At 41.5% G+C, this 72,089-nt stretch overlaps 1 protein-coding gene across 2 annotated transcripts; it reads left to right on the top strand.

The window, feature by feature from the left end:
- Positions 1–27,623: 27,623 nt before the first annotated feature.
- On the top strand, positions 27,624–54,348 carry LOC133818768 (uncharacterized). 2 transcript variants are annotated; one of them, XM_062251805.1, is made up of 21 exons: positions 27,628–28,257; positions 28,362–28,503; positions 28,680–29,014; positions 29,241–29,322; positions 29,401–29,692; positions 31,236–31,294; positions 33,122–33,211; positions 41,897–41,988; positions 42,316–42,414; positions 42,525–42,602; positions 43,820–43,904; positions 43,976–44,034; positions 44,144–44,213; positions 44,350–44,441; positions 45,298–45,360; positions 45,465–45,531; positions 46,741–46,989; positions 52,863–52,979; positions 53,174–53,326; positions 53,491–53,616; positions 54,127–54,348. In XM_062251805.1, the coding sequence occupies exons 1-20, from the start codon at positions 27,851–27,853 to the stop codon at positions 53,584–53,586; spliced, it is 2,727 nt and encodes a 908-aa protein (XP_062107789.1). In that variant the 5' UTR covers positions 27,628–27,850; the 3' UTR covers positions 53,587–53,616; positions 54,127–54,348. The 2 variants fall into 2 exon arrangements, with proteins under 2 accessions (XP_062107790.1, XP_062107789.1); XM_062251806.1 differs by lacking the exons at positions 53,174–53,326; positions 53,491–53,616; positions 54,127–54,348 and having other exon boundaries at positions 27,624–28,257; positions 52,867–52,960.
- The last annotated feature ends 17,741 nt before the right edge of the window (positions 54,349–72,089 follow it).

The raw sequence follows: 72,089 nt of genomic DNA on the forward strand, positions 1-72,089 counted from the left end.
CCTCGCAGGAACGCTCAGCCAGTTCGAGGTGATGAGGAAAGGCGCACAGGGAGGAAACAAGGAAATAGAGAAGCCTTCAGGGAGCAGAGAGGCGCCCAGTCTACAAGAAGTCAAATGTCCTGGTCTCGCACTGCAGAGACGAGGCAACATGAGAGAGACCCATCTCGAAATAATCATGCGACGAGTCTTACCAGTGACGACTCAAGAGATACTAGATCAGTTAGTATGTATGATCGAGGTCGAAAGAATACTGGGAACCACAGGATCCGCTCCGACCTGCGAGAGCACTTGAATCAGAATCGGGGTAATGTTAACCCGTCAAACCCGGACCTAAGAGATCGCCTAAATGGGCATAAAGATCCCTTGCGAAGGCGCGAGCCTGGAATCAATGATAACCAATTTCAAGCAAGCCTTTCGCGGACCCGGTCCAGGAAAGAATTGATCAGTTGGAAAAGGCCTTCAGACTTTTGCAAAATGAGCAAGGTTGGAGTCGGCATGAGGATTCTGACGAGGAGCTCGAACCGTTCGCTCCCCATATTTCCAACACTCCGTTTCCTCAAGGATTTTGGATCCCTCATGTCCCAACTTTTGAGGGAAAGTCCGACCCATACAGCCATCTGAGTACATTCAATACCATAATGAGAGCAAGTAACGTGGGTTACGAGCTCAGATGCATGTTATTTCCAGCATCGCTTACGGGACTAGCCAAAAGCTGGTTCAAGAAGTATAAAAGACATTCAATCACTTCTTGGGATCAGCTATCAAAGGATTTCAAGAAGCAGTTCAGAGCCATGATGGGGGTTAGACCTGAGGCATCAACTCTAACTAACGTTCGGCAGCAGCCAGGCGAGACATTGAAAAGTTACCTTACGAGGTTTAACTTGGAAGTTGCCCGAGCTCGAACTATGGATGACAGCGGTCGTCTAATGGCTGTCCAGGCTGGAGTAATGCCAGGAAGTGCTCTCTAGGACGATATGCAGAGAAAACCGGTGAGGTCCCTAACCGAGTTTAATAAGTGAGCTCAGAGGTTTGTCAATGTAGAGGAGGCGAGGTCGACGCTGAATATGACCTCTCAGCTCGTAACTACAACGATAAACGTAAGCTCTGCCTCAACCTCGGCGGACCCACCAGCCTCAAAGCCTACTGCGGAAAACCCTTCCAAGAGAAAGAAGAACGAAGGGAGTAACCCTAAGGCCGAAGGGGGAAAGATATTTCTCCGTGTACAAAGTGTACACCAAGCTCAACGAGTCTCGGGAGAATATATACCTGGCTAATGAAAACCAAGCCCCTTTCAGGCGTCTAGACCCCATGAGAAATCAGAAGTCCAAGAGGGACTCCAGCAAATATTGTCGATTTCACAGAGACACCGGGCACACTACTGATGAGTGCCGACAGTTGAAAGACGAGATCGAAGGATTGATCTCAAGAGGTTATTTCAGACAGTATGTCAAAAACCAGAATACTAATCAGGCATCCACAAGCCAGAGGGCAGTTGCGCCACAACCTGCACAAAACAACAATTCCCGAGCCAGGGAAGAAGATAGGCCCCCTCCAATTGATGGAGAAGACGTGATAACCATCTCGGGGGGGCCTCATCTCGCAGGTATGGGCAAGAATGCCCAAAAATGATATGTAAACGAGCTAAAGACTGGGGACGGGTCTCCTTATGAACCCGAACCTAGAGCTCCAAAATGCCAAAAAGTTGAGTCTCAACCGATTACCTTTACTGAGGACGATGCGTCCCATGTTCAATCCCCAACCCACTGGTCATCACTCTCCAGCTTGCGAACAAGAGAGTTCACCAAGTTCTCATTGATAACGGGAGCTCCATGAACATCCTCTATAAGGCCACCCTAGAAAAGATGGGACTCGCGCTTCGAGACCTAAAAGCATGTGCAACAACTTTGTACGGCTTTTCAGGAGAGGGGATTGCCTATATGGGGTCCATCGAACTCCCAGTAACCTTGGGAGACTACCCGGTCTCGGTGACCAAGATGATGGAGTTCGTGGTAGTGGACCTGCCATCAGCCTACAACGTGCTGCTCGAGAGACCCGCCCTAGTAGGGCTGGGGGCAGTCTCGTCTGTAAGGCATCTGGCCATCAAGTTCCCGACTTTTAGTATCATCGGGACGCTGAAGGGAGATTAGCTAGCTGGAAGGGAATGTTATAGCATCTCCGTAAGAGGAAAGAAACAGGCGAGCAAACAAATACTCGCCGTTATCCAGAATAAGGACAGGACGATCTTGGAGACAGACGAAGAGATCGACCCAAGAGTGGAGGAAAGAGCTGACCTCGAGCCATTAGAAGAGCTCGAGAGTGTCAGGCTTGAAGAGTCAGATCCATCGAGAGCGGTAAAGGTCGGGAAACATCTACGCGAAGAAACTAAATAGCAATTAATTTGCTTTCTGAAGAGAAACCAGGATGTCTTCGCGTGGTCACATTCGGACATGGTGGGAATAAGTCAAAATATTGTGAGCCACGCGTTAAATATCGATAAATGCTTCCCACCGAAGCAACAGAAGTGAAGACAGCTGGACGACGATAGAAAGAAGGCACTGAAAGAGGAAGTCGACAGGTTAAAAGCAAACCGATTCATTAGGGATGCTTTTTACCCCGATTGGGTAGCCAATCCGGTACTGGTTCCAAAGCCCAATGGGACGTGGCGAACCTGCATCGACTATTCGGATCTCAATAAGGCCTGTCCAAAAGACTATTTTCCCTTTCCACGGATTGACCAGCTCATGGATGCCACGGCGGGGCATGGACTGATGTCATTCATGGATGCCTATTCTAGATATAACCAGATTTCCATGCATGCCCCCGACCAGGAACATACAAGCTTCATAAGGGACAAGGGGTTATATTGTTATAACGTCATGCCATTCGGGCTCAAAAATGTTGGGGCCACATACCAGCAGCTCGTGAACATGATGTTTTCAGAGCAAATAGGGAACAACATGGAAGTTTATGTTGACGACATGTTAATCAAGTCCCAACTTAATGATAACCATGTTGATGATCTCAAAGAATGCTTTGCCGTGCTCCGGAAGTATAACATGAAGCTTAACCCTCTGAAATGCTCCTTTGGGGTATCTTCAGGAAAATTCCTGGGTTTCATTGTATACGCTTGTGGAATAGAAGCTAACCCAGACAAGATCCAGGCCCTGATCGACATGCCCTCACCTCGGAGACACAAAGATGTCCAAAGTTTGACCGGCAGGATGGCGGCACTAAGTAGGTTTATCTCGAAGTCTACAAACCGTTGTCTTCTGTTTTTCAACCTATTGAGGGGAGGCAAGAAATTCGAATGGACGGAAGAGTGCGAGTTAGCCTTCCAGGAGCTTAAAAAGCACCTCGCAGAACCCCCCTTCAATCAAAACCTATTACGGGAGAAGTGCTATATTTATATCTTGCCACCACCGAGCACGCCATAAGTGCAGTGCTCGTGCGAGAGGAAGAAAAAGTGCAGAGGCCCGTATATTACGTCAGTAAAAGGTTACTGGGGGCAAAGTCGAGATACCCCTTGATGGAAAAGCTAGCTCTCAGCTTAATTCATTCATCTCGAAAACTTCGACCCTACTTTCAAGCACACCCCATCCATGTTATTAACTGATCAACCACTAAGGCAAGTCTTGTCTAAGCCAGAAACTTCAGGTCGACTCCTTAAATGGGCGGTTGAACTCGGGCAATTCGAGATCACCTACCACCCAAGGACGACCATCAGGGCATAAGCCTTGGCAGACTCTATAGTGGAATGTACTGGCATGACCAACGATGAAGTTACAACCCCGGCCCACGAGCTGTGGAAACTTTACGTTGATGGATCATCTAATGAAAATGGATCGGGGGCAGGAGTCATTTTGATCACTCTCGCAGGAAGCAGATTCCATTCTGCCTTAAGATTCGACTTCAACGCATCAAATAACAAGGCCGAATATGAGGCTTTACTGGCGGGATTTCGTATAGCCAAGGAGCTCAATGCTAAAGCAATACATTGTTACAGCGACTCCCAACTAGTAGTTAACCAAATTTTGGGAGAATAACAGGCTCATGGCATGAAAATGGCAGCTTACTTAGAAAAGGCAAAGACAACATTGGAACATTTCGAGTTTTACGCGATCGAACAGGTCCCCCAAGAGCAAAACTCGAATGCAGATGCCTTAGCTCGGCTCGCTACCTCCACCGAGAATGATGAGCTAAATGTTGTGCCAATTGAACATCTCTCGGCACCTAGTATTAACGAGCCAGAGCAGTAAGACGTATGTATGATTGATTCCGAGCCTACCTGGATGACTCCGATAGTTGAATATCTCGAGGCCGGCATCCTTCCAAAAGATCGGAACCAGGCTCGAAAGCTGATGTATGAAATCCCTCGTTACACCATCATGGATGGCAGGCTGTATAGAATGGGATATTCCATGCCATTACTTTGGTGTGTGACTCCACCCGAAGCCAAAAAAATCATTGAAGAAATTCACGAAGGGTTCTGTGGAGACCATATTGGGGGGCATAGCCTGTCCAAGAAAATCATACGCCAAGGTTATTTCTGGCCTACCATCAAGTCGGACTCTTTCGAGTACGTAAAGAAGTGTGATAAGTGTCAGTGATTCGCCATGATTCCTCGAGCTCCACCATCCGAGCTGACTATGATGACCTCCCCATGGCCATTTGCGGTATGGGGAATCGACCTCATAGGCTCTCTCCTAACTGGCAAGGGCGGAGTGAAGTATTCTGTGGTGGTCGTAGACTACTTTACGAAGTGGACAGAAGCTGAACCGTTAGCAACAATAACCTCTAAAAAAGTCCTTGACTTTGTAGTGAAGAACATCATATGTTGATATGGGATGCCGAGAAAAATTGTATTCGACAACAGAACCCAGTTCGATAGCGATCTGTTCACCAACTTTTGCGAAAAAAATGGAATAATAAAGAGTTTCTCATCAGTAGCTCATCCCCAGGCGAATGGCCAGGTCGAAGCTGTAAACAAAACTCTCAAAATTTCGCTGAAGAAAAAGTTGGAAGAAGCAAAAGGACGATGGCCCGAAGAATTGCCACAAGTCCTATGGGGATATAAGACTACGGCCCGAACATCGACAGGACATACCCCGTTCTCTCTAGCATACGGTTGCGAGGATATGATGCCAGTCGAGGTCGAAATTCCTACAATTCGAACCCACGCTTATGACCAAGACTCGAACCACACTCAGCTCGAAGAAGCCTTAGACCTGATTGAAGAAGGAAGAAATGAAGCTCAGCTAAGAAATGCTGCATACCAATAGCGAGCTACCAGGTACTTCAACAAGAGGGTTCGGGATCGAAAATTCGGTGTGGGAGATTTGGTGCTAAGGCGTGTATTTTTGGCAACGTGAGATCCAGCAGCTGGCGTGCTCAAGCCAAATTGGGAAGGACCCTGCCAGATAGAGTCGGTCATCCGACTCGGTGTCTACAAGTTAGCGAGATTGGATGGGAGCCTAGTACCGCGAGCATGGAATGGCGAACACCTAAGACCTTACTATCAATAGTGTAGGAAGGATGTTGCCTGTAACCATGCTTGTTTATTTGTACTATTTTGCCTACTTTTGGATTTTATCAAATAAAGATTTATTTCATCTAATGTGGTTTATTTTTGCAAACTCTCTTAATCTAATAACCTATGGTCACATCCATAGGATATTAAGGGGGCATCATTGGTATATATAAATACCACCAGCTTGAAAAATAAAGTAACATATGCGAAATACATACAAGTGTTTGGATGTAACCAAATGCGCGAGCTAAGATAGTTTGGATATAACCAAATTATCAAAAACATACAAGTGTTTGGATATAACCAAATGCGCGAGCTAAGATAGTTTGTATATAACCAAATCATCAAAAGCGTACAAGTGTTTGGATGTAACCAAATGTGCGAGCTTAGATAGTTTGGATGTAACCAAACTATCAAAAGATAAAAATGTTTGGATGTAACCAAATATGCAAACTAGATTAAAAATATAAGTGTATGGATTACGAACCAAACACGACCTTAATAGGTTTGGAGCAAACCAGATAAAACTAATCGACAGTAAGTCGGAACATAAACCCACTTTGAGTTAAGTCAAGATCGAGGCTAGAGTATCTTATAAAACAATAGTTTCGAACTCATAACCTCGGAGAGATAACCGAGGACGAGAAAAAGTAACTAAAAAGTAAGATATAACTAAACTGTTTGCATTACACACCATACAAGTACTTTCGGGTGCATGGTTAAAGTAATATCTGACCTTGACAAATAACGAGATCGGAAGCGGATAATTCGAGCAAACTGTGCGTGAATGCACTGAACCTCGAGCCTAAATCCAAACTATGTTTGTACGAATAAACAAGCATATACAATTCTTTAATATAAAATGTGCAAAATATTTCAAATCAAGAAATGTAAAGCATATATATTAAAAGAAAGCCAAAAAGAAAAAGAAATTGTATCAGCCCTACGGGCATAAATTAAAACAATTACAAAAATAAAGGGACGTAGCCCCGAGGTGAGATTTATGAAGGGGCAGTCTCCTTGGCCTTCTCAGCACCAGCAGCACTAGACTCTCCAAGACGAATAGCATGATCCTTCTGAGCCTTCCGAGTAGCCTCCCGAGCAGCCTCCTCCGCGTCAAGCTGAGCTTGCCATTTGGCCACAAACCCTTCCTCGAAAGAGCCCAGGAAGCTGGTATCAAGGTAGGCGTTGCTAGCCCAGATCTTATACATGGCTTGATCAACCGCCTTGTCCTTCTTCTCTTTGTACTCGGCAAGGAGGCGAGCTTTTTCACTCTCGATTATCTCGAAAGTGGTGGCCTTCTCCTCCTCAAGCTTGGCATTAGCCTTCTCCAGCTCCGCAAGCCGAGCATTCGCCTTTTCAAGCTCAGCCTTTGAATCCTTGAGCTCGTCAGTCATTTTAAGCTGGAGATTCCTCGACTCCTGGGCCAAAGACATGCTCGAGTGCACCTCATTGGTCAGCTTATAATTAAGCTGAGCCAAGACGACAAGAGCCTAAAACACAAAGAGATTGAATAAGAACATAAGCCAAGGCACATAAGCAATTAAAAGTAAGTTGCAAAAATTACCGTGGCAGTAAGTTCAATACTCTTATCATAAAGAGTATTGTAGTCTCGAGCCTTATTCACAAACTCCCAGCATTCAGCGTTGAATCCCGTAAGACTCTGACCCACTCGAGAGAGGATATCCGAGCCGATTACAGCTCCGTGGGCCCCGGCGGCACTATCAAGCACGAACTCATCAACATGAGGTTGGGCCGATGGCAAGTGTGACTTGGATATTAAGGGTTTTTTCGGGGGTGGGCCGAGTGCTGGATGAGTTGTAGCCGAAGGAAGCTCGGTAGATGTGGCCGAGATGGACGCATCGACCTGGGCAGTCGGGTCCTCGGCTGTGCTCCCAGTAGTTGGAGCTGGTGGAGTCTTCTCAGTTCGCTTGAGGATTTTGGAGGGTCGGTCTGACCTCCGCGAGCCTCTTGGGCGCTGTTGATGCGGTTCTTTGCCAATAGGAAATTAAGAAAAGAAGAGAAAGGGATTAGTGCTTATGTTGAACCAAAACAGATATATGATCTTAGGAAATGAAATGGTGACTCAAGACACGTTTTTTAAGTGGTTCAAAGGTTAAAATCCTTCTACTCCACTAGTCAATATTATTGCTATGTTCTAGGTATACGATTACAGGGTATTTCTTACAAGAGAGAATCCAACCCCTATTTACTCCCAGGGTCTCCATATTATTAGGAGAAGGCACCTGGGAGTTGGTAAGGAGGTCATCCCGTGACCTTCTTACCTATCGTATCAACTCTGTGACATTCATGATTAATTCCTAAACCTGACACATAAGTGTGGTCAAATCAATAGGTAAGGAGATAATGGGCCGCACAGCCCAACCCAGTCGTGGGTGTCTGAATACGCACGTTCCTGCTGCGTGTCCGAGAAGTCAGGGGCATATCAGACACGTGATATCTGATATATGCACGTTTACCTTGCATGTGTTGACTTTACAAAGGGTCATAGCCTCCAACTCTAGCTCGTACCACGAGCTGGATACTTAACTCGACCTTCGGCCTTCAGAGTCCGGACTCAGTTCTTAGGCAATCTTGGCGAACCCTTGGGTTACCTCGAGCTAAGGAGGTATGATCTTATGATGGTAGCTCCGGTTTTGGGGATATCCATGAGGTAATCATGATTAGGCCGCAGGTCAGCTCGCTAATCAGCCCGTGGGAAAATCAGGTCATACATCTGCCCCCCAAGCCCCTGCTCGTGTCAAACGACATCGAATAAGGCCACAGTAGGGGCTTTTAAGCTTCCCCATGAACCCTGCGCATTCCACATTTGACGTAGGCGCCTAATATGTGGAACATCGTGGTTGGTGACGGTACGTCTTTCGAGAATCGCATTTAATGGCCTAAACTATGCCCAGCCGTCGTTTCGTATTTTGAGTGGAGGGCCTTGGATCCCACATCAGGGCCATCCAACGGCCCTCTATACGTGATCCTTCACGTATAAAAAAGGGGTGGCCACCCTACGCATGGGCCACCCTTTCATTTGAAATTTCTCAGAACTTCTTTCCTTCTTCTCTCTTCATCTCAGAAGAAAAAGAAACCCTCTTCTTTGCGACCGCCATTCTCAGCATTCAAGAAGCTCAGGCGTAAAGACTCCTTCAAAGCTTTGGAAACAAATACTCCGACGAAGCCCCCACCTAGGCGACACTTTCGTTCACCTCCCAACCAAACACTCTATAAGTTTCCTGACCATGCGTGTTTTGAAAATATTTTTTACTGTAGCTTAGGTAAATATTTACTGTAGCCACATGTAAGGGTTTACTGGTTTTTGTGGGTATGAAGAGTGAAAGCCTTTTAGGTTAGGGTATTTTTGCTATAGGAAATCGTTTAGGAGTACGATTTACAGGATGCATTTTCTGGAGAAAATTTCTGGGTAGGAGTTTTGGAATTTTGGGTGCAAAACCGGGTAGCTTAGGGGACACGCTTCACAGGCGGTTTTGCCCTCTTTGCCTACTGAAACTTTCCCTCCAAGGAAAATTCTATCCTGACCCTCCTGACACACGAATTCCGAGTAATCGGGGATCTGTTGGGAGCACATGCGCGTGTTCATAGAACCGCATGGTCTCACTCTCCACGAGCTGGGCTTACCTCAGCTCGTGCAAAGAACATTTGATTTTCCCTCACGCTTAGGTTGCCTTTTCTGAAATATTTTCTTTGTTCGCTAGGCGACCAAATGGCACAGAAGAGGAGTGCCCCAAAGAAGACCGTCAACAGCTCGGCCTCCCAGCAAGACAAAGGAAAGGCAGTGGAGAAGGAGCTCGAGGTGGCTCCTGATGCATTTTTCGAGGCGGAGAGGATCATCTCAAAGATTACCGACCAGACGAAGATCAACAAGCTATTCCTCTCCCACAACATCAGGCTAGGGAGAGCGTCAGTGGTTGCCCGACCTCCCGCAGAAGGCGAGCGAAGCTGCGCGCCGCTCGACGAGGAATTCGCGGCCTGGAGTGGCGAGCATTTCAAGGCGGGGGCATTCCTCCTGCTGGACCAGTATTTTGCTGACTTCCTAAATTATGTGAAGTTGGCCCCATTTCAGCTCCCCCCCAACTCTTATCGGTTGTTGGCGGGTTTGAGATATTTATTTTTGAAGCACAAGTGGGAGGTCCCCACTCCAGCGGACATTTTGTACTTCTTCTGCCTCAAGGCCAGCCCGGATCAGCGGGGGCGAGGCGATGGGTTTTACTACCTAACCCGATTTCCCAATACGGCTGTGGTCATCGAGCTGCCCAGCCACCCCAACGACTTCAAGGATCAATTCTTCATGTCGACGGGGTTCAGAAACTGCGAGCTCCACTACTTCAATCGTCCTCGTAAGTGTTTTTTTTTTCATCCTTAGCTTGTAAGTTAAGTGTCGTTTAGCTCCTCCTGTATCCCTTTCTGACTTAGATTAATCCTGCAGCCATCTTCGCGTGGACAGAGAAATCTGTGACCCTCGGGGCCCAATACGAGACACTGGCGGGCTTGCCCCCCAGCGAGAAGGATTATCGCGTGCTCGTAACAGACGAGACGATGGTAGCCTGCAAGCTGATTTTACCAAATCAAACTTTGAACCTAAGGAGGCCCCGGGGGCTTTCCCCAGTTCGCGACACCAGACCCATCATCGTGGGGGAGGTCGCGGGAGATGAAGATGAGGAGGACGAGGACGACGAAGTTCCCCTCGTGAGGAACAGGAAGCGGGCTTTGAAGGTCGCCCAGAGGACGGGTGAGGAGAGGACCCAGTCCGGAGCAGCCGTGGGTCTTTCTGGCCAAGGTAACCCTTACATGTTTAGGAGTCTAGATAGGGCCACAGCAGACCCCCAGCTAGCTAGGTTCAATCCTAGGCAGCTCGTCCATCGTCACCGAAGTGATCCGGACCTGAACACAACCCTGCTCCACTATGTCGATCGGCTTGTGCTGGACTACCAAGACAGCCGGCCTAGGGGTACTGTAGTAGTAGATAACACCCTAGCCTTTAGGTCGATCCTATTTGAGGAGTATGGGACCAACCTTCGGTCATGGCCATCACTCCGGAGGGGTGCCATAGCTCCGGGGCTTAGGCAATATGTAGAAGAATCTAACCCGGAACCGGAGTCAGATCCAGAACTTTCACCAGCTCGGGAGATAATCGACTTAAATTCTCCTGCGGGAGCTCCGGAGCCGATGGTCGTAACCATAGGTTCTTCTAGCCCGGGGGATAGGATCCCTTTTAGTATACATATACTTTAATTTCTATTTTTCCCCCTTTGTTTTTGTTTCTGTATGACTGCCAACTCTTATACTAACCATGTTTTTGGTTTTGACAGAAGAGATGTCTCAGCCCGAGGAGAGCATGCGAGGTGCGTTCACCGGGGGGAATCCCCCAGCTGGGGCCGCTGGGCCAAGAATGAAAAGGCTCCGGACGTCCAAGAACGCCGCCGGGACCCCCAACAAGTCTCCTGCAAAGGAGAAGGAGCAAGCCCCGGCTGCCCAGGTCGTGGGAGCGGTCCCTTCTGCTGCAGGGGGAAGCAACATGCCCCCACCCCCTCCGCGAGCTCCAGCCGCCGCCCGGGACACAGGAACGGAGCTCGAGGCTTCGGCGATTGTGCCCTCCGAGGTACGCATCCTAGTTAATCCCCAGGACCTGGAGAAGATCCCAGAGGCCTTCCGGGGAACGGTGTATGAGTCGGTGAACTACGCCGTCAGCCACATATACAAGTTCACCGAGAAGGAGCTTCGGGCCATCGAGACAATGAGCCCGGTGGGCATGATGGAGTCTTCAATGGGCATGACCCTAACGGTAAGTTGACTTACCCTTTTATGGATTTTTATTATTACACTTTGCCCTATTTTTTCTTTCTTCCCTTTTTTCTAAGGCAATTATCCCTCATCTCTCGCAGGGCGTCGTTACTCTTTACCGGAGCATCGTCAGGGCCAAAACTCAGCTCGAGGATATGAGGAGCGAGCACCAGACCTCTCAGCAAGTGGCTAAGGATGCCTTGGCGGCCTCGCAGGCCGAGTTGGAAAAGACCCGCTCGAAGGTCCAAGAGCTCGAGACCGCCCTCGCCACCTCGCGGACAGATCTAGATGCCGCGAAGGCTGAGGCCAAGGCCGCCCTGGAGGCCGAGAAGACAGCTTCGGAAAAAGCCTTGGAAGACCTGTTCTACCATTGCTGGGCCTACAATCCGGACGCTGACTACTCCTTCCTGTCATCGAGCCTTTGGGAGCGCTTGCTGGTGAAGTTCCAAGCTCGGCTTGATAAAGAAGCGCCCTCCGAGGTCGGGGAAGGCTCTGGCGTAGCTGAGCAAGGCGAGACGGCGACCTCCAAGGGACCACCTGGCGAAGCTTAGGGCTTTCTTCTCTTGTGCCCTTCACTATTTTTTTAATATTTTTTGTATAACCTTTGCATGAGGTGTTTCCACCTCAAGACAATTTGACTCAATGTTGTTTTTAATTGATCCTCTTTCTTGCCCCTACGCATTTTGGTTACAATTTTTGAAAAACTTAGTTCGCATTAATCTTTATCCATATCTCGAGCTCTTTAAGAAGAACAACGATCAATAGATTTAAATCAATTTCTAAGTTTTATGACCCGGTTATATCCAGGAACTTAATTTGAAAACTTAGTTCGCGTTAACTTTTATCCATATCTCGAGCTCTTTAAGAAGAACAACGATCAATAGATTTAAATTAACTTCTAAGTTTTATGACCCGGTTATATCCAGGAACTTAATTTGAAAACTTAGTTCGTGTTAACTTTTATCCATATCTCGAGCTCTTTAAGAAGAACAACGATCAATAGATTTAAATCAACTTCTAAGTTTTATGACCCAGTTATATCCAGGAACTTAATTTGAAAACTTAGTTCGCGTTAATCTTTATCCATATCTCGAGCTCTTTAAGAAGAACAACGATCAATAGATTTAAATTAACTTCTAAGTTTTATGACCCGGTTATATCCAGGAACTTAATTTGAAAACTTAGTTCGCGTTAACTTTTATCCATATCTTGAGCTCTTTAAGAAAAATAACGATCAATAGATTTAAATCAACTTCTAAGTTTTATGACCCGGTTATATCCAGGATAGGACTTAGTTAGCGTTAATTCCTATCAATATCTCACGTTTTTTAAGAAAAACAACAGTCAATCGATATGAATCAACTTCTAAGTCATTAAGGAGACCTGGTTATATCCAGGTACCATATGCCCCCCAAGTAACTGGGAAAGGGTCTTTCGTGGTTACTTTAGATTACACTTGAAAACATGTACACATATAAACAAGAAGCTGATTCTCATTGCTTAATACATAAAAAGTGGCCTTCCAGGCCTTACAAGTGAATCATTGATAATATTTCTTTAAATGGATGGCGTTCCAAGTCCACGAGACTGCCCCTCCATCAAGCTGAGCTAATTTATAAGTTCCCTCCTTAATGACCTCGATGACTTGATATGGTCCTTCCCAGTTCGGTCCCAAGACTCCATCTTTGGGATCTTTACCGGCTAAGAAGACTCTCCTTAGGACCAGGTCGCCAACGCTGAAAGCGCGCTTTTTGACTTTGGAGTTGAAATAGCGTGTGACCTTCTGTTGATAATGGGCGAGCTGGAGTTGCGAATCTTCCCGCCTTTCGTCAACTAAGTCGAGGGAATTGCACAGTAGCTCGTGGTTACGGTCCTTGTCGTAAGATTGGACCCTATGCGAAAGCACCTTAACCTCCACGGGGAGGACTGCCTCACTCCCAAAGGTTAGGGAGAACGGAGTATGACCCGTAGGAGTCCGATGCGAGGTCCGGTATGCCCATAGGACCTGGGGGAGCTATTTCGGCCAAACCCCCTTCGCTTCATCTAATCTCTTCTTGAGGCTCGCCTTTAGAGTCTTGTTGACAGCTTCGACCTGGCCATTCGCCTGAGCATAGGCCACGGAGGAGAAACTTTTCACAATTCCGTACCTTTCACAAAACTCGGTGAACAGGTCGCTGTCGAACTGAGTGCCATTATCGGAAACGACCTTCTTGGGCAGGCCGAATCGACAGATAATGCTTTTAACCACGAAGTCAAGCACTTTTTTGGACGTTATCGTTGCCAAAGGCTCTGCCTCAGCCTACTTTGTAAAGTAGTCGATGGCTACCACGGCGTAACGGACCCCGCCCTTTCCAGTAGGGAGGGCGCCAACCAAGTCTATCCCCCAAATGGCAAACGGCAATGGGGACGAGATAATCTTTAGCTCGACTGGAGGAGCTCGGGCAACTGCGGCGAATCGCTGGCACTTGTTGCACTTCTTCACGTATGAAATCGAGTCTTTGGACAGAGTTGGCGAGTAATACCCTTGCCTTAGGACCTTTAAGGCCAAGCTCTGCCCCCCAGTGTGGTCTCCGCAAAAACCCTCGTGCACCTCCTGCAGGATGGCCTTTGCTTCATCTGGAAGAACACATCGTAGGAGAGGCAGGGAGTGCCCACGTCGGTATAACACCCCATCTACTATCGTATACCTGGGAGCTTGATAGAGTACTCGCTGTGCATCATTACGCCCTTTAGGCAGCTTTCCCTCGACGAGATACTCAAGGATGGGGGTCATCCAGGTAGGCCTGGCATCGATCATCTCGACCTCCGTCCTGACATCTTCTATGCTTGGTTTCTCCAAGAATTCTATTGGCACTAACCCCAAGGTCTCCATTTCCCCAGAGGTGGAGAGCTTGGCAAGAGCGTCTGCGTTAGCGTTCTGCTCCCAAGGTATCTGTTCGATCGAGCCTCGCTCGAACGCGGACAGCTCAACTTTTACCTTTGCCAAGTAGGCGGCCATCTTGGGTCCCCGTGCTTGATATTCGCCCAGAACTTGATTTACCACGAGCTAGGAGTCACTGAAGCACTGGACGGAGCCCGCCCTCAACTCCTGGGCTATCCTCAGCCCGGCCAGCAAAGCTTCGTATTCGGCCTCGTTGTTGGAGGCCTTGAATCCGAATCTTAGTGTCGAGTGGAATCTATGTCCCTCGGGGGATATCAAAATGATTCCAGCTCCAAAGCCGTTCTCGTTGGATGAACCATCCACAAAGATCCTCCACGATGCCTGGGGCGAGGTGACTTGGGGTGAGTCCTCCGTGGGATCCTCCTGGAATCCCGTGCATTCTGCCATAAAATCGGCCAGGGCCTGACTTTTTATAGCAGTTCGCGGAGTGTACAAAATCTCGAACTGACTGAGTTCGATTGCCCACTTTAACAAACGTCCCGATGCTTCAGGTTTTTGCAAAACCTGCCTTAAAGGCTGATCAGTCATGACGTGTATCGAGTGGGACTGGAAGTACGGCCTGAGCTTTCGCGAGGCCGTGATAAGGCAGAACGCCAATTTCTCCATCAACGGGTACTGGGATTCAGCCCCGAGAAGTCTCTTGCTGATGTAGTAGACTGGTCTCTGAACTCGGTCTTCTTCTTGGACCAATACGGCACTGGCTGCATCCTCAGTGACAGCCAGGTAGAGAAAAAGAGGCTCTCCTGCTGTTGGTTTGGATAGTACGGGCGACTCGGCCAGATGTGCCTTCAGGTCAAGGAATGCGCTTTCGCACTCCTCTGTCCGTTCGAACTTCTTGTTTCCCCGGAGCAGGTTGTAGAATGGCAAACACTTATCGGTGGACTTGGAAATAAACCGATTGAGGGCTGCCACTCTTCCTGTCAGGCCTTGGACATCTTTTCGCGACCTGGGCGAGGGAAGCTCGAGCAGTGATCTGATCTTGTCAGGGTTTGCCTCGATTCCTCGGGTATTGACTATGAAGCCTAGGAACTTCCTGGACGCGACTCCAAAAGTGCACTTCTGTGGATTAAGCCTCATGCCATACTCCCGTAGTATCTTAAAACATTCTTCCAGGTCGGAAACATGGTCGCCGGCAGTCTTTGACTTGACTAGCATGTCATCAACGTACACTTCCATGTTTTTTCCGATCTGGTCTGCGAACATTCTATTTACTAACCTTTGGTAGGTAGCTCCGGCATTCTTCAGCCCAAACGGCATGACCTTGTAACAATAAACGTTAGTCGGGGTCATGAAGCTGGTGTGTTCCTGGTCCGCCGGATTCATGGCGATCTGATTGTAGCCTGAGTACGCGTCCATAAAGGACATGAGCTCGTGCCCCGCCGTGGCATCTACCAACTGGTCAATCCTTGGTAGTGGAAAACAATCCTTGGGACAGGCTTTATTCAGGTCGGAGAAGTCTATGCAGGTCCGCCATTTTTCGTTGGGCTTCGGGACCAGCACGGGGTTGGCAACCCATATTGGAAACTTGGCCTCACGGATAAATCCGCATTTTTTTAGCCGGGCCACCTCTTCCTCCAAGGCTTCAGCCCGGGTTGTTCCTAGGCGTCTTTGCTTCTGGGACTTGGCGGGAATGCATTTATCCAGATGAAGTGTATGCATGATGACACTCGGGCTGATTCCCACCATGTCCTCATGGGACCATGCAAATACGTCCAGGTTATCCCGCAGAAATCTGATCAGCTCCTCCTTCCTCTGGCTACAGAGGTTTTTCCCGAGCTTGACCATCCGTGATGGATTCTGCGGATCAATGTTCACTTCCTCGAGCTCCTCAATAGCCTGGAGCTCGGATTTGTCCTCGCCTATTCGGGGGTCAATATCCTCACTTAAGACGACATTTTCCCCTTCGGCGCTTTGAGGTTTTTCAATATCAGGACCAGCTAAGGGTTCCTGAGATTCCTCTTTACCACTTTGGATGGCCATTGCCAGCTGCCTGGGTTTAGATTTTCCCTTCATGGAAATGCTGTAGCATTCCCTGGCAGCGAGCTGATCGCCATGGACAGTGCATATTCCCGTGGAAGTAGGGAATTTCATCGTGTGGTGACGAATGGAAGTGACGGCCTCAAACGCCATGAGCGTAGGCCGTCCCAAGATTGCGTTGTATGCAGTGGTGCAGTCAATGAACACGAACTCAAGGAGTTTCGAGACTGTTCGAGGTCCTTCTCCCAGGGTGATCACCAGCTCGATCGTCCCTATGGCCGCCAATCCTTCTCCCGAAAAACCATATAACATCATGGAGGTCGCCTTCAGCTCGGCGACGGACAAACCCATTTTCTCTAACGTGGATCGGAATAGGAGGTTCACCGAGCTCCCGTTGTCGATCAGCACCCTCCTCACCCTCCGATTGGCGAGCTGAACTGCCACGACCAAAGGGTCATTGTGAGGGAACTGGACATGGCCCGCATCTTCCTCCGTAAAAATGATCGGTTGTCTCTCCAACCGCTGCTGTTTTGACTGGCGCTGCTTCGGGACGAACTCTACTCCGTTATGAGCCTTCAGTTCGTTCACGTATCTCTTCTGGGCGCCCCTGCTCGTGCCGGCCATATGCGGACCTCCAGAGATGGTGGATATCTCCCCTCCAATCAAGGGAGGAGGGACGTCCTGATCTACCCGAGGCCCGGGCTGACTGGCCGGGACTTCTGGAGCAGGTCGACTTGCTGGAACCCTGTTCCGTGCATACTGCGCCAAGGGGTCGGCTTGGATGAGAGTCTCGATCTCACCTTTTAGATGCCTACAATCGTCGGTATTGTGGCCAACATCGTTATGAAAACGGCAAAACTTGGAAGTATCTTTCTTCCCCTTGTGGTGCTTTAATGGCTCCGGCCTCTTCCAGGGGACTCGAGCAGAGTTGGCTAGGAAGATATTCTCCCTAGACTGGGTGAGCTCTGTATAAGTCGCGTAGACGAGCTTGAATTTGTCTATGGACTTATTCTTCTTTTGGCCGTGCTGACTGTTTTCTCCATTCCCCTTTCTCTTGCCTCCACTGGGCTGGTTGTTCTGTGTGACGTTTTGGGTCGCTGTCACGACCTCCGTCCCTACTCCAGCAGGCTGATCAAGGACCTGGCTGGTTCCTGCAGCTGAGGCTTCGGCTTCCTCCAAGAATATCCATTCTTGGGCCCTATTGAGGAATTCGTTAACCGAGCTGACTCCCTTTCTTTGTATGTCTTTCCAGAGATCCCCTCCGACGAGGATTCCAGTTCTCATGGCCATGAGCTTGGAGCTATCATCCGCGTCTCTGGCCTGAGCAACGATGTTCGCAAATCTGCTCAGGTAGGCCTTCCGAGTTTCGCCGGGCTGCTGCCTTATGTTAGCCAAAGAGTCGGCCTGAACGCGGGCAGCCTGGGAGGCTCGGAATGCCCTTTTGAAATCCGCAGAGAAAGTCTTCCAGAAGCTGATTGACTGTCTTTTACCTTGCTTGAACCACTGCCTGATAGGTCCAGTTAGTGTGGAAGGAAAGATCAAGCACCTTAGCTCGGGGCCAATGTTGTGGGCCATCATCAGGGTGTTAAACATCCCTAGATGGTCCGATGGGTCCCCGTCCCCATTGAACTTTGACAAGTGCGGCATACGGAAACCAGATGGGTACGACGTTGCTGCTATGCTGGGGGCGAAGAGCTCCATCTCGTCCCCTGAATCATATTCATATTTTTCTTTTTCTGACAGGAGCTTCCTCATCAGCTCCTCCATCTGGGCCAGGCGCTCAAGGGTTTGGTCCTGATGTCCTTGGTTATTCCGGGGCTATTCAACAGCTCCGGATTCATTGTACATATTTGGTGGGTTATTGTCCCTCCTATCTTGAGATAGGTTATTTGGGACATTCCCTCCGTTACGTACTTCGGACAGCCCCCCCCCCCCCCCGAGCGAGCATGGTTGTCTCCTCCTACCTGCTCCCCTCTATGGGAGTTAAGGCGATCCCGCAGATCGCCTCCCCGAGTGGCTTGTGGGCTTTGCGCCGAATTTAGGCGCTGACGCAGGTCTCCGCCAGACAGGTCACTCCGGTGACTGCCGGTCTAGTGGCTCCTGCTAGAGAGGCTTGGAGTTCGCCCTTGGTGGTGAGTATCTGGGCTTTCCCTCGGCGCCCTGCTACGCCGGGAAGGTCCAGCTGACGGCGGGTTTCTCCTGCTACTTCCGTAGGCTGGAATATCTCGGACGGGCCGAGGAGGAGATGGATACCTGATTGGAGACGGAGGATGCCTAACTGGAGAAGCGATCCTGGTTCCTTCTGGACGAATCAAGTTCGGTGGGGGCCTTTCGGCCCTGCCAACCTGCTGGTCCCGAGCCTGGCGATCTGGACGAGGCGCAGAACGGTTGTTGGGGACGGGTTGATGCTGCGAGCCCTCCCCGGATCTCCTTCGGGAATTTCCTCGAGCTCCCCTGGGCGCTCTCGAGGATGGTTGGGAGCTAGGAGTCGACGTTCTGACCGAACGGATGTATTGCTGTTGCCTGGCTCCAGGCACTTCTTCGAAGCTTGCCTCTCGATGGTGCGATGAAGGAGTGGAGTTGGCTGTCGGGAGTCTGTCCGAGCGGCTATGCCTGGACCGGTTACCCCGGCGAGACTTAGGAGCCTCGCCTTGCCTCTCTCCGACATTAGCGTCAGTTGTGAGAGGGGGTAGTTGGGCCAGCACATCTTTGATATGTTGGCTAGCTATTGCTAGCTGGCTCCTCAGCTGAGCATTCTCCATCTCCACCGCAATGTAATAACACGGGTTTGGATTAGGTGGCCGGGGTGCCGAACTTCCGGTGTCATCTTGGCCCGCCGGCTGCTTTGCTGGCCGCTGCTGGGCTTCAGGAACTTGTTCACCAGAGATGGCAGTATGATGAGCCTCCTGCCCATCATGCTGTTCTGCCTCGTTACCGTGCCTAGATCGAGTAGTCACCACAGTTGGATGTTTGCGACAGCACTAATCGAACTTGCTCTCAATGAAAGCACCAAACTGTTGACGCGGTTCTTCGCCAACAGGAAATTAAGAAAAGAAGAGAAAGGGATTAATGCTTATGTTGAACCGAAACAGATATATGATCTTAGGAAATGAAATGGTGACTCAAGACACGTTTTTTAAGTGGTTCAAAGGTTAAAATCCTTCTACTCCACTAGTCAATATTATTGCTATGTTCTAGGTATACGATTACAGGGTATTTCTTACAAGAGAGAATCCAACCCCTATGTACTCCCAGGGTCTCCATATTTATAGGAGAAGGCACCTGGGAGTTGGTAAGGAGGTCATCCCGTGACCTTCTTACCTATCGTATCAACTCTGTGACATTCATGATTAATTCCTAAACCTGACACATAAGTGTGGTCAAATCAATAGGTAAGGAGATAATGGGCCGCACGGCCCAACCCAGTCGTGGGTGTTTGAATAGCACGTTCCTGCTGTGTGTCCGAGAAGTCAGGGGCATATCAGACACGTGATGTCTGATATATGCACGTTTACCTTGCGTGTGTTGACTTTACATAGGGTCATAGCCTCCAACTCTAGCTCGTACCACGAGCTGGATACTTAACTCGACCTTCGGCCTTCAGAGTCCGGACTCAGTTCTTAGGCAATCTTGGCGAACCCTTGGGTTACCTCGAGCTAAGGAGGTATGATCTTATGATGGTAGCTCCGGTTTTGGGGATATCCACGAGGTAATCATGATTAGGCCGCAACTCAGCTCGCTAATCAGCCCGTGGGAAAATCAGGGCGTACAGGCGCTTACTCTTTTGAGCCCCCTCGCCACTGGCGAGCATGGCATCAAGGTCAGAGTCCATGGCACCTGCACAATTGCAATCAAGATTTAGCATGGTGCCAACAAACATAGAAGGTATAAAAAAAAAACAAGTGGAGAAAAACCTAACTTGAACTCTCCTCCGAGCTTGAGCTCGGAGACCATGATATTCCCCCATCTTCAGAAGAGGCGGGGGGAGTACCTTCCCTATAGGTGGACGTCAACCTCGAAAGGTCCCTATAGTCGTTGGTCCCATATTGGACGGCTATTCCATTCCATACCTCGTTCAGGCTATACATGGTGTCGTATTTCCCAAGCTAGCTATCGAACCTATGAACCCGTTCATCTACCCAAGTCCATACATAAAAATGGTCTCTATCGTCCTCACACAATACTAACCTATCGGGTTTGTGCTTTAAAAGGGAGGGGGACCACATTTTTGAGCTTAGGATGACTGTACCTTGATCATCCGAGCCCGAGCTCGAGGCTTCATCGTTGGCCTCGTTCCCTAATTGCGGGCTCCTTCGGCGAACTGGAGGCGGGGGCCTCACCTCTCTCCTTGGGGGGAGGATGCCTGTTGGCAGAGGCACGAGCTCCCAGCGGTCATATTTTGTATTGGACCAATCAAAGGTGGACTGATCCTTTACCAAGAGCCCACAAGCTCGGAGCTTGTCTTCGTGCAAAAGGTATGAGAGGGACCTCCTGCCATAAGGGAGTTGGAGCAGAGTCTCTCTATGCTCCCTCATCTCATTAGTAGGAGCAGGGCAATGATAGTTGGCTGGAAAATCAAACGCATTTCAACTAAGTACGGGCCTATGAACAAAAGTCCGAGCATAAAAAAGAAAGAGGTTGAAATACTTACAAATCCGTCTGAACGAGTAGTATCGAGACGGAGCCAGGCCATCTGTCCAGAAGAAGGCCTTCTTGAAATCAGGAGGATGGTTGGGAAGGTCCTCAAACATCTTTTAGTCCTTAGGGTAGCTCGAGAGATAATAGAAGTCATCTCCTCCCCGAACTCGGGAGGGATTGCTTTTCAAACAAAAGAGATATAGGATCTCCTTTGGCGATGGTCCTTCCCACTCCAGTTCGTGGTATAGCGACCTCAGGGCAGACAGAACCCTGTAAGAATTGGTGTTGAGCTGGAATGGAGCCAACCCAACGAAGTCTGTGAAGTCCTTGAAGAAAGACTTCAAAGGCAGTACCGCTCCTGCCTTCATGTGCTCCTGGCTCCAAGCTGCATATCTCAGCTTGTTGTCAGGATTTCCATCTCCTGGAGCGTGGCAGTGTAACGCCCTACTACCTTAGAGCCATTACTAAGTGAGTTTAAAATGTGCAATTAACTCGCTAAACGAGGTTTTTAGAACAAAAGTGTGACTAAACAAAAAGTCAAGGCTGTAATCTTTAAAAGTACTTTATTTCATTGAAAGTTCCAAGAGTTTAACATTTGGGATCCCAAAGTACAGTTCACAAAACATTTACAACTCAAAGTAGGTTTACAGGTAATTAACCATTAAAATCAGAGTTTAATACAACCATTTCTCAAAATGCCCCAACCAAGACAGTCGGGTAGGTCAGACATGTACGCGCCGCCCCACGCTCTCCGTACTCATGGCTGGTTGACTTTTCACTTGCCCTTACCTGCAACACAGAGCACCCGTGAGCCGAAGCCCAGCAAGAAAACTCACACAGCACATAACATATGCATATTATATAATCAACATATTAGACAATCCACAGATAAAACAGATAGTCCATCAGACTAAACAAGTACGGCCATGCCGTCCCGGAAGCGTTACCAAAGCCCGGGATCTCGGTTCTCACCGTAAGGATATCCCATGTATCCATTGGGGTCTCACCCTAACTATAAGCACTCCATGTGCTAAGTGTTATTCCCGGCCCCACTGCCATTCTCGGCTCCTCGCCGTTCTCGGCTCCTTGCCGTTCCCGGCTCCTTTGCCATTCGTTATACTATAACCACATAAAGCATACTTAAACAACATTCAAGCATATAATAATTCAATCAAGGCTACACCCTAACAATAATACAATCTAGGGTCGTGCCCTGCAACAACACTATGGACCCATGCCCTGCTCTACGGGTGCTACATTTTTCTTACCTGTATCCCGAGCTTCACAATGCACCAAAGTTACGAGCACGGTCCTCTATCCCGAGCCTCTCCGAAAACCTAGTCACAACACACACAAAACATCCTTTAACACTAACCAATCCAAAACCACTTCCTGGGACCAATCCCATACTCTTGGGACCTCCAACTTCCCAAAACAACACAACGGAAACATCCCCCGAGCCCCCGGATCAAATGCCCAAAAATGCAAAATTACCCTGTCTTGAAAATAGCCTAGCGCCGCGGCGCTACCCTTGAGGGCCGCGACGCCCAGCAAGTCAGAGAGTCCCCCAGCCCTGATGCAACCTCGCGCCGCGGCGCCAAAGAACAGGGTTCTGGGTTTTCCTCTGCATTTTCCCCGAGCCAAAACACCTCCAATTCAACCCAAACACATACCTAAACCCCAAAATCAATTTAAAACCCCAAGTAAACCATTTAACAACCTATAAACATCAACAACAAGCTCAATTACACAATTACACCCAAAATCCACACTTGAGTTTCAGACTTCAGAAACTTAAACCATGGCTTCCAAAACTGAAATCAGAGCTTGAGAAATATAAACTATGCTTCTAAAATCTTAAACCACATCAGATACGAAATTCAAACATGTTAAAAATTCTTACCTCAATCAAGAATTCAGCTTGAATTCTCTTCAATCTCAGCTCCAAGCCACTTTCCCCCTTGATTATCCAAATTGAATTCCATGCAAACCAGCCATAACTTTCCTTAAATTCCCACACTTAATCTCTAAAAATCAAACTTGAACTTAAACCAAAGACAGAGCATAACTCTTACCTCTGAACAATCTTAGCCTAAACTTGATTTTGGTTGCCTCAAACCTCTTGATTCTCCTCCTAGGTTCTAAATTCAGCTTTCTTCTTCTTCTCCTCTTTTCTTCTAGCTTTTCCTTCAAATTTAAGCATAAACTCAATTGTGACTAAGTGTTGAACGTGACTCACCCTTTCCTTCAGCTGAAGCTATCTAACCTTTGCCAAATGACCATTTTACCCCTCCATAAAATCCTTTCCTAACTAAACCTCAAGGCCTTTTTGACATTTCATCTTTCTTACAATTCTGCCATTTCCTCATCTAGACTTGTTACCCTTAATGGTTACTAATGGTCACCCAAGTTACTCAATCTCCATTAACCATTAGCTCACAAACTCACATTATAAGATCCCCAAAATACCCCTAGGCTCCTCCCGAGTTGGGTATCTAATTCCGTTGTGACTTTTAAACTAATTAGCTCCCTAGGATCGTCTCGGCACGTGCACCACAATAATATCACCACTCACACGTGGTATTAATCACATAACTCAATTATTACATTTATGCCATCAGCGGGCTAAAATTACCAATTTACCCCTAACAACAAACGGGGCCCACATGCATATTTATTCCACCTAAACATGTATCATAATCACATATTCATTTAAATTCATATATTAACATGTTAATTCACTTATTGCCCTCCAGGCACGCTAATCAAGGTCCTAAACCTTGTTAACAAATTTGGGGTGTTACAGGCAGCTTCGCTCGTGGGAGGCAGGGGCTCGACACCTTAGAGAGTCTGACAATCCAATACCATGAAGGGCCAGGATATCGGTTATCTGGCCTAGCGATGTAACCGAGCTCCAATAGTGCTCGGCCTCAAAAAATTCCCTCCTCGGCTGTGAGGTAGAGGGCTCCCCCATCAGTGAAAATTGCAGGTCACCTGGTTTGAAGGCAACTGTCACTCTAAGTTTAGGGTCGAGGGGAATCGGTCTAGGCTCAGTGTCAGGGTCCGGGTGAAGGGCGACCCTTAGTCTCTTCCTTTTTCCTTCCTCAACCTCGTCTATCTGACGCCGGAAATGATCTCGAGTGTCCTCTTGCTCGCACCTCAGCTCGTGTTCGCGAATCAAGCGCTGGTTCCGGGCAAACAACGACTCCGAGCTCGGAGTTTTTGGTGAATATAGGATGGCAAGCAACGACCCCCATCGTCTTTCCAGATTCTGTGACATCTAGCAAGAAAGAAAAAAATGTGAGGCCATGCATGCAAGGAATCAAGAATAACGATCTTGGTGGGTCAAGCTCGAAAATGCTTGGATACGAGATGAGTTCGATCCTGGAGACCCGATTAAGTGTCACGACGTGTATTTCACGAAAAAGGGAGGGAAGTGGGTCTAATTTTTTAGAATCCCAAAATATCAGGAAAAAAGGTTGCGGTTATTCAAAAGTGGTATTTTTGAGTATCGTGCATTCTGTAAAATCAAGATTTTGTACCCGATATCTTGGTGTACAAGATATGTCCTCCAAAATTTGAAAACCCAAAAAAAAGACCATATTTGGGTCTTCCTACATTTGAACTAGATTCAAAACCAGTAATGGGGAACCTAAACTAATATCTATCGATCAAAGTATCCTAGTATATCAAACTAAAGAATAAACCAGCACATTCCCAGAAATGTAAAAGCAACAAAGGCAGAAACTGGCGTAAAGGAAAAAAAAGATATACATAAAAGTTAAGATCAGATACTTACACACTGAAAATGGTGGTTGCAGAGAAACCGATGACTGAAGAAGAGGCTGCAGGTATGATCTCACGGTCTCGAACAAGCTGGTGGTCCTTTATTTCTTTGGCCGAGAGAACATGTAACACCAAACACTTTCTGGGCTTGCCTCTGGTTTTCTCTTCTCTTTTTTATTCTGGTAAACGTGAAAATGAGAGGAAGAGGACGACTGAAGTCTTATATATAGGCTATCAGAAATCTTAATAGAAGGAGTAATCTGGGCCATTGGCCAGATTCCGTATCAAATCCAACGGTCAGGGATAGGAGACAAGATGGTGCCGTAAAGGTGGCAGGCGAACGATCGTGGGTAGATTACCGAGGCACTCGAGTACCTTGAATAAGCAATACTCAACTGACGCGTGTCCACACTCGAGTATGTGTGACGGTGCGGTTCCCGAAGAAAGTAGTTCAAAAGTTTCCTTCTCATAGGATTCGAACAAATACTTTTGAGGGGGCAAAATGTTACATCCAGATTTCGAGACTTGAGGTTGTGACCTCGAAAGCTGGATCCGTCAGGGGTGAGTTCGAGATGGTCAAAATACATGCTCGTAATCTAGATACCGAACCTTCAAAGTAGGTGGCAACCTCGAAGATGGGTAGCCTCGAAGATGGGTAGCCTCGAAGTTCTTGCAAGCTCGTAAGACAGAACATTGGAGTATGTCCATTGCCAGATGACCTCGGATCGAGTGGCCCGAGCTCAGGGTAAGGCAGCCTCGGTGGTACTTACCCTTGCCGAACTGATTTCGGAAAACAAGACAACTTGTACTTCACTCAGAGACTTAGACGGGCATGATGCTGATTGCTGATCTCGAACGGCTTAATAGGTCACTTGAAGAGATACAGTCCATGCATTCAAGACATATTATTGTTGTAACTTTCCTACAATAAAGGGATATTTATTAGTCGGTTGCACGCCCCTGGTCTTCAGGGGACGTTTCCTTGTATATAGGAGTTACAGGCTTTAAAGCCATTAAATTTATTAATATACAGAATAACTTCCCTGAACGTGTGGGATAGTATTCTGAGACTTCCTCTATAAATAGAGAAGTCATGCACCTTTGTAAATGACCAAAATTTTGTGATCTTGAGAGAAACTCTGGAGAATTCATCCCTGAAGGATTTCCATAAATTTTCTAAGTTCTAATAACAAAGACTCGTGGACTAGGCAGAGTTAACTGCTGAACCATGTAAAAAACTCTCATTGTTTTATCGTGTTTTTCTAGCCATAATTCTTTATTGTTTACGTGCTCTACATTTTAAGTTGACGAAAAACGGCATCAACAAGGGAGAACTCACTGATTATGCAATATATGTATATTTGTTTATGGTTGATTTATAGATTTTGATATTTTTCTTACAGTTTTTGGAAGTAGAAGAAATTGAACGTGGATCATGGTGTTGTGATATTGTCTACTATATGTACTGAAAAAAGTATATTTGTATCTTCAAATTTAATTAGTTAACCGAGTATTAGTATTAGTATTAGTATTCCTATTTTTAACTTTTTGACAAAACACGAGGTCTAAAAGTTAATTTTAAAAAATAAATGGTTCAAACAGGTAATCAGTGAAAATAAGCCTTACACAAAATAAAAAATTTCTTATACATAATTTATATTTATATATATAGGACAATTCTTCTATTAGGGCTTCACTTTAAGCCCTACCGGTGAGCCTCTCAGTGTTCTCGACCCGCGAATAGTTTTCGACGCGATTTTTTTTTTATGACCGTGTATATTGTAGCTATTTAGAGCATCCTACAAATTTTCAGAAAATCCCGAATAATTTACAGTACCGAAAACTAAGTTCAAACATGTTGTTGCACGCGTGACTAATTTTTCTTATGCGCGTGGAAAACAACATGTTTGAACCTAGTTTTCAGTGCTGTAAACTATTCAGAATTTTCTAAAAGTTTGTAGGATGCTCTAAATAGCTACAATATACACAGTCATAAAAAAAATCGCGCAAAAAACTGTTCACGGGTCGAGAAACACTGAGAGCCCCACCAGTAGGGTTTAAAGTGAAACCCCTATAAGAGAATTCCCCTCTCTCTCTCTCTATATATATATATAAAACCACCCAAAGATTATAACAACAACAATAATAATAAATAAAAACACTTTTACAACAAACTTTTTAAACTTTATTTTTGAAAAGGAATCCCTACCCCACATTCTCTCAAAAAATTATTTAAAATTATATATATTTTAATAATTATTAAAGACTATACGAAGTACGATTATATTTTCTAGTTATATAAATTATAGGGTAGTTCAGCTGTAGGGCTTCAAAAAGAGCCTCATTGGTAGGGATTAGGTGTATTTTCGATGTGTCAATAGCCTCGGTACATTTTTTTTATAATCGAGTATATTGTAATTATTTAGAGTATATTGAAATTTTTTTAAAAATTTCAAATAATTTACCGTGCCGAAAAGTAGATTCAAAAAGATTGTTTTCCACACACATAAAAAATTAGTTACGAATGCAACAACCTGTTTTAAACTTAATGTTTGACACAGTTAATAAATAAAATTGCATGTACATATGTCAATAGGGTATTTTTTCAAAAAAAAAAAAAAAGAAAAGTGGATGGGGACTATTCTGGGCTTCAAAAAGAGGTTTATGTTTATTTTCGATGTGTCAATAGTTTTAGCCTGTTTTTTTTTTATAATAAAGTATTATAATTATTTAAAGTATATTATAAATTTTTATAAAATTTTAAATAATTTATAATGTGAGTAGATTCAAATATAATATTTTTCACGTTTATAAAAAAAATCAATTACGCATGAAAAAAAAATGTTTTTTAAACTAATTACTCTAATTTAATTTTAATAAATAAAATCGCCTTAGCACACGCCAACAGGTTATTTAAAAAAAAAAAAAAAAAAAAAAGTGGATGGGGACTGTTCTGAATGAAAAATATTTTAGACGCACTGAAAAATAACGTCTTTCGCATCATAAACCCCTAAAATCCACAGCCACAGCCACAGCCACGGCCACGGCCAGCCATTTCATTCTCATTTCCAAACTCCACTGCTTCCCACTATTTGGGTTCATTTCCCTGTAGAAAAACTCCCGAACCATTTCGCGTTTTTACACCGTTTCCCACTCGAACCCATCCCACCATGCCTGAAACGGAACCAGGAATCGAGATCCTCCGGGCCTTCGAGCTCCGTCTTCTCCGCTGCACCCTCCCTCCTACCACCTCCGATGATGATTGTATCACCCCCTCTCACCGTATCCACTTGCTAATTGCCGACTTGCTGGGCTTCATTGAAACCGGTCGCTATCTTCAAGCTCTGACGTCCCCCGACGCCGCGCAACTCATCTTCAAACTCACTGATTCCGACCCGGTCGACTCGCTCGATGACAGTGCCGAGTACGCCGAACGTGTGTACTCTGTGCTCCTGAAGCGAGTGGAATCTTTCTTGTCGGAAGGCGATGATGGCAAGGAGAAGGGCTCCAGAGTTGTAATCGTTATGTGCATGGCGGTCGCGGCATTTCTTTTGTTCACTCAATGTAACACGACTGGGTGAGTGGTACAGCTCCGAGTTAATCAAGCATTCATTATAAATTTCCTATTTTTAATTGTAATTTAGGTTTTTTTTTTTTTTTTTTAAATTGTTTTGTTTTTAGACCGTTGGAATTATTGCCAAAATGCCCTCTGCCATTTATAGAAAGCAAAAGTGCAGATAAGTTTGTAGAGTGGGATAATTGGGCTCGTAATTACCTCATGTCTGCTGGGTCTGACTTGCTTGGAAAGTTCTCTAATCTTCAGGTACTATTATTGTTGTCTTTTAATTAAATTTATGTTTAAGCTATTTTCTAATCTAGGCCCAGAAAAATATAATTACCTAATTTAATAGATTTTATTTTCAGTATAAGTTAGATGTCTTTGTTTGTTTGTTGTTTTTTTTTAATTTTTTTTTAAAACTGACACATTTTTTTCAAAAGTACCTAGTGTTTGCCAATATGCTGTTAACGAAGGCTAAAGACTTACTATTCCAAGGGAGGAGTGCCTCAGCTTTAGATGGGCTTAGGAGCATTTCATGGTGGCTTGCTAGAGTTCTACTTGTTCAGCAGAGAATTTTGGATGATCGGTCTTCGTCATTGTTTGATCTATTGCAAGTGTTTACACGTGAAACTTTGCTTCATTTTGGCACATTGGAAAAAGTAACAAGTTATTGGGGTGACAGTTTGCATAAGGATGAGGGTTTAGCAATAGTCTCAATGCTTCATTTAGAAGCTGGGATAATGGAATATACCTATGGGCGAGTTGATTCTTGCAGGTGAGTAATTATGAAATTATTTCCTTTTTCTGTCTGCAGCTTACATATTGTAATTTGATTCATCAAACTATTGTACAGTGTTTAAGAAATCTTTTGAGGCCTATGCCTCTAGACTTGATCTGCCAATGTCATTGTTTAACGATTTTGAAATGTTACAAGAATTTTTAGGTTTTTTTTAGCTGCTTAATTTTGTTTAAGAAAATGTGTTTTGTTGTGCATGAATCAGGTTGAATTTTGAATCAGCTGAAACTGCAGCTGGACTTGATATTTCTGTTACTGGCGTTCTTGGTTTCCGTACTTTATATCAGGTTAATAATCTATGCATGTAATTGTAATTTTTTTTTCTTTCTACATTTGAGTTTTTAGCATGATGTGGCCTCAAATAGGTTGAACCAAAGGCACAAATGGTACTTGTTGCGAACAGAAACTCATCAAACAACAATGAAAATTGTCAATTGGATAGCAGTGGCCATTCAAAAAAAGAGACTAGTAATGATGAAATGTATGAGGCCTCTGACATTCTGATCACCCCAAAACTTTTAGAGAGTGAAAATGGACACAGAACTAAAGAAGGCATTCAAGTTGGCACTAATTCCCCTTTGAGTGCAATACATCAGGCAGTGATCCTGGCTAAATGTCTTCTGATTGAGAAGAGCACTCGACATGATGACATGCAAAGTAAGTCGTTTAAGTTTTTGTTAATGTAGCTATCTCTTTCTCCCTAAGTAACAAATCAAAGTGAGGTGATTCTAGGCTACAAGAATTGCTGGTGCTTTGGATTCTGCTAAAACTTGATTTATAAGTTTTGATGTTGCTTTACTGCAAAATTAAAACACCACAGCACTTACGTGGTATCTGAATTGGAAGCTGTAATATCTTCCTTGTTACTTGGTGAAATTAAATGGTAGATTATGATGCAATGGGGGTATATTTTGTTTTCATTCAATGTTCATTACGTATATACTGTTTTATGGTGACATATCTTTATGTTCTCTCTATACATTACATGTGTATACGAACACATATATGTACCATGGGATACTGCAGGTATTTATTATAAGTTACAACTATATCTTTATATTTGTGGTGAAATTATGTATCAATTTTCTAATTTTTCCTTAAATCTTGAGTTGTTGTGAGGTGACAAATATTGGATTTTGATATTCCAATTCTCACCTTTTAGGTGTGAGCTGGACAATAGGGGCAAAATGAGAATGTTAATTAGGTAGACTGTTACCATACACGATAATATATAAGAATAAGCTCAGAGCATGTTATAGGCCCAAAACATGGTAAAAAATGGCTACAATTGAGCACTGCAGTCATAAGTGTTTGAATTCAAAACTTTCTGCTTTGATGATGCCATGATTTAGTTTATACCAGTAGTAGTGCTCCCAAAATTTTTCAGCTATTCAGAGGTGTGCCAACAAGCAGCCCTACATTAGATTTTATTTCCTTAAACTTGAGTCTTATTTGTGTGAGATGCCTTTTTTCTTTTTGAGTATGAATATATGGTGGTTGGTAACTTGGTGGTGATATCCTGCTCTCTTGATCCTGAACTAAGTTCATAGTAGTTGAATTTGTTTGATAGTCATAGTTTTTGGACTTTCGTTGGAATATTTACTTAAATTTTCTAGGGCTATTTGTTCTTGAAATGTTCCTTGCCTTTACTTTGTATTACTTTTTTTTTTGGAAACAAAATAACTTTTATTAATAACGAAAGTATTACAATACAAGTTGGTAAAGTTAGATATTGGGTAGCTATTTGGTTATGCAATGTCAAAGAGTTCAAAGGAATGTTATTTTCTGATTTAGCTAGAGATTGGAGTTTTCTGTTGTAATTATCTACAAGTCTTATTTTCAATCAGACTTCTGTTTTCCCATTTATTAATACGAGAATTTTTTTTCCTTTTAAAAAATATATACTTTCAAGTAATGGTTTCATAAGGCATGTGTTTCTTGCTAACTATATCATATTCAGTGAGACTTCATTAAGGAGCTTAATAGCAAAGCAGTATAAGGTCTTTCTTGATTCCTCTTTCTTTGTATAGTGGATTTCTCATCTTCTAGATTTCGGGCTTACTTTTGTTGGCTGTAAATTTTAATATTGCTTATTTCCTTATTGATACTTATTATTGTATTAAAAACAGTATTTTTTTTTCTCACACTTTGTTGGAGGCCCAATTTGATAATTATTCAATTTCTTCACTTTCTTTTCCAGGGTGGGATATGGCTCCATACATAGAGGCAATTGATTCTCTAAAGTCATCATGCTTTGCTGTAAGTAATCAGTTACAAAAACCACATTTTGGTGGTCTTTAACTCATAAATAACAAGTTCCATTTCTTATCCAAAAAAACTTGTCTGGCTAACGCCAGCATTGAGGGAGTTAACCTCAAGTAATAATTTGTTTTGGTTCCTGTTGAGTGTGCATACCTTGAGTAAAAAACTCTTTATGTTTCCTACTGCTTTTCGTCCAGAGGCTAAAAATATTTGCTACAATATTCTGTTTTTGACTTTAACCATCATCATGATATTTCTTAAACAATAATAAATTGAAAAAATGCCGTTGTCTATATTTTCTGCGGAAGGCGTATTTTGTAATTTTGTTAATTTCTTAAGAGTTCGATATTAGTGGTTCCTCAAAAAATTTCTCTCTAAACTTACTTCTCATGATCCACACACTCCTACTTGGTATCTAAACTTAACAACTATAAATTACCAACAAAGGGAAAATAAAAATAAAAGATCACTAAACTTACATGTGATGGATAGAGATAGAATCTCACTTTCTTCTAGTTTAGAAGTATGTTGTGCAGGGTGTTCTTAATTTTTCTCCACACTTATGTTTTTTTTTCTTCAGTGGTGTGTTCTGGTTACTAATTTGGTATGTTACTTCAATGAGTTTTTCATTTTTTTAAAGAGCTGGCAATTGCAAAGCAGTCATTGATTATAAAGTAAAATAAGTATATCTGTTGGGAACTTTTCATGAGATTTTATAAAGAAAAAAGTAGTAGATGCAGATGACAATAATCTGACAGTAACAGATGCAAATGAGGTTATAATTATTTAATTCCATATTAAATGTCTTCTCAGTTATAGGGTTTTATTGTTGTGAATTAGCAAAGTGGTCTTTTTTTTTTGTTTTTCGCAAAATTAGATCATTAAATTACAAAAATTAGCGCTTCAACTCCAATGTTCAGTTGTGGGAGGTATATGCTGATTTACAAGTTTAATGGACTATTGTAAATCTACCACAAAAACAAGGAGGTAAAATTTCAATAATTCGTTATAAATTTTACAATGTGGTTTTAATTGCTATTGTTTTGTAATTTCATTGACTTGATTGCCAAATTTATTTTTCAATGACTACATTGCCGGCAAGAGGGTAACCATGCCGAAAAAAAACACTGAAGTGAGTGATTCTACTCTATTTCATAGTTTCTTGATGTTGCTTATGTGTTCAGGCATAGGCTTTTGTTCTTGGACAAATTGGTGTTATTGTTGATGGTTACATTTCTAGGTTTTCTTCGACATTTTGGCAGAAGGGTCTCTTTGCAATAATTTTTCTTTTTGTTTCTTGAAATATGGTTGACTTTTCGCTGTTTAGTTGTTAACCTTGCAACCTCATCTGTTTTATTATTATATGGGTTTATACATTTTTAGACCCTGTGTTTTGTCTCATTACCTGTTTGAATCCTATATTTTGACAAATTATTTTTTGGACCTTGTGTTTTGTAAAATGGTTCAAATAGGCCTCTAAACTTGATTTTGATGAACAAAAAAATAAATATAACAACACAGTTATTAGGCAGAATGACTGTATTTTTGTTTTGAGTTGTTAGTTTGATGAATTATTTGTGATTTTAGTTAAAAAAACTTTGATCAAAATCGAGTTTAGGGATTTATTTGAACTATTTTAAAAAACACAGGGTCCAAAAAGTAATTTGTCAAAACACGGGGTCCAAATAAGTAATGAGTCAAAACACAGGATCTAAGAATGCATAGACCCTTAATATATTAAAGCTATGTTTCTCACTAAAATGGATAGATTTCTATTGATTTTGTTTTTCATGATCATTTAATAAATATCTGTTATTTTATCAGGTTCGATGTTTTTGTGACACCTTACGCATTCGATGGGAGTCAACTCGTAGTCGCACAAAGGAACGGGCCTTGGGGATGATGGAAAAATTGGTATGACTCAACTTTGTTAATGTCTGTTTTGATCTTTGAGAAATTCGAGCTTTTATCTGTTGTGATTGCTGGGTTTCATGTGTTCAAATCATTGCAAGAAAAGTTACAAGAACAAGATGATTTATCAAACTTCCAAAGGAAAACTAATTGCATTTATCAAACTTTCTAAGGAAAACTAGAGGATATATGCTTCATGAGACTCAATACTTGAAAAATATGCTTCACTTATAAAACATTGGAAATATATTCTAACATATTTTTGGACACAATTACACTTGGAACATATTTTTAGGATTTATGCATTTATGCTTATTGCCTGCTCCATAGTTCAAGTAAATCTTGTCACTTTGTTTTAATTTATTTTTGAAACATTGTGAGTAATAGTTGATAATTATTTATGTTCAAATATCATTTATTTCTTAAATCTTAGAGATTATAATATTATAGCATATATAACATAGATGATGCTAACTCGATACCACCTTGATGCGACTTGGATGTTAGTTTTATAGATGCTCTATGAAGCTAACTTCTATACTAGGTCTATGCCAACTCTATAGATGCTCTACAAAGCCATTTATAGAGCTGGAATGAATGTTGGGACGTGTATTATCTCATTCACCTGTCACCATGTCACCAGTAGCATTTCATTCCACACCCTTGGATTTTTATTTTGAATTAATACAGGCAGATTTGTTACAAACAAAAAAATGTAACATTTCATTCTGGGTTCAACTTGTTTGGAAATGGAACTATTCTGTAGATTTCTTGGGCAACTTACTTAATTGCTAGCTGATTGATAGCCATGGATCATTTAACGGAATGTATAAATGATAAGCGCCCAAGGCAAACAGATGTTTAATTGAATAATTAAGTACACATGGACATTCATGAATGCAGTTTTTGTTGATGAGTATGAAATGGATTTATATTAAGATAGTTTTTTTTTTCATGAAGATAGTTATGGTATGTAGAAAATGATAATAAATTTTGTGGAAAGTTATCCTCCTTTAAATAGGCACTGCACAGGTATAAGCAAATTTTGGTATTGAATCCCAAATATTCTAGTGTAATTACATATATTCTAGGGTAAATTAGTTAGTCTAAATAAGCTCAAGTTTTTATTTCAAAACAACTTAGGAAATAGATATTTTATATAGGAAAAACTAGGGTGACCTAGCCTATAATGCCACTGCATAATATCATTGTTACTAGAAGAAATACAACCAGAAACAAAAGCTTTATTCACTTGAGCAGAATGAAATAGATTAATACAATACAGCCTACTACATGCCTTTGCACTCCCAATCATCTTTCTCGAAGACATATCCTAAAAAGTACAACAAAGTGGTGAGAAAGAGGCAAAATATTGTTGATCTTGAGTGATTTTACTGTCACAAAGAAGATTACAAGATAGATTGGAGACATGAAGGACATCATAAAGTGTAATAGAAATGGATAAACATATAGACCCTAGGGAATCATCAACATTCTTAATTTTTTGAGTACTTGGACAGGAGTGTGTGGTAAACTGATGAGAGTGACCAGTCATGTGATTCGAGGCCCCCGAATCCACAATCTAGGCAAAGTTTTGAACATTGAAGGCAGCAGAGGTACCTGGATTTGAAGAGGATGATGGATCAAATAGGTTCCTTCTTATCGTAAACTATGGCTTCATGGTCAAATTCCAAGGTGGTTCTCTATGGTAGCATGGTCTTCTCCTAGGGTTTCTCTTGGTGGAGGAAGAGCTACTGGAAGCCTAGAAGTAAAATAAGTCTTGGTTGGGGAACAAAGTGACTTATAATGCAGCAGTAGTAGTGGAGGTATTAAACAGCTGATGGAGTTGGGTGATCTGAGCTAGAGTGAATGGGAAAGGTTCGGATGGAGCTGCAATCAAGGCCTGGCCTTCCGAAGGGGCACGAGCAAAGGAGTCGGCTTAGGTATCATCAGTGATAGAATCTGTGAGATTCAAAGTGGTAGGATTGGGTAGAGTAGCCATGAGAAAAAAAGGGCTGCGAAATTTCTGAAGAGGGAAATCTCTGATACCATGTGGAAAATTAGCCTCTAATAATTTTATTGATAGAGATTAAGGCCTTTAGTATAAATAAATCTGGTATTGAGTACCAAATATTCTAGAGGAATTACATATATTTGTAAATCAATTGGTCTAAAACTAAATCTAATTATAGTAACTCTCCAATTATACAACTTAGTTTCCTAATTGGAAAGATACTGAGTAAATGCTCAATATACAATATTTTTTACAAATTCACTGTTTTGTTTCTTATAATAATTAAAAGTATAAATCAGGAAGAAGAAAGATAGAAGCATAGTATGATTGAGATAAAATACTCTCTGATATATTTTCTAATAATCATATTTTTACAGCTCATATCGTATTTAAATAATATTTACTTGATAAAATAATAATAACAAACAATCCTACAAAGTAGGAAAATATCTTAACAAATCCTACAACCTTGACCACGTCTACACTCCCCCTCAAGTTGGATAGTACACATTGTACAATCCTAGCTTGTCTACAAAAGTTTCAAACACTGGTTTGAATAAGGCTCTAGTTAATACATCAACAATTTGTTGGGATGTGGGCACATAGATTATGCTGATCGTTCCATCATCAATCTTCTCTTTGATGAAATGTCGATCTACTTCAACATGCTTAGTTCGATCATGATGAACCTGATCATGAGCTATAGAGATTGCTGCCTTGTTATCGCAGTATACTTGCAGCGAAAATTCAGACTTCACACCCAACTCCTTTAGAAGCATATCCAACCAAAGAATCTCACAAATACCAAGAAAAGTAGACCTAAGTTCCGCCTCAGTATTGCTTCGTGCTATGACAGTTTGTTTCTTACTCCTCCACGTCACTAGATTTCCCCAAGCATAAGAACAATAACCCGAAGTAGATCGTCGATCACTAACCAAACCTGCCCAATCAGCATCAAATAATCCCCTTCCGGGAGTACCCTTTAAGTATTTAAGAATTCGATAAACTACATCAAGATGACTTTTTGATGGTAAATGCATAAATTGGCTAACACAACTTACTGCAAAAGCGATGTTCGATCTTGGATGAGATAAATAAATAAGCTTTCCCACTAACCTTTGATACTAACCTTTGTCCACTGGCGGATCATCACCACTGAAGCCAAGTTTTACATTGGCATCCATTAGTGTTTTTACCGGTTTACTCCCTAACATACCTGTTGTTTCCAATAAGTTCAGAACATATTTCCTTTGTGATACCGAGATTCCAGTTTTGTTTCTCGCTACCTCCATCTTTAGAAAGTATCTAAGATTTCCCAAATCTTTCATCTGGAAATTGCTTGCAAGCTTTGTCTTAATCTGTTCAATTTCAGCACCATCATCTCCTGTAATAATTATGACATCAACATATAGCAATTTTTCCACCTAACAATCTGTAGAAGGGAGTATGATCTGTTTGTGCTTGTTTGTAACCATGCTGCCTTAGTAAATCTTTCAAACCAAGCATGGGGAGATTGCTTTAGCCCATATAACGACCTTTTTAAACGACACCTTTCCATTTTTTCTTTCAAAATCAAATCCTGGTGGTAACTCCATGTAAACTTACTCCTCTAAATTACCATTTAAGAAGACATTCTTAACATCTAATTGTTGGAGAGGCCAATCCAAGCTAGCTGCAAGAGATAGTAACACACGGATAGTATTAATCTTTTCTACTGGTGCGAATGTCTCTTGATAATCTATCCTATATGTTGGGTGTATCCCTTTGCAACTCACCTTGCTTTATATCTTTCAATTGAGCCATCAACCTTGTATTTTACTGAAAAAACCAACTTACATCCGACTGGAGACTTGCCTTGTGGCTGATGTACAACTTCCCAAGTGCCATTCTTCTCAAGAGCTTTCATTTAATCAAGAATAGCATGTTTCCAGTCATTGTTGTGCATTAATATGAACATAAACTGAGCATCCAAACACACGAAGATCCAATTCAGAAAAAGTAAGAGAATCTGGAAAAAACTTTTGCAAAGTGGATAAAGGAGTTTGAAATTTGAGAACTTTTGATGGCATTCTATTAATTAAAAAATAGGGATATTTGCGGCATAAGTACCCAAAATTTGGGGTTTGTAACCGGCATGGATCCAATCTTTTTTTTAAGTGGGTAAAGTACCTAAAGTTAGTAAAACTGTAATTCCGTTATTTCCCGTCAGTTGAGCTCCGTTACATGATGACTGGACCAACACGTGTCACTCCGTGATTGGTCCATCTCATAAACATTTTAAAAAAGTCATTTCAATTAATTTTAAAATTTTAAAAATAATATAAAATTAAAAATAGTTAAATAAACAAAATTAGAAATACATTTTAAAATTTTAAACTCCATTGATCTCTCTCTCTCTCTCCCCCGTTCTCTCTCTCTCCCTCTGGCTATGAGGGCCTTTCTCGTGTCCTGGTGTTGAAGAGAATGGATTCAGAGAGTGCTTCAACAACATCTGAATTTGTGTCATGCAAAACAACAGAACCAAATATTGTGGCCACGGGGCTTGGGTGAGGCGCAACAGATGTCAAGGATCAAAATTTGGGGCCACGGGTTCTGCGAACAAGGTGCTAGTGCTTTGCATTTCTCGGCACCTAGGTGTTGCTCTCAAATGCAGGGTTGCACGGAGTGGTGGATCTGGGGTGAGGCTTGAGGATGGTGGAGCACGGATCTGGGTTCGCTGCAATGAGAGACGCGCCTGGGGTGCACAGAAGCAGGTGGGCTCACGATTTCTGCACAATGGATTTAGACGGTGCTCACGAGGAGGGGTGGCAAAAGTCGACGGGGTGCTGGCTGGCGACTGGGTTCTCGCGAGGGAGGTCTGTGGGTTTGGGTGCTTGGGGATCTCTGAGTTGGGTTCTGGGTTCTCGTGGGATCGCATGGAGGTGCTTGGGTTGGTGCGGGGGGAGAAAGAGCTGGGTTGGGGAGGGATCTCTGAGCTGGGTTCTGGTTGTATGCTTGAGCTGGGTTCTGGGTTCTCAGTAAGGGATAGAGAGGGAGGGGGAGGAGGGGGGGGGGGGGGGGGGAGATCAATGGAGTTTTAGGGTTTAAAATTTTAAAATGTATTTTTAATTTTTTTATTTAATTATTTCTAATTTATATTATTTTAATTATTTTTAAAATTAATTAAAATAATTTTTTTTAAATATTTATGAGTTGGACCAATTACGTAGTGACACGTGTTGGTCAAGTCATCATGTAACGGAGCTCAACTGACGGGGACTAACGGAATTACAGTTTTACTGATTTTGGGTACTTTACCTGCTAAAAAAAAGATTGGGTCCATGCCGGTTACAAACCCCAAACTTTGGGTACTTATGTCGCAAATATCCTTAAAAAATATGCTGTTAAGAGAGAGAGGGAGAGGGAGAGGGGGAGGGGGGGGGGGGGGGAGATCAATGGAGTTTTAGGGTTTAAAATTTTAAAATGTATTTTTAATTTTTTTATTTAATTATTTCTAATTTATATTATTTTAATTATTTTTAAAATTTTAAAATTAATTAAAATAATTTTTTTAAATATTTATGAGTTGGACCAATCACGTAGTGACACGTGTTGGTCAAGTCATCATGTAACGGAGCTCAACTGACGGGGACTAACGGAATTACAGTTTTACTGATTTTGGGTACTTTACCTGCTAAAAAAAAAATTGGGTCCATGCCGGTTACAAACCCCAAACTTTGGGTACTTATGCCGCAAATATCCTTAAAAAATATGCTGTTAAAAGTGCATCGGCCCAAAAACACTTTGGAACATGAGAACCAAATAAGAGGGACCTAGTGACCTCTAAAAGATGACGATTCTTGCGTTTCGAAACCCCATTTTGTTGAGGAGTTTGAACACAAGAATTTTGATGAAGCATACCATGTTTAAGAAGAAAATTTCCAAGGACAGAATTAAAATACTCGGTTCCATTATCAGTACGAAGAAACTGAATATTGGTATTACATTGAGTTTTAATCGTAGCATGAAAGTTTTCATAAATAGTAGAAACTTCTGATTTTTCTTTCAATAAATAAACCTAAGTAACACGTGTATGATCATCAATAAAAGAGATAAACCACCTTTTATTAGAAATAGAGGAGACACGTGAAGGCCCCATAAGTCACTATGAATTAGTGAAAATGGTTTTGAAGGTCTATATGGTTGAATAGGAAAGGAAACACTAGTGTGTTTAGCAAGTAAACAAGTTTCGCAAGAAAAAAACTCATGCTTATTAAACAGTTTTGGAAATGAACGATGTAAATACGAGAAACTAGGATGACCAAGACGGTAGTGAAGGAGCATCACTTGCTGCCTACGTGAAGAAGAAACTAAGACAGACAAACATGACTTATTCGGAGGCCGGTCACACACAAAATAGTAGTCCAGAAATAGCCTTAGCACTCCCAATCGTTCGACTCGAAGTTTGGTCCTGAAAAAGACAGAATGTGTGAAATTGACGACACAACAAAGATCAACGGTTACTTTGCTAATAGAAAGGTGATTACACGACAAACTCGGTACATGGAGAACATTTGAGAGAAATTTTTTTTCACCAAGTCTTACTGCACCAACACCTGCGACATGGATAAAAGATCCATCTGCAATCTTGACGAACCGATTTCCAAAATATGGTGAATCTTTGGAGAAAAGAGAGTGATTACCCGTCATGTGGTCAGAGACACCCAAGTCGATAATCTAAGGTGCTGATTGAGAAGACCATGCAATGATAGTGGAGAGGGTAGTGCCACTAGTCATCAAGGAAGTTGAAGATCCAGAAAGAATTTTTGTGAGTTGATCGATTTGAGTCTTGGAGAAGGGCAGATCCGTTCCAGCAGTGATTGAAGGAGTAGAGGAGGCTTGAAGACTCTTACCATCTGTACCATTGGTGCCACGTAAGTGTTTAGGAACCCAGTCACTTGGCTTACCATGAAGCTTCCAACAATTGGCTTTCGTGTAATAAGGACGTTGACAATGATCGCAATATTGAGCGGGCTTCTTTCTGTTATGACTGTCAAAATTACGAACTACCAATGTAGAAGAATCCACTGAGGGTAGTGAAGGTAGCATAACAAGTTTTCAACTCTCCTCGTGACGAATCTCAGAAAATATAGAATCTAGAGACGGCCGTTTAATACTGAGGATACGTCCACGGACGTCGTCAAGACGACTATCAAGTCCAACAAGAAAGTCATAGGTCCGCTCACGAGTGAGAATTTGACGATAAATTAGTGTCTTTAGCATCATGCCAAGTCTAAGGAGAAAATAAATCCAACTCTTGCCAGAGTTTTGTTAACTTATTAAAATACTAAGTAACAGAAGATTCACCTTGACGAAGAGATTGGGACTGAGTTCGAAGATGGAACATTTGCGAAGAATCTTCAAGATCCGAGTATGCTAAAGGGACTGCCTCCCAAAGCCCGAGCTGTAGGATAAAGAAGGTAAATTTCAGCAATCGAAATCGAATTTTCCATGGAGTGTATCAGCCACGACATCACCATGGAATTATTGATATCCCAAGCAGCAAAAGCAGGGTCGGAGATAGCAGGCTGAGCAAGGGATCCATCAATACATCCTAACTTGCCTTTGCCTCTGATGACTAACTGTACTGAACGAGACCAGCTGAGAATTTTTTTTTCATTCAGTTTGAATGAAGATATTTGCAGAGTTAAAGAATTCTCAGAGGAAGGTGGTCCTATTGCTGGAACAGGGACTGTGGGAGTAATTGTGGAGGACTGTGGGACAGCGTCTGTAGATGTGTCCACATCAGTGTCTCCACTTACTCCATTGTTATCCATATCTCCCTCAACTGAAATATACTTTCAATGCTCTGATACCATAAAAGTATAAATCAGGAAGAAGAAAGATAGAAGCACAGTATGATTGAGATAAAATACTCTGATATATTTTCTAATAATCATATCTCTCTGATATATTTTCTAATAATCATACTTTTACAGCTCTCATATCGTATATAAATACTATTTACATGATAAAATAATAATAACAAATAATCCTACAAAGTAGGAAAATATTTTAACAAATCCTAACAACCTTGACCATGTCTACAATAATACATATAAATAAGCCAGAAATAGGATAATTTTCTGATATTTTATTTCTTTACACTAAACATGTGTTTATACACATACAAGGTTATCTAAACCAAGAAAAGAATCACTAACTTTAATATAGAGAAATCAATTACCTTCCAAGAATAAGAATAGCAGTCAACCATTTAGCTAATTTACAGCTATACAAGAACATTCCTAAAACAGGAAACTTCTTAAAATAGTTTGATTTTTTCCCACAAAATATATGTACATATTAAGCATGATTGTGACAATACTAACTTAGAATCCACAATTCTAAGACCTTCGCCTTCTTATCAAAAAATAAATATACAATCCCTGTTCACCACAAATTGATTATTAAAGGTGGACTTCAATTCATCTTATAAAAAATAAATAAGTACTTATTTTTTGATAAGAAGATGAAGGTTTTGATTCAACTTATGTAGTCCTGTTGACAATTTGTTTTTAAGGGAGGGAGGGAGGTCTTTATTAACATTTTATTTACTTTAATAGGATGGCTATTTATATATTTTATTGCATTTCAAATCTCATACTGACTATTTTTTTTATTTAATGTTTTAGGTCCAGGGGATGTACGAATCTTCTCCAGGAGTGGCACAAAGGATTCCACTTTGTTATGGGGTTTGCATCCCAACAATTGCTTCCTTGCGGAAGTATGATTCTCTTTTATTATACGACTGAATAATAAAATATATTATATGATTATATGATATATTCTCTTTTATTATATGATTCTCTTTGTTATGGGGTTTGCATCCCAACAATTGCTTCCTTGCGGAAGTATGATTCTCTTTTATTATACGGCTGAATAAATTAAGGACCTTTTTTTCCCTAACATTCGTTCCCTGGTGCCAGTACTTATTTAGGGACTGGCTGATTGGTCACCATGTTATTCTCCAAATTTTGTTCTATTTTTTCCTCTTTCCTAATAGCTATTATTTCTTGCTTACTCATATTTTCTTCGTTTGGTAATTTTTTAGAGAATATGGTGAACTTTTAGTTAGCTGTGGTTTAATTGGAGAGGCATTAAAGATTTACGAGGATTTAGAGTTATGGGACAGTCTTATTTTTTGTTACAGGTATGACATCACTTAATGGCTAATTCAAATTACTCTATTTTATTTTGATATATCTTCTGTTGCTGTGAGTGGGAATTTCATTAAAAGTGCGAAATGCATATGCATCACAGCTTATTGAAGAAGAAAGCAGCAGCTGTTGACGTCATCAAGACTAGATTGTCTGTAACACCCAATGACCCTAGGTTATGGTATGTTCAATTATCTTTTGCCTTTTTATTTCTTAAACGTTACCAAACATGTTGCTCTCTCTCTCTCTCTCATGTTTTATATGGATTTATTCTCACTGTCTATTGAAACTGATGTATATAGCAATACAAAGATGCAATTTATTATCATATTTTAAGCTCTTAGATTCAAGCATTGTGAAGACTAGATTGGGAGGTTATCATTAATTATGTTGCTAATGTTGTAAAATAGATTTGGCCACACTCTATGGTGATTCCGCGTATCTCATAAAGAGTGATATTAGTTATTTTTAACTCATAAAGAGTGATATTAGTTATTTTTGGAATGATAGTTGTGTTGCTGGTCCTGGTTATGATCAGATGCATTTGGGGAGGTACAGCACATTTGTATATGCTTTTCTTTGGGGGTCTTTCTCACTGTTCTTAAGAAATATATCTGTAAATTTTTCATAGGACCTAGTCACAGGCTTATTGTTAAATCTGGTGCTGTTGACTTTAAAAATAATTGTAGACAAATTTTAGATGACCTGGTAAGGGCACGTTTGTTTAAAGGGATGAGACTGAACATATATATTTGGGCCCATAGGAGGATTGGTCTTCCAATAGTCTCCAACTTAGGGTATTATCCCACCGAGTGTGGGCTAAATAGTCCCAGATAGCTTCTTATTTTTTTAAATATGGGAGAGTGTGGGTTAATATATATACTTCAAACAAATTTTAAAATTATATACGCATTTTACTTAAAAAATGCTATTGTTGCAATTTTTAAACATTTTTTAAAAAAAAATTACTAAATTTTAAATCTTTATTATTATTATTTTTTTAATTGTTAGAAAATTATAACAGTATAGTATCTAGATAGTCTAATACAATCTCAATAAGTAGTCCACTCCTGTATGCCAAAAGAACCCTACTAGTTGAGCCTTTGGCCTTTTTCGTAATAATGCTATCTTCAACTTTTCTATGTTGAGAATCTGATGAGAGTTTTATGCAAGTGAATTGTAGGTACCAGCACCTGAATTAACTAAGTCTTTGCTGAAATAGTGATAACTTGGATCACATAGATTTTTTTTTCTCAGTTTGTCTTGAAGTTCTATTTCAATATAGATGTTTCTAAAGTTCTTTTCATTGGTCCTCTTATTTGTTGTCTACTTGCAATGACCAGTGAAAGATTCATAAGGTGCAATTTATCTGACTTTTACAATCATTTAACTTTCTAGGTGCTCATTGGGTGATTTTACTAATGATGATGCCTGCTATGAAAAAGCATTAGAAGTTTCAAGTAATAGGTCTGCTCGAGCTAAGGTGATAAAATTTCTAAATTAATTTTCTATTGAGTACCTTGTATGTCTCTCTTTATGTTTTCTATTTTACAGCGCTCTCTCGCACGTAATGCATATAATAGAGGGGAATATGAGGCATCAGTGGTTCTTTGGTATATTTTGAACAGCTTTGCACTTCTTTATCTAGTTATGTATATTTGATTAACTTTGTTTATTATTATGACTTATGAGTATGATGTTGTTTACTTGAGTATACCTCAGGGAGTCTGCAATGGCCTTAAATTCTTTGTATCCAGATGGTTGGTTTGCGCTAGGATCTGCTGCATTAAAGGTAATTTATGTTGTATTTTGATTTTCATGGTTTTGGTCTCATATTTTGTGAATTTTTTAGGCTATTATCTTATAAAAAATCAAGTGTTATTGCATCTTTTTTTTTTTTTTGATTTATTGCTGAATAAATACTACAGGCTAAGGATATTGAGAAAGCACTGGATGGCTTTACTCGTGCTGTTCAACTTGATCCAGAAAACGGGGAGGCCTGGAATAATATTGCTTGTTTGTATGTTTCCTTGTCATTACAGTAAAGCCAGTCTTTGTACTCAACGTTAATACTTGATATTGTATTGCCATCTTAGGATATTTGATATTTTATTTATGGGGGAAAAAAACCAGGTTCCTAGTTTTACTCTACAATATTTGAGAATCAGGTAACTCTCGCAATTGAACCGTTGAGGGTACAATACAAGATAGTGATGTGCACTAAGATATTAGTTAATTCTGATGGGATACTAATCCTGACGTGACCTTTTTTTTATTTACTTTTTTATTGATACAAAACTTGAACCCTGAGTCAATGACCAGCCCAACCAATTGCGCTAATTGACAAGTATTTTATTTTTATTCATGTTGGTCAAATGGAAAAATGCGTGCATGTTAAACCTCTGTTTTCAGGGCAATCAATTAGGTCAGATGAGAAAGTTAGAGTTAGGATAAAAATGAGAAATTGTTTTCAGGGCAGTCTAAGCCCCTTCTTAAAGGATACAGAGATTTCTCATACCAACATTTCATTTTTCTTGTAAATATTTTACATATTTGCTTTGGGTTCTTTTGCCAACATACACAGATTTCTCATACCAACATGTAAACTTTATTGTAAATATTTTTTAAATGCCGTTTTTGGGTTATATTGTAGGGGCCATCGTTTGCCAATATTCATATTTGCATGTGTCATTGTTTAAGCGTATCAAATTATGAACAAGTGACGATGACCGACTTTAAAGTTTCTTTTGACTATTAATGTACAATTGTTTACTTATAGAGGAATCATGTATGCGATTATATTTATGGGGAGTATTGTTTGAAACATTTATACTACTATGTTTCTTGGTAAATAATCTTAACCATAACTTTTGCAGGCATTTGTTCCGGAAAAGAAGCAAAGAGGCTTTCATTGCTTTCAAAGAGGCCCTGAAGTTTAAGTTCTGTCTTCCCTCAATTGATTTTCAGTGTGTGTGTGTAAACAGAAATTTTCTATTGTATCACAATTAAAATATATGTTGACTGAAACCTTTTGACTTGCCAGACGCAACAGCTGGCAATTGTGGGAGAACTTTGGCCAAGTTGCTTTGGATCTGAAGAACATCAGCCAGGCAAGTTTCTCTTCTTTCCTGCCTTTTAATTTTTGGGAATGTGGAGTTTTCCTATCTCCTTTTGTCCGTATGTAAGATATACTTTGGCATGTAAAGAACATCTAAGCCACTGATCTTGGCTGCTTGTTATGCATTATCGATATAACACTATTCACGCCAGGTGTCATTGCTAAGAGGCTTACCCATAGGCTCATTACTTCTTTTCTTTGGTTTAAAATGCAATATGCATATTGTTAATTCTTTTTCCACATTCTCAAATGTAACTAATATACTTCTCAGGTTTGAAGAGTGAAGAGTTATTACAAATATTTTTACATGACTTGCTTTCATTGTAGTTTATTGCCTCTTAGAGAACTTGAGAACTGTTCATTATTTTTATTTCACATGTATTACTCGAAAAATATTTATGGAAAATAACATAATATAAGCATGTTATAGTGAAAGGAGTTTATAAACTTAGTGTCCTAATGTAAAGCTACGCCCTATTTACAAAAGATTAATGCCCTATTTACAAAAGATAAATGACCTAAGAGGCTAGCTCAAGTGATTAGGCTTGTTGTTTGCTCGCACAATATCTATATCTGAGGTTTGAGTACCCTCCTGGACAACTACAATGCATTTATTATAATTTCCTACTCAAATTATTATAGGGTTAGGTGGGAGCTCTAGTTTTGAATTTGGGCCTGCTAAGTGAGTTAGGGGAGAGGATAAATTAAATTATAAAAAAGTGATGTCTACATGGTGAGCTTTTCATGGTTTGAAAGAAACGAAGAATTTTTGAAGACGTGACAATGGGGAAAGTTTGTGGGATAAAGTAAGACACTGGGTAACTTTTGGGTTATATAGTGTTAAAGAGTTTAGAGGAGTTTAAATCTCTGACCTAATCAAGAATTGACACTATTTTATGCAATCTTTACTTCAGTTCTGTTTGTTTCTGTTTTTTAGGTGGGTGTTTTCATTCTCTATAATCTTGTATTTATATATTTTATCATTTAGAAATGTATCCTGTTTTATTACTTGTATGTTTCTAAAATACTTAGTATGTTTCTTGTTATTATATATACTTATCAACTTCACAGTTGGTTGTTTGTTTTGTTTTGTTCTTCTATTTATTATTTTTGGTTAATGGTATAAACTTTGTGGTGCATAACTAAATAAATGGTTTGACCTATTGTTGTTGTTGTTGATTTCTTAAGCTTTTTTTTTTAGGCTCTAGAAGCTATTAGGATGGTGTTGGAGATAACTAGAAATAAAAGAGTTTCTGTCGAACTGTTGGAAAGAACTATAACAGAAGTGGAGAAAAGGGTTTCAGTTAGTTCGTCTTCCACAAAGATTGATGATTATAGTAATCAAGAGTCTAGCATAGATTCTGAGAATGAGTCAAGTGTGGAATCTGGGGAGGGTAGATCACGGGAAACTGAGCAGCTGGTCGATTTTCTTGGAAAAGTTCTACAGAAGGTAAATAAACTCAATAGTCCCGCTCATGCTTTTTTTGGATGTATTGAATATTGTAGTGAGATTTGAATCTGAACAACTCCATAGTCCATAGGACTCGTGGACATTTGACATGGACACTTTGATCGGAAGAGTAATCAAGAGATTTGGTTTGCTATTCATTCTATATGATGTGGACTATGGTGTTTAAATAGCATGCAAAAAACTGTGTATAAATGTGTTCTGGCATTCTGTCTCTGCTTTTGTGATGACAAGTTACAGTTGATAAAATTAAAAAGGAAGAAAAGCACGTTCAAGTATAATATGTTGAGACTAATCTGCTAATTGCTACAGAGAAGTAGGTTTGGACGCATTGCATTATACTTCCTATCATATTGAGCATTGTTAAGCCCAACTTTAGATCATTATTTTTAATCTAGCTGTTTTTCCATCTTATATACTTATTAATATAACCCCTTAAATATTTTCATGACATTTTTTTTTTGGAAAAGAAACGACAACCTTGTATCAAAGTAAAATGATCATACAAGGAAATGTGTAAAACTGCATCTAGAAAGAAGAAATGTTAGAATGATGTATTACAAAAAATTACTCCAATCCCTAGCTAAATCTGAAAACAAGGCTTACATAATTACAAAAGCAAGGGTTACTGTAGAAATATCATTATCAATACTTGGAGTTTTTTGTACAACTAAGTTTAGGTTGTAATTGACAGCTAAGTTTAGGTTGTATTTTTTTTCCTTTTTTTGTCTAGCTTTTTGTATTCAGCCTTTATATAGGTCATACTATTCATCAATAAAATCAGATTAGAAGTATTATTCACAAAATCTGTATGGTATCAGAGCATTTGTAGTCCAAAATTAGAAAATCTATCCACTTTTTCTTCTGCCCTTAAAAAAAATTAGGGTTTAGTTCTTTGAGGCTCAATCTTGGAAATCCATTTTAGAGTCGTCTTCTAATCTCACGACAGCTTGCCCCACCCCTGATCGGCAATACCCCAAAGTTGGGGGTCCAGAATAGTGGCACATGAGCCACACGCGCCGCCTCAACCTCCGGCAACTTATCCCACGTGCCGTGCGCGTGTAGGAGCGTGATTGCGCCTTCGGCCACCTTTCTCCGGCGTCTTCCTCCTCGGCACTCCCTGCTTCGGCTATGACTCTTTATCTGGGGTTCTCTCACGATTTCATCAAAAAGTTGCATCCTTGGCTAAGTTTTTCCTCTTCTAAGTGTGCATCAATTTTTTATTTTTTTTATATTTCTCTACTGTGCATGTCTTTGCTGCATAATATCATAAATAAAAAAATTAGTTCAAAAGTCAATGGTTACTCTAGCCAACTCCTCTTCCTCAGAAATTCAGTCTTCCTCAAAGATTCAATTTCCAAATTCAGTGACTACTCAATCTCAGTCACTAAATCTCAGAAATCTTTCTCCAAGTTCTTTATCAACCATTTGTCACAACGTCAGCCCCTTCTCAAAAGACCCAAGTCAACCACCTCTTAAACAACTTTCAAATCCTCTTCGACAGTTTATGCAGTAGCCAGACCCACCCTCAACCGAGGCAAATGTTAGTATAGTGTGTCATCAAGGTTCTACATCTCACACATTTATTGCAACCTCCAACAAAGGTGCTTGGATAGTTGATTCAGGGGCTCCTGACCACATGACGGGTGAATTACAAGTCTTCATCACCTTCAAACCATGTGTTAATTCCCACACAGTTAGAATATTGCTGATGGATCTCTCAAAAGTGGTAGGGACTGGCTCTTTAACATTATCAGATGACCTCCTTTCATTTGTTCTATTTGTCCCTAAACTAAATTGCATTCTTCTTTCAATAAGCAAACTTACTCGAGATCTGAATTGTGCAACTAAATTCTATCCAAATCTTTGTGAATTTTAGATTGAGGGCTCGGAGAAGGTGATTGGCAGTGGTGAAATGCATGATGGGCTCTATATTCTTAAGATTCTCCTAAAAGTAAACAAGTTCACAAATCAAGTTGTGGTAACCATTTCAATTTGGATTTTGTTTTCAATTCTGTCTGTTTCGAATGAAAATCTCATCATGTTGTGGTATTTTCAACTTGGACATCCAAATTTTAGTTATCTTGAAAAACTATTTCCTCAGTTATTTGTCCACAAAAGACCCAAATTCTTTAATTGTGAATTCTGTCAACTTGCTAAACATACTCGAAACTCTTATCCTAGTCTTCCTTACAAACCTTCACAACCTTTTTCGATGATACATAGTGATATTTGGGGACCCTCACGAGTAACAAATATTAATGGATGTAGATGGTTTGTATCCTTTATTGATGATCATACTAGGACAACATGGACAGTCCTTATGAAAGAAAAATCTGACACTGCTTCCATTTTTTAAAATTTTCCATTCCATGATTCAAAACCAATTTAACCGAAAGATCCAAATCCTGAAAACTAATAATGGAAAGGAATATTTTAACTCCATTCTTGGTTCATCCTTGTTTGATCAAGTAATTGTTCACATTAGTTCATGTGTTGATACTCCACAACAATTCAAAACCCCTACTCCATTCTAGATCTATCATGTTTTCAAATCATGTTCCTAAACAGTTTTGGGGGAAGCCCTACTCACAGCCACCTATCTCGTCAATCGTATGCCTAGCCGCGTACTACAATTCAAAACCCCAAGAAATCTGTTACTTGCAACATTCCCTCATATCTTAGCCTTCTCCTCAGATCTTCCATTCAAAGTCTTCGGATGTACGACTTTTGTCCATGTTTATGATCACAAAAGAACAAAACTTGATCCAAAGTCTCACAAGTGTCTCTTCATCGGGTATTCCAACACTCAAAAATGGTACAAATGTTACTCCCCAATTACAAAAAGGGTCTATAACACTATGGATGTCACTTTTTTTTAACATCAATCTTTCTTTCTCAAATCTGGTATTCAGGGGGAGCATTCACAGGAATATCAACTTTGGGAAATTCTTCAGGATCATCAAGCAATCAACTGGTCCTTCTTTGCCTTCTATGCCTATCCAACCAGATCAATCAACTGGTCTGTCCTTGCCTTCTTTTCCTATCCAACTAGATATCAGTCCAGAAAACTTATCCAACTTGTCCTTTTCTATAGTCAATCCGACCTCACCTTCCTCAGAAAATCCAAACACTCTTTCAAACTTACCACCACCTCAAACTCAAGCACAATTTGATATAGGTAACAAAGAACTTCGTGTTTATAGCAGGGGAAAAGTTGGGAATATGGAGATCAACATGCAAGACAAGAACTGTTCAAACACTCATCAAAGCCCTCTCAACCTTGAAAATCATGAAGGTAAGGATTCTGTGACTCATGAGTTAGTTTCTCCTACTATTGATGATCTCGACCTACCTATTGCTCATCGGAAGGGTGTAAGAACTTGTACCAATCACCCTATTGAAAAGTATGTTGCTTATGGGAAACTAATGCGTATGTACCGAGATTTTGTCTCTTCGCTTGATCTTATTCAGATTCCCACATACATTTATGAGGCTTTGAGAGATCCTAAATGGAAGAATGCAATCGATGAAGAAATGAATGCTCTTGAGAAAAATGGTACTTGCGTTCTCACTGAGTTACCTCAAGGAAAGCAGACAGTTGGTTGTACGTGGATTTTCACCATCAAGTATAATTCAGATGGGAGTATCAATAGATTCAAGGCTCGATTAGTTGCCAATGGGTTCACTCAATCATATTGTGTTGACTATCAGGAGACTTTTGCTCCCGTCGCCAAACTTAATATAGTAAGAGTTTTATGATCACTTGCTGTAAATTGTGATTGGTATTTATATTGGTTGGATGTAAAAAATGCTTTTTTGAACAAGGATCTCGAAGAAGAAGTCTATATGCAAATTCTACCAGGGATGAAGAAACACTCCAGTGGTCGAGTAGTGTGCAAACTTCTCAAATCTCTTTATGGCTTGAAACAATCACCTCGGGCATGGTTTGACAAATTTGCAAAGGTAGTTGTCAAACATGGATATACTCGAAGCCAGGCTGATCATACTCTATTTTTCAAGTTCTCTTCAACAGGGAAGCTAGCAATTCTCATTGTCTATGTGGATGACATAATCTTAACTGGAGATGACCTGGGAGAAATTTCAGATCTCAAAAGACTTCTTGCCTCAGAATTTGAAATCAAAGATCTAGGAACCCTCAAATACTTTCTTGGTATGGAAGTAGCCCGATCGAAAGAAGGAATTGTTATATCCTAGCGAAATTATATCCTAGATCTTCTAAAGGAAACTGGAATGACTGGGAGCAAGCTGGTTGACACTCTGATAGACCCAACCTGTCAATAATAACAATAACAGTTGCAAATGATAGAAACCAGATAGAAATCTGGGCAGCTTTTCATTGAACTACAGGAATTTGAGAGCCTGTGTCTCTCCAAATACAAAGTCTTACTCAATACATCGATACCCCTAATGTCTCATTTCCTCTCTCTTATTTCCCTACTGCCCGATACACCCAAGCATTCCCTGCACTTGCCCGTAGGCTACACAATTCACTTAACCACAATTAAAAACTAATTCCCTATACTGCCCTCGGCTGACTTGGCAGCTAGTCCACTCTTTCCCTTCCTTCTAGCATATACAAAAGTAAGTGGTGGCCTATCACACTCCCATGGATCCATACTTGAAAGTTAATCGAAGCCCGGATTCACGGATTCAACTCCAGTAGAGAGGGGGAGCTATTAAAGATTAGTAGGAAAACTAATTTATCTCTCATACTGGACTTGATATCGCCTTTATTGTCAGCGTTGTTAGTCAACATATGCACAGTCCTTGTGAGGGGCACTTGAAAGCAGTATATCGTATTCTAAGGTATCTGAAAATGACACCAGGTCTTGGTTTGCACTTCATAAAACACAACAACCGAGACTTGGAAGTTTACAGACTCTAGTTGGGCTGGAGAGCTGACTGACAAACGATCAACTAGTGGTTATTGCACCTATGGGGTAATTTAGTTACTTGGCGCAGTAAAAAGTAGTCTGTGGCCTTTCATGTCAGTGTTATTAGTCAACATATGCACAGTCCTTGTGAGGAGCACTTGGAAGCAATGTATCGTATTCTAAGGTATCTGAAAATGACACTAGGTCTTGGTTTGCACTTCAGAAAACACAACAACCGAGACTTGGAAGTTTACACAGACTCTAGTTGGACTGGAGAGCTGACACACAGACGATCAACCAGTGGTTATTGCACCTATGTATGGGGTAATTTAGTTACTTGACGCAGTAAAAAGCAGTCTGTGGTCTCAAGGAGTAGTGCAGAGTCAGAATATCGTGTTTTGACCTTAGGTATCTATGAAGGGATGTAGATCAAAAGGCTTATGAATGAATTAAGGTTTGACTCTTCCGAGTCCTTTAAAATGTACAGTGATAGTCAAGTTGCAAGTAGCATTGTTAAAAATCCAGTTCACCACGACAGAACTAAACATGTTGAAATAGACAGACACTTCATTTATGAGAAGGTGAATTCAAAGATCATTGAGCTCAATTACATTCCTACAAAGAAACAGATTGCCAATATCCTAACAAAGGCTTTATTAAGAACAAGTTTAAGTTTTGAAGAATTCAATTACAAGCTGGGTTTGCATAACATATACAACTCAGCTTGAGGTGAGTGTAGAAATATCATTATAAATACCTAGAGTTATTTGTATAGCTAAGTTTAGGTTGTAATTGACAGCTAAGTTTAGGTTATATTTTTTTCTTTTTTTTGTCTAGCTCTTTGTATTCAGCCTATATATAAGTCATACTATTCATCAATAAAATCAGATTAGAAGTATTATTCACAAAATCTACAGCTACATAGTTTTCTTTCATTAAATTTACTTTCTGTTGTAGGCAGTTCTAAGTGGGAGCGGAGTGGATATCTGGGGCTTGTATGCAAGGTGGCACAAGCTCAAAGGAGATCTCACAATGTGCTCTGAAGCCCTTCTTAAGCAAGTTAGATCCTACCAGGTATTATTATGTTTGTTTTTTAGTCTTTTTATCACCACAGCTGTTCAGTTTACTATTCTTGCTGGTTTTGTAATCAATATGTGATCTTTTTTAAGTAACATTACAGATGAATATTTGTTTGTGATGTTATACATCTCATGTTTGTTTGTCTCTCCATCCCATCACCAACCCCACTTTTATCGTATCTCTTTTAGGGATCTGACATATGGAATGATAGAGACCAGTTCCGAAAATTCGCCCATGCTTCCTTGGAACTTTGCAAGGTGTACATGGAAATTTCTTCATCTACTAGTAGCCGCAGAGAACTCTTTTCAGCTGAGATGCATCTAAAGAACACAATTAAACAGGTAATTAGAACTAGGAGAAAAGTAAACTTGGAGGTTGGAATAATGTAATTTTGCTTAAATTCTTGTACCGAAATTACTGGCTTAGCTTCTCATATTCCTTACCATGAAAGGCTAAAAAGGGTAAAGAACAAAAGACTAATAAGTGATAAATTATGGAATTTTAGGCCGTGGCCTTCTCTGACATGGAAGAACGCAAGGATCTTCAAGCTTGTCTTGAAGCAGTGCAGACAAAACTCCAATCAAATTCTGTTCTAACATAAACTGTATCTGCCAATGCTTTCGTGTACCAGGTTAGACTCCCTATGTTTGTTCTGTGATTTTTTTTTTGCTCAGAAAAATGTAGGTAAGACTTGTGCATTTAGTGTTGTTATATTTTGTACTGGGAATTATAATCCAGCTTGCTATCTAAGCAGTATATATATGTATATTGTATAATCCTGCGCACCATAACTTTGTGTCAAAATAAATAGTAACAAGTAATGGAAGAAAATGGGAAAGTCTTTTGTGTGTTATAGTCAATGATGAAATTACTGACATAAGGGAAAAATAGAAATTTAAAAAAAAATTATGGATATTACAGATATTTGTATAAAAAATATTAAAATTGTTCCTAATTTCCGCTGAAATATGAAACGAAATTGTTCTTACTTCAATCCTTGCTTATAGTTCATATTTCTCGTCGTAATTTGTGAACCTAGTTGAATAAGTTTAGGTTAAACCTAAAATGCATTGGATAAATGACGTTTCACCCTGAATTTGTACCTAAATAGAAAGCTTGTTTATTTTCTTTTCTAATGCAGGGTTTATGTGGCTGTGTGTGCGATACAATGTGGCACAGTATCTCTTGCTCGATGTATGTTGGCTGTTAATTTTTTTTCCCATGATCTAGATACAGATCATATTTCTCTTATATAATAAATGTGTAAATAACGAAAATTATTAGTTTTAACAGTTTTTTTTTTTTTTTTAAGGTTAACTTTAACATAATATTTTTATATTTAATAGAATATTCTTATATTTAACTGTAGTTTCTAAATACTTAAATTTAAATAATTAAAAAAATTAAAATAAGATATTTTTGAGATATTTTACAATGATAATTATTTAAAAATAATTAATAATTAAACAAATTAAAAATAAGATATTTTATAGATATTTTACAATGATAATCATTTTTAAATAATAAATAATTAAACAAATTAAAATATGATATTTTTGAGATGTTTTACAATAATAATTATTTAAAAATAATAATATTATATGTTTTATAACTTAAATAAATATTTAATTAAACTTAAACTCATTTATTATAATCATATTAAACATATAATATAATTTACTGTGAATTAGCAACAAATTATTTAAAAAAAAAACTAGCAAGAAATTTAAATTTAAAATCCACATATAATATTTAATATTATATTAAATATATAATATATAATATTTTGTTGTCACTTCCAAATTCATAAATTAGAACAAAAATAAACTTAAACAAAAAATAAATAAATTGTTTAATTCAAATATGATTTTTATTTCAAAATTTATATGACATTAATATAAATTTAATAAAAATAATAAATAAATTCTATAAATAAATCTAAGCAAACGTGTATATTGTACGTTGCTTGTATCTAGTATTCTTAAAAACAACAATTGTGGCGAAAATTGTTTTTTGCCCCTACATTTTTACATTTGTTGTGTTAATAGTGACAAAATTGAGAGCAATAACTTTAGTATATTTTTTTTAGGGTAAATGTATGTTTAGTGACGTGTTTTTATCGAAATACAAATTTTAATACTTTTTGTTTCTTTATTTTTGTTAATTATCAATTGATATTTTCTATTTGCAACAATTACATATTTTGGTATTGAGTATGTTTAAAATTTTAATATTCCCATATTACTCATAATTTTAATAATTTATCTAATCTTTATATGTTATTATTTTTAAATAATTTAAATATATTTTCTAAATTAATAAATAAAAACTAAATTAAAATTAAAAAAAAACTATTTCATAAGAAAATAGTTATACATTTGGTCATTATAGCACGTTTACTAAACTGTAATCGTAATCGGAATAAATTAATGAGAATAAAATATTGAAAAATTGGAATCATTACTAAATTGATCGAAAAGGGAATAAAAAATATTTTATTTTATTTACATAATCGGTAATCATCAAATTGCCTTTTATAAAAAATGTATTTTTTTAAATGATGATATTTTTTAGGCTAAATTTATCTTTTAATTTATAATATTAAAATATAAAATAAAATAAATAAAAATTGATTACTAAGAACGACACTCCTTAAAAAAGAAAAAAAGAAAAAAAAAAGTATTCTCATCTTTTCTCCCAAATTTATGTGGGAGTAAACATGCATTAGTGGAAATTGATTCTCGATCCATAGTTTTTTATTGGTTGAAGCATCACTATAAAAAATTGATCATATAAACATCATATATCATTGCTAGTCAAGCAAAATAAGTGGGCAAGATTTTGATCGACAAGACACGTACAAACGCTACAACAATTTTTGGTTGAAGAAGAAGAGAAGATATAATGGGATTTGTTGGGGGTTGATTAGGACCTGCACAACACAGCCAATACAGTGCACAAAGAATAGCAACAAAGAAGAACAAGTAATAGACAATTAAACAAACCTAAAAGTAATCAAAAGTAAAACACAAAAGAAAGAACACCAAGAATACTTGGTTCAGATACAACCAGTTTGGTTGATCCTACATCCAAGGCTAGGCAGCAATGCCTAAGTCAAATCCACTATATCTGAAACTAGATTACACCCTCCAAGCTCTCAAGATTACAACAACACTCATCCAACTTCTCTTCAAACACTCTCTCACTAGAGTATTACAACACAGTTCTTACTCTCAGCCAAAACTCTCATAAATTGAATACACTTAGGTTGATCAGGCCTAAAACTATATATATGGTCGAGATACAAGAGCTAAAGAGACAAACAGAAACTAACTATAACTAACAACAATTAGTTAGTCTGTTACAACTTACTGGTGTCTACGCAGATGCAACTAGAGAAAACGTAGATGCAACTGAAAACACCAGAAAACTGTGAGCTTTCATTTTGCTAATCTTTTGATTGGTTGAGGAAAGAAGTCACAATCTTCACAATTCTCCACCTTGACTTCTTATTCTGAAACAGGGTTCAGTGGATTAGACAATGCTGCCTTTGCTTTAGCTCTAAGGGATTCCCATCTTGATGCCAAGCAAGTTCAAGGCCGAAGTGAACTTGCTCACGGGTATGACCTTAGTCATCATATTAGCTGGGTTGATCTCAGTGGATATCTTCACAATCTTGACAAGTTGTTTTGAGACAATATCCCTGAGAAAATGGAGTTTAACATCTATGTGTTTCGTTCTTTCATGAAACACAGTATTCTTAGACAAATGTATTGCACTTTGTGAATCACAATGTACAATCACATGATCTTGTCTAAATCCCACCTCACTCATCATCCCTTTTAACCAAAGAGCTTCTTTTACTGCTTCTGTGAGAGCTATGTATTCTGCTTCAGTCGAGGAGAGAGCCACAACATGTTGTAAATTAGACTTCCAGCTTACAACATTCCCTCCAACAGTGAAAACATACCCAAATAAAGATCTTCTTTTATCATAATCTCCAGCAAAATCTGAGTCACAATACCCCATAATTTCACATTGTTTCTGGTCTGACTTTGTGTACAAAATCTGTAGGTTTGCAGTGCCCTTCATGTACCTTAGTAACCATTTCACAACTTGCCAATGTTCCAAGCTTGGTTTGCTCATAAACCTACTAACCAAACCAATTCCATATGCTAAATCAGGTCTTGTCGATACCATAGCATACATAATACTACCAACAACATTAGCATAAGGAACTCCCTTCATATTTTCTTCTTCAAAAGACGCTTCTTCTTCTGTAAGAGACTTTAGCTTGAAGTGGGCTCCAATGGGAGTGTTGACAGATCTGGCTTCCTTTTGATCAAACATTCCCACTACCTTCTTGACATATCCTTCTTGAGACAATCTCAACATGCCCTTATTTTTGTCTCTAGATATCTCTATTCCCAAAATCTTGACAGCTACCCCCAAATACTTCATATCAAATTCTTGACTTAGCATCTCCTTGAGCCTTTCCATTTCAGATCTGTGTTTACATGCTATAAGCATGTCATCCACATAGATTAACAAGTAGATGTAGCTTCCATCTTCAAGAACTTTGAAGTAAACACAACTATCAAACTTTGATCTTTGAAACTTCTGTCTCAGCATAAAATCATCAAATCTGAAGTACCATTGTCTTGGTGACTGTTTCAAACCGTATAGAGATTTCTTCAGCAAGCACACCTTCTCTTCCATCCCTGGCTGTATGAATCCTTCAGGTTGTTGCATGTGTATTTCTTCATCAAGATTACCATGAAGAAAAGCTGTCTTCACATCAAGTTGATCAAATTCTAAATTCTGAATTGCAGTGATAGCCAATATAATTCTTATAGAAGTGTGTTTGACAACAGGAGAAAATACTTCATGATAGTCTATCCCTTCAACTTGAGAAAAGCCTTTTACCACCAACCTTGCCTTGAATCGAGGTAGCTCAACTCCTTCAATCCCTGGTTTTCTCTTGTAAACCCATTTGCACCCTATTACTCTTTTGTTCTTAGGTTTATCCACCAGAATCCATGTCTCATTCTTGGATAAAGACTCCATCTCTTCTTTCATAGCCTTATTCCATTTACTCCATCCAGCACTATTCTTGGCTTCCTTGTAGCAAATAGGCTCATGTAGCTCTAGTAAATCAGCTACACTAAGGGCAAAAGCAGTAATATCAGCATGTGCAAATCTCTCAGGAGGTCTGATCTGTCTCCTTGCTCTATCTCTAGCCAAAAGATAATCTGAAGCTTGAGTATCTCTGCCAGCAGCTTCAGTGCCATCTGCATCACTTCCAGATGCATCTCCAAGTTCACTCTCCTGAACTCCACCTTGATTCTCATTCTGTGATGTTTCTCTCAATTCAATCTGCATAGTATCTTTCTGCTCAGCTTGTTTAGAGCTGACTTGATCACTAAATTTCATGTTAGTTTTATAAAAGCAGTGCTCATTGAATATAACATCACGACTGATAATGCATTTTTTCTCATCTATTAACCAAAGTTTATAACCCTTGACACCACTTGGATAACCAAGAAACACACCCTTCATAGACCTAGGATTCAACTTCCCCTGACTAATATGAACATAACCTATACAACCAAAAGGTTTCAGGTGACTGTAACTTGGTTTATGACCGGACCAAACATGTTCAGGAACCTTACAATCTAATGCAGATGAAGGTGACCTATTAATGAGGTAGCAAGCAGTAGCAGCTGCCTCTGCCCAAAATGTTTTTGGCAAACCTGAATCAGCTAGCATGCATCTAACCTTATTCATGATTGTTCTGTTCATTCTCTCAGCAAGATCATTTTGCTGAGGGGTGTTCCTAACCGTATGGTGCCTAACAATGCCATTTTCAGTGCAATAAGAATCAAACTCAGCATTACAGAATTCCAAACCATTGTCAGTTCTAAGTTTCTTAACTTTCTTCATGGTTTGATTTTCTACCATAATTTTCCATTCTCTAAACCTTCCAAAAGCCTCATCCTTAGTTCTAAGAAAATAGATCCACACTTTCCTAGAATAGTCATCAATAATAGAAAGGAAATATTGAGCTTTACCTAGAGATAATGGAACTTGGGATGAATCCCATAAGTCAGAATGAATGTATTCCAATATTCCTTTGGTTTTATGAGTTGAACTTGCAAATTTCAACCTGTGAGCTTTTCCTACAACACAAGTCTCACAAAACTGTAAGTCTGAAATATATTTAGAGTTCAAGAAACCTTGCTTACCAAGTTCTACCATTCCCTTGTGACTCATGTGCCCAAGTCGTTTGTGCCATAATTCTGTGGTATTAGGTTCTGTAGTTGAATCTCCAACAGACCCAGTTGAAACTCCAGCAGACCCAGTTATGGTCTCTCCTTGTAGTATGTAAAGTCCTTGTCTTAGCTCACCTCTCATAAACACCATTGCACCTTTGGATACTCTCAAGACTCCACCTTCAACTTTGTAGCTATAGCCTTTGGAATCTAAAACACCAAGAGACAACAAATTTCTTTTTAGTTCAGGTATAAATCTAACATTAGAAAGTACCTTTATGGTGCCATCTCTCAATTTGATCTAGATAGAACCAATTCCTTGAATTCTGCATGTGTTGTTATTTCCCATCAACACTTGCCCTGTACTTTCTTCTTTTAGATCAAAGAACCAATCTTTTCTTGGTGACATGTGAAATGTACACCCAGAATCCACAACCCATTCATCTTTAGGATCACTGGTTGACACAGTCAGAACATCAGCTTCCATAGATCCATCTGTGACATGAGCTTCATCTTTGTTGTCTTGCTTTTGTCCTTCATTTCTTCTCTCTGGGCAGTTTCGTCTGAAGTGACCTTCTTGGTTACAAATCCAGCAAGTTTTCCTTGGTTTTGACTTGGATCTTGATCTCCCTCTGCTTTTTCCATTTCTATGGTTGTTGCCATCTTTTCTTTCAGATCTTCCTCTCACATTTAGACCTTCGGCTTGAGATCTTGACACCTTAACATTAGCTTTCAGATCTAATTCCTTTGAGTATGCAGCACCAATCACTTCTTGCAGTGACAATGTATCTTTACCATACTTCAAAGTGTCCCTCAGATTATCATAAGCCTTCGGGAGTGAGTTCAATAGAAAGATTGCTTGATCCTCTTCTTCAATCTTTACTTCAATTGACTCCAAATCTAAAACTAGCTTGGTGAAGTCGTCTATATTATCATCAATAGACTTGGATTCCTCCATCTTGAATCCATAGAATCTTTGTTTGAGATAGATTCGATTTGGTAATGCCTTGGTCATGTACAACTGTTCTAACTTCTTCCACATATCATGAGCTGTTTCTTCTTTGATTACTTTCCTCAAAACTTGATCATTCAAACTCAGAATGATTGTGTTCTTTGCCTTTTTCAGCACCTCTGCTTTGTTTTCCAACTTAGCCATCTTACTTTCTTATTTTAGGGCTTCTTCACATCCAAGATTACCCATATGAGCCATCAGCTTTGCACGCCATAGACTGAAATCATTCTTGCCATCAAATTTCTCCACCTCAAACTTGGAAGTCGACATATTGAAGAGAATTGCTCCTGGCCAGCGAACAAGTTCTCAATTGCGGAAGTACTTCGAAGTTCTTGATCTTTCTTGGAGAAAATCGCAATCGAAGATGGTGAAGAATGCAGCCACTCTAAACCTGGCTCTGATACCAGTTGTTGGGGGTTGATTAGGACCTGCACAACACAGCCAATACAGTGCATAAAGAATAGCAACAAAGAAGAACAAGTAATAGACAATTAAACAAACCCAAAAGTAATCAAAAGTAAAACACAAAAGAAAGAACACCAAGAATACTTGGTTCAGATACAACCAGTTTGGTTGATCCTACATCCAAGGCTAGGCAGCAATGCCTAAGTCAAATCCACTATATCTGAAACTAGATTACACCCTCCAAGCTCTCAAGATTACAACAACACTCATCCAACTTCTCTTCAAACACTCTCTCACTAGAGTATTACAACACAGTTCTTACTCTCAGCCAAAAATCTCATAAATTGAATACACTTAGGTTGATCAGGCCTAAAACTATATATAGGGTCGAGATACAAGAGCTAAAGAGACAAACAGAAACTAACTATAACTAACAACAATTAGTTAGTCTGTTACAACTTACTGGTGTCCACGCAGATGCAACTAGAGAAAACGTAGATGCAACTGAAAACACCAGAAAACTGTGAGCTTTCATTTTGCTAATCTTTTGATTGGTTGAGGAAAGAAGTCACAATCTTCACAGGATCGTTTTTCTAAAGCCCCTCTACTATCACCGACTCTTCCTCATCCGTCAAGGCGTTTCATTCAACGGCCAAATGGCAACTCTGTTTCAATGAAGCCAAAGAATTCGATAAGCTGGCAATCGCTTTTACCAATTTCATCACCATCTTATTCTTCTTCTATTTTTGCAATTCTTCTTTATGTATCAAAATAGGGTTCTATTTTTTTTCACCTTAAAACTATTTTAACAAAAGTTCATCAACTGAGAAAGAAGTTCTTTCCAAGTTCACCGAAATCAAAAATAAAATCCCCATCTTCCTCAAGAACACAATGGAAAATAACCTCCACTTGGACAATGGAAAATAACCTCCACTTGGCACTTGAAAAACCATGGAAACCATCTTCACCCACATCGACAGAGCAAGGGAATCCACCCCAACCGGACCCCCGCCACCCCAAACTGCCATGTGCAACTCCCACCCACCCCACCGCACACACTCTTGAAAATCTAGAAACCATCAAACCCACTGCCCCACCCCAGATCTGAACCATCCTCTCGCCACACCTCCAGAAACGAACCTCCCCATCGCACCATCTTCAGATCCGAACCAACCCGTCGGATCACCATAAAAAAAACCAGGAAACCCACACCATAGTCGACGACTTATCAAATCTCCATCATCACCTGCACATAGAAAACAACACAAGAAGAACAAAAGCCTTAGGGCCGACGCATGAGACTTGATATTAGTTTAGAGTAAGTTTTGTTTTAAAATATATATTTTTTTAATTTTTATTTAGTTTTTGTTTTTTAATTTAGAAAATATATTTAAATTATTTAAAAATATATAAAAATTAGATAAATTTTTTAAAATAGGGGTAATTTGGGAATATTAAAAATTTTAACCCGTCAAAGTACCAAAGTATGTAGTTTTTGCAAATAGCGGGTATCAATTGATAATTATCATAAACAGATGATACTAAGTATGTGTTGACGGTGAGAACTCGTCAACCAAGTTAAGTTAGAAAAATAGAAATGTAGAGATTATCAAAAGAAAAACTTCAAAGATCTAATTGGAAACTCAAAGAACAATTACAGAAAGAAAATGGTGAAATGAACTTGTATTTCATATGGTGTGGTGCTATAGTGTTTTTTCCAACCCCCTACCATGTAGAAGTGGGGTTTCCTTTATAGTGGGCTCTAATGGCATTTGATACATTGTGGTCCAGGGGACCAGATTGTACACAAGTACATTGTCAGGAGAGTGGCCTCAGGGGTAGTGGTGTTGGCTCCAGTACATGGTCAGGTTCTGTGGGAATGTCCCCACTACTTATTTAGTACAAGTGTCAGAGGAGTGGCTCCAGCCGTAGTGGTGCTGGTGGTGATGTCGACTCTGACGTTTGGTTAAAAGCGTACAGGCCATGTCCCCTCTCCTAGTACTCCTACTACTTGTCTGGCATGAGCTTAGTGTTCATACTTCTTCTGACTTTGTGTGAATTGCTATGAAATTTCCCCAGTTCCTCCTTAATGGTGTATTAGGGAGGTCCTTGATCTTACCTCTTGTTAGACTCGTAGTAGGAGTGGTGTCCAGTTAGTGGAACTGGTCTTAAGGGGTGAGATAAGGCCCCTCTAACGACCCTTAATGGCGCAGCTGTGGTGAGGCATCACTGGGTGCACCGAGTAGAGGCGCGAGGCAGGGGCCTCGCGTGATGCTCCTGCGCGAGACGCCCCTACGCGAGACGGGGCCTCGCTGGGTACATGCGGCCATGACGCACGAGACGTCGCCTCGCTGGGTGTGCCGAGAGGAGGCGCGAGGCAGGGGCCTCGCGAGACGCTCCTGCGCGAGACGCCCCTGCGCGAGACGCCCCTGCACGAGACGGGGCCTCGCTGGGTGCACACGGCTGTGACGCGCGGGACGTCGCCTCACTGGGTGCGCCGAGAGGAGGCGCGAGGCAGGGACCTCGCGAGACGCTCCTGCGTGAGACGGGGCCTCGCTGGGTGCACCGAGAGTAGGCAATTGCAAGATGACGGTGGCTCGAGGGTCTCGAGGCTTAGGCGTATATTTAAGCATTTATGGGACCTTAGCATGTGCCTTGGACCTTTTACAGGCATGAAATTTTGAGCATCCACACTTGCCCCCCAGTCTAGGAGAGGACCTTTAGGTGCTCTGGTAGACTCTTCTCTTTGATTCTTCTAAATAGGCCTTCATGCCAAGCCTATTATTTACACTTCATCTCCTTAGCTTAGTGACATTTAGATCCTTGCTATTTTCAAGAAGTAAGGGGTTCAATCCCCCACAACCTCATTTTTGCTATTTTTTTTTTTGTATGTCTATATCCATGCATGTATTTGAGGACTAAAACACATTCTTCATTTGTTTTTGCAGACGCGTGCTTTCGACCACTTGCCTCTATTTGACCGTGACATCGCTTTTGGCCCTCGACCTCCTTTTGACCACGTCAGCGCCCAATTTTACTTGCTTGAGATATACTTTCTTTCTCCCTTATGTTTATTGGGTCCAAATTAGCACCACTCGGGATGGGGTACTTTGGCCTGAGCTCGTTGTGAGTTAGCCTTGATGCATGCCCCTTTATTCATACCTCGTAGTGGGTCATTTAGAGCGTTTGTGCCTAGAGGTTTTGAGCCCATTCCTTTGTGTTTTGTAGCAATCCTCTCATTTATATGTGAACCCTTTTTGCTTTCAGGACGAGGTCTCATGGCAGGTGAAAGTCCGTTCGACATTCCTCCGGGGGTCGAGTTTGTTGACTTGTCTTCAGACTCAGAGTCCCCTGAGGAAAATCCTTACCGTGACCATGACACCTTAAGGCAGGCACGTATTCGTCATCTCGAGCACATGGTTGAACTTAGGCGTAAAATTTGGGTGGTAGAGAGCGAAATTGACTCGGTGTTGAAAGGAGATGGAGTACCTTTCCCCTTGACCTTAACGACCATGTAGCAAACCTTAGGGTGACCCTTTTAGATTTGCAGATGGAGTCGGAGTTTATGGAGGGAAATCTCCCGCCTGAGCCTTCTAGTCCATTCTTTCTTGATGACTGTCATGGGGTCGTCCCGTCTTCTCCTCAGCCCTTATTTTCGATTTTCCCTAGTTTAGCGCTTCCGCAGCCGGTGCCTCGGTGGAAGACTCTTGCTAGGAAGAAAAAATGGAGGGTAAAGTGTTCTGTCCCCTCCTCACCTTTTTCCTTTAGTTTTGCAGATATGCCGAAGAGAGGACGACGACTGGTGTCTGCTGATGACCGGGATGATGTCCCCCTATTGGCATCCTCCCTAGTGTCCCACGTGTCTAAAAATAAATTGATGGAAATAGTAGAGCACTACCGTGTTCCTTCGGAGTACGCATTATACACCCCTTCGGACAAGTTCCGGGCTGACTACCCTAACACTGGCTTCATGGCCCTTAGCGAGCATATCCTGAAGGCGGGTGGTACAATCCCATTACACCCATTATTCGTCGCGATTCTCAACTATTTTGACCTCGCTCCACTTCAGCTGGCACCCAACAGTTGGCTGACCTTGAGCTGCCTCTTTATCGCGTTTATGGAACTTGTCCGTCGTGCTCCTACGGCCCAAGAGGTGCATTTCCTGTACAATCTCATGCCCTCTCCCAAATCCAAGGGCTTTTATTTCCTTCAAAAAGCCAATACTGCAGTCCCCTTGATAGATGGCGCAGTGTCCAACCCGGGGTCTTGGAAGCATGACTTTTTCTTTGTGCAAGGCCCTCTTTATGTTCGTGAGCACTTTCGTTCTGCTCCCAGTAAGTACTTCGAGCCACCTTTTTTTTTTTTTGAAACTTATTGTTTTATAACTTGTGTTTGTGTTGGCAATGGTGTATATCGTGCAGAGCAGTTCGCCATACCTATAGTTGTCAAGTCGGAGGCGAATGCTATGAACAAATTCCTCAGTGCTGACCCTGCCGTGAGAAAGGCTACTTACCTCTTCACTGTGGAAAAAATAAACCTTCATAAGCTGTCCCCGGTTTCAGATCCTGGGTTGCTGTGGACTATTCCCGGGTCAAAGAAGACGAAGGATGCCTCGGCTGAGCCTTGCCCGGGTGAAGGTGAGGCCGAGTGTGTGCCGGAGGCAGTCTCCCTAGGACACGGGCAACCTCACCAGCTATCTTTGTCCCTCGGGGAATGCCCTCCCTTTGCCCTATTCGACCCTGGCATGGCTTCCCAATCCCAGGGTCAACAGGCCATGCCAGGGCATTTTGTTTGCCCCGATCCTGCGGACTTTGATGCTTTTCCTCAGGCTCCCCTCGACCCCGGTCCATCGGGGGCTTACTTTCCCGATCTTCTTGCACCCCCTCCTGATCTACCCGGGGCTCATTTTTCCGATCTTCCTGCGCCCCCTCCTGATCTACCCGGGGCTCATTTTTTCGATCTTCCTGCGCCCCCTCCTGTTTCGACGAGCGGTTCATCTGTCCTCACCCAGCCAAGTACCCTTGGCTCAAAAGGGGCGCCCTGGGTGGGCCGCATGGCGGCCTCTTACGGGCGGCGGTATGTCCAAATCGCCTCAGGCCTCCCCGAAGCTGATTGGAGTGGTCTTGGGAGTTTCACTATGTCGGACCTTGGGGAGACTCTTACACGCTCTACTGCCTGGGTGAGTTCAGGCATCTTATGTCGGCCTTTTTATTCTCTTCTCTCTTTTTTTTTTGTTACTTATCACTGTTGTTGTCATTTTTCTTGTGCAGGCCTATACCGTGGCTCAGCGGTTTGCCGACTCGACTCACAACCTTTCCATGTCGAATGTCGAGAGGGACTGTCTTGTAGTTCGGGTCTAGGAGCTCGAGGGGGAGCTTGCTGAAACCAGGTCTATGCTAGAAAAGGCCTTGGCGAAAATTTCTGCCTCATCGAAAAAGAAGAAGAGGGTGATTGCCAAGGCCACGATGTTGCAGGAAAGGGTCACTAGCCTAGAGGCCGAACTCCAGGGTGCCAAGGCTACCGCGGCTACGTCGCAGGAGAGGGACGCTTTCTTAGAGGGCAAACTTGAGGGTGCTAAGGCTGCTGCAGTTGCGTCGCAGGAGAGGGTCGCTTCCTTAGAGGCGGACAGGGCAGCTATTGAGTACAGGTCCATAGAGCGCGCCCTTTACGGTGTATGGAGGTGGGATCCAAATTTCGATTTCTCCTCCTTTGGCGAGCACGCCGTTGCCCGGGCGGCTGGGTGGAACGCCCGTAGCAGGAGGCCTTGAGATCGTCACTTCATAATTTTTGCCAGTCCTTATTGTGCTTGTAATAATTTTTTTTTTTAAAATCTTGTCATGTTACCAAAACTCTTTTTAATATATACATATGTGGTTATTTATCTCTTATTCCTCTGTGTTCGAGGTCTTTTTGAGCCCGTATGATGGGGTTTGGTAGGTTCCCCTCTTTTATTTATCAGGCTAGAGGTCCCTTGGAGCATATGTGAAAGGGTTCAATAGGTCCTTTTTTGGTGCCTCTTGATTGTTCTTATAAGGATATATTGACCCATTGGGTTCTAGTTATCCTTTTATATATTTTTGCGCGCACTTATTATTTCTTGCGAGAAGCGTCCTTCTTGTCATTATTCATAGTACTATTTTTGCAAGGGTCTCTATTAGGACCCTTTTTGGCTAGACGGCTTGGTGGCCTCTCTAGGCTTATTGGCGGGTGCTCTTTCTGGGGCTTCTCCCTTTGAGAGAGTATCTGCCTTTATTTGGAAGTTTGTTGTTGTTTTTTTTTAAGACCCTTTTGGCCTCCTTGATGTTCATAAGGGTAGCTAATCCTTGTGAACTTCAGGAGATGCCTTGCAAGGTCTCTCCCCTGTGTGTTAGGGTTCACCACACATTTTTTTTATAAGGAACTCGATTAAGGCCGTGATATAAGGGGTCCTTTTGGGTTCCTCCTGATAGAGGGTCCTTTTTAGGATCCTCCTGATATGAGGATCCCTTTTTAGGATCCTCCTTTTTAGGAGCCCTTTTTAGGATACGAGGAGTCCTTTTAAGGAACTCGTTTAAGGCCTTGATATAAGGGGTCCTTTTGGGTTCCTCCAGATAGAGGGTCCTTTTTAGGATCCTCCTGATACAAGGAGTTCTTTTTAGGATCCTCCTGCTTGCTGTATGTTTTTCCTCCTGTCCTACCCCCCCAAGTGTCTGGTGAAATTTATTTCGGCAGACACTTTGGTTGATGCTCACACAGAGAAGAAAAATAACATGCGAAGTTGTGAACAGTTTCATTCATAGTAGGCAGGTTACAACGATATATATATATACAGTTTACATCTACTTGGGAGGTTATCTAAGCAACCTCTTTGATTCTTGTCTACTAAGCTAACATGACACGCAACAAAATAAGCACAGATACTGCTTGCATTGGGTGTGGAAGTCTCACTGGTAGTACTTCTTGAGGTGTTCCACATTCCACGCTCGAGGCACGACGATGTCGTCCATGCGCGCCGACTTATAGGTGTTTGGTGGTATGCACTGAGCCACCTGGTAGGGTCCTTCTCAGTTCGCCCCAGTACCCCCGCCCCCAGGTCTCGCGTGTTGGGGAGTACCTTCCTCAATACTAAGTCTCCTACCCTGAACTTTCTCTCTCGCACCCTTGAATTGTAATACCTCACTGCCCGCTGCTGATACGTGGCCAGCCTTAGTTGTGCCCTTTCTCTCTTGGCTTCCAATAGGTCCAAGTTCTCGACCAACGTTGTGATGTTAGCCTGGTCATCGTATGCTTGCGTGCGGAAGGAGTTAACCTTCATTTCTACCAGAAGGACAGCCTCATAGCCGTAGGCCAAGGCGAAAAGTGTCTCCCCAGTGGTGGAACGGGGGGTGGTCCTGTAGGCCCAGAGCACATTTGGGAGTTCCTCGACCCAGGCCCCTTTCAACTTTTCCAACTTAGTTTTCAAGTTCCTTTTCAGGATCTTGTTGATGGCCTCTACTTGCCCATTGGCTTGGGGGTGTACTATTGTGGAGAAACTCCTCCTGATTCCTTTTGCCTTGCAGTAGTCCTCGAACACCCCTCCTTCAAATTGCGTTCCATTGTCAGAGATGATCTTGTAAGGTACTCCAAATCTGCAAACAATATATTTGTTGATGAAGGTGGTGATCTGCTTAGCCGTTATGCTGACTAAAGGCTCCGCTTCCACCCACTTAGTGAAATAGTCGACCGCTACCACTGCATACTTAGCTCCTCCTCTTCCGGTTGGCAGTGCCCCTATAAAATCAATCCCCCACACAGCGAAGGGCCACGGGCTGGTCATGGTCACCAACTCATTTGGTGACTGTCGTGGGTAAGTCGCATGCCTCTGGCATTTGTCACACCTTCTCGCGAAGTCACTCGCGTCCTTCTCCATGGTATGCCAATAATACCCCTGGCGGACGACCTTTTCTGCCGTGGACTGCCCCTAGCATGGTTTCCACATTCCCCTTCGTGTATCTCTTGTAAAAAATTTGACGCCTCTCCTTTATCAACGCACCGCAGGAGTGGGGTAGAGAAGCCTCTCTTATACAAGATTCCATCTACTAGGGTGTACTTGGCGGTTCTGTAAACCAGTCTGTGGGCCTCTTTCTTATCCAAGGGTGAGGTCCCGTCATTTAAGTACCTCCTAATGGGGGCAAACCATGGCTCCTCGGAGCTCTTGACCGTGTTGATCCTCTCTTCAGCTATGCTTGGCTTGGGGAGTTATTCGACCGGTATAGACTCAAGCGTATCTTCGTCTCGTGTGGAGGCGAGTTTCGCGAGTGCATTGGCGTTCGCGTTCTGCACCCTGGGGATCTGTTCTATTGTGTATTTTTCGAACTGATCCAAATACTCCTTCACCTTGGTGAGGTATGCAGCCATTTTTGGACCTCTAGCTTGGTATTCGCCCTTCACCTGAAACACTACCAGCTATGAGTCACTAAAGACATGCAAGTGGGATACCTTTAACTCCTTAGCTAGCCGCAGGCCGGCCAACAGCGCCTCATATTCTGGCTCATTATTGGAAGCCTCGAATCCAAATCTGAAGGCACAATACATCTTGTGCCCTCAGGTCCCGTCATCACTATGCCATCACCGGCTCCCCCTTTGTTAGACGCCCCATCTACATGGAGGTTCCATTCTTCGGGGTGCCTCTCCTCTTCATGTGCCGGTTCATCCTCCTCTATTTCCCCCTCCTCTTGGGGTCGGTAGGCAAACTCGACTATAAAGTCTGCAAGTACCTGCCCGTTGATTGAGGTCCTTGGGGTGTAAGTGATGTCGAACTGACTCAATTCAATCGACCATTTTAATAATCTTCCTGAAGTTTTTGGCTTGTGCCAGACTTGACGCAAGGGGGTGTTGGTGAGCACCTTAATTGCATGAGCATGAAAATAGGGCCTCAACTTTCGAGAAGCCACTACTAGGGCATATGCTAACTTCTCTATTTCTGGGTACCGGGTTTCTGCGTCTACCAACCGCTTGCTCACATAGTAGATAGGTTGCTGGCGCTTCTTTTCTCCCTTGACCAAGGCGGTGCTTATGGCATGCTCTGATACAGCTAGATACAGGTACAACTTCTCCCCTTTTTCTAGCTTGGCCAAAAGGGGTGGCTTTCCTAGGTGTTCCTTTAGCTTGGTGAAGGCATCCTGGCATTCATCATCCCAAGCAAACTTTTTGTTCCCTTTTAAGATGTTGAAGAAAGGTAGGCATTTGTCAGTAGACTTGGAGATGAAGCTATTGAGGGCAGCCACTCTCCCCATCCAGAATTGCACCTCTTTTTTGCTTCGTGGTGGGCTCATTTCCAGCAAGGCCTTGATTTTTTCAGGATTAGCCTCGATACCTCGGGAATTTACCATGAAACCCAGGAATTTTCCTGACGAAACTCCGAAGGTGCATTTGAGTGGATTCAGTTTCATTCTATACCTTCAAAGGGTGTTGAACAGCTCCATGAGGTCATTGGTGAGCTCCTCCGCTTTCTTTGTCTTCACCAGCATATTGTCCATGTACACTTCCATGTTCCTTCCTATTTGATTCGCGAACATTTTGTTCACCAACCTCTGATAGGTGGCACCTGCGTTTTTTAAACCAAAGGGCATCACTTTATAGCAGTTTAACCCCTTGTCCATTATGAACGAAGTGTGCTCCTCGTCAGCAGGGTTCATGGGTATTTGGTTATACCCAGAATATGCGTCCATGAAGCTAAGTAGCTCGTGTCCTGCTGTGGCGTCTACCAACTGGTCTATCCTAGGAAGCGGGAAGCTGTCCTTAGGGCAGGCCTTGTTGAGGCTGGTAAAATCCACACAAGTCCTCCATTTTCCGTTGGGCTTCGGGACTAGTACTGGATTCGACACCCATAGTGGGTAAAATGCCTCTCGAATGAACCGGTTCTCCTTCAGCTTGTCAACTTCCTCTTTTAGGGCCGCGTATCTCTCTGGGTCTAGTGCTCTCCTTTTCTGCCTCACCGGCCTTGCTTTTGGGTCGATGTTTAGATGGTGGCACATGACCGCTGCGTCTATTCCTACCATATCCTCGTGACTCCAGGCGAATACATCGAGGTTGGCTTTTAAGAACTTTACTAGTTTCTCCTTCATGTCACCGGCAAGATTTTTTCCTACCTTCAACTTTCTCAACAGCTCATTCATGACCGTTACTTCCTCCAATTCCTCTACCGGTTCAGCTTTGGGCTCTTCTGCGACTCGTGGGTCCAACTTGCTTGGGTTCGCGCCTTCATGCACAACCATCGCCATAGGTGTTGTCGGCTTTGTGGCCGTGCGGAGGGATGTGTTATAACATTCCCTCACTTCCTTCTACTCTCCTTTCATGCATGCTATTCCCCCGGGAGTTGGGAATTTCATAGCTAAATGGTATACAGAAGTTATCGCTTTCAATTCTCTTAGGGAAGGTCTCCCTCATACCGCGTTGAAGGCTGAGGTGCAATCTACCACAATGAAGTTTGCCATTATGGTGGTTTGTTTGGGCTGCTCTCCCATAGTAAGGGCTAACTCGATTGCCCCTAGGGGCTGTATCGAATCTCCCGTAAATCCATACAAAGAAGTAGTGCAAGGCTTTAGGTGGCAGAGGCTTAGTCCCATCTTCTCCAGCGCTGAGCGATACAAGATGTCCACAGAGCTTCCGTTATCCACCAAGACCCGATGCACCCTCATGTTAGCAAGCTGGACAGTCAACATTAGGGGGTCATTGTGGGGGAAGTGTACACCCCGAGCGTCTTCTTCGGTGAAGGTTATTGAGACATTTTCACCCTTAAAACTCTTCGGGGGGCGCTGCTCCAGACTTAGGACGCACGGTGGTGACTTTGTCTGGCCTCCCTGGCATATCTGTCTCGTCCCTTCCTTGATTCGCCCCTGAATCCTAGTCCTCCAAAGGTGGTCCTGACCTCTCCTTGTACTTCTGGGGCTACCTCTCGTGCCCGCGGTGAGGATGCTCCTTCTTCTGGCCTATGGTTCTCCTTGCGCACATATCTGTCCAAATGCCCCATGCGGATGAGCTCCTCAATCTCCAACTTCAAATGGTTGCATTCCGCAGTTGTGTGGCCTATATCTTTGTGATACTGGCAATACTTGCTGGGGTCTCTTTTAGACCGGTATTTTTTCATTGGCGGGGGCCTTCTGAAAGGGACCTGGTTTTTGTTTGTAACGAAAAATATGTTCTCTCGCATGGGTGAGGTCATTATAAAAGGTGTAGGGGCCTTGTTTGCGCTCATCAGAGCACTGATGCTTCCGGGGTCGATCATCTCTTGCTCCCTCATAGACCCTCTTTTTCTTTGCATTGCCTTGGCTCTCCCGGATTGAGGGCTTCGGTGAATTATGGTCTTTTCCGGCCTTGAGGCTCTCGTGACCATCTTCCACGTGAATATACTTTTGCGCCCGCTCGTAGAAATCATCCAAGTCCGTGACCTCCCTC

Source organism: Humulus lupulus, chromosome 2 (assembly GCF_963169125.1).
Source record: "Humulus lupulus chromosome 2, drHumLupu1.1, whole genome shotgun sequence".
Classification (NCBI taxonomy): Eukaryota; Viridiplantae; Streptophyta; class Magnoliopsida; order Rosales; family Cannabaceae; genus Humulus; species Humulus lupulus.

Excerpts from the sequence above, each read along its gene's own strand:
- LOC133818768 (XM_062251805.1), top strand. The coding sequence starts at position 27,851 with ATGCCTGAAACGGAACCAGGAATCGAGATCCTCCGGGCCTTCGAGCTC. Across the intron at positions 28,258-28,361 it reads ACTCAATGTAACACGACTGG|ACCGTTGGAATTATTGCCAA; the intron begins GTGAGTGGTACA and ends TTTTGTTTTTAG. Across the intron at positions 45,361-45,464 it reads AAAGAGGCCCTGAAGTTTAA|ACGCAACAGCTGGCAATTGT; the intron begins GTTCTGTCTTCC and ends TTGACTTGCCAG.